At 50.9% G+C, this 70,456-nt stretch overlaps 2 protein-coding genes across 2 annotated transcripts; one reads left to right on the top strand and one right to left on the bottom strand.

Annotated features, from left to right (window-relative positions):
* Positions 1-38,585: 38,585 nt before the first annotated feature.
* On the top strand, positions 38,586-46,626 carry LOC102127487 (serine protease 27). The gene is made up of 6 exons (XM_045382807.2): positions 38,586-38,695; positions 42,272-42,298; positions 42,916-43,078; positions 44,433-44,704; positions 45,071-45,240; positions 46,239-46,626. The coding sequence occupies exons 1-6, from the start codon at positions 38,650-38,652 to the stop codon at positions 46,530-46,532; spliced, it is 972 nt and encodes a 323-aa protein (XP_045238742.2). The 5' UTR covers positions 38,586-38,649; the 3' UTR covers positions 46,533-46,626.
* A 3,358-nt stretch (positions 46,627-49,984) lies between these two features.
* LOC135965279 (BTB/POZ domain-containing protein KCTD5-like) lies at positions 49,985-63,137 on the bottom strand. The gene is made up of 6 exons (XM_065521802.1): positions 63,123-63,137; positions 62,890-62,998; positions 61,011-61,102; positions 59,093-59,188; positions 56,502-56,627; positions 49,985-51,734 (listed from the first exon to the last, which is right to left on the bottom strand). Exons 1-6 carry the CDS (start codon positions 63,135-63,137, stop codon positions 51,705-51,707), a joined length of 468 nt encoding a protein of 155 aa, XP_065377874.1. The 3' UTR covers positions 49,985-51,704.
* Positions 63,138-70,456: the final 7,319 nt, after the last annotated feature.

Genomic DNA, 70,456 nt, shown 5'->3' with positions numbered 1-70,456 from the left:
TAATCAGTCATTTTATTTTAGGACAAAAACTTCACCATACAAGATTCTTTCTCATACAAAATTATTCTCTCTCTCTTTTTTAAACTTTTCTTACCAAAAATACAACTTCATATCCATAAACTTCTTTACATCTCTCCCTCCTACTTGCTGGCTTCTTTTAATTTTGTTTCATATTTAAAAAAAACTGAAAATTAGACAAAAATTATTTTTTCTCAATAAAGAACACATTTTGTGCCTTTTAAATAATTTTTAAATTAAAAACACATTTCTGGCACATTTACATATGAAATAATATATAAATTATAATTTTTAACTCTTAGTAAATAAACTTAAATTTAGTGAAAACCTAGGAAGCCAGAAATCTTGAATTATTTGTCACATACTAGAATTTTATTGATGAGAACAATATTACAATTTTTTTGAGATGGAGTCTTGCTCTATCACCCAGGCTGGAGTGCAGTGGCATGATCTCGGCTCACTGCAACCTCCTTCTCCCAGGTTCAAGTGATTCTCCCACCTCAGCCTCCCAAGTAGCTGGGACTACAGGTGCATGCCACCACACCCAGCTAATTTTTGTATTTTTGTAGTGATGGGGTTTTGCCGTGTTAGCCAGGCTGGTCTTGAACTCCTGACCTTGGATGATCTGCCTGCCTCAGCCTCCCAAAGTACTGAGATTTCAGGCATGAGTCACCAGGCCTGGCTCATATTATAATTTGTAGAAACATGTAACATAATTTTTCTTAGTTGGAAATGGAGACATTTAAGATTTCAAATACGAAAAGTTTATTTATAGGCATTTATCCCATTGACATTTACTTATTTAGTAAATTGCTCTTCTAGATCTTCAAGAGAAGGTCTTTGCCTAGATTAATTATAAAAACTGAGATATTAGACAAAGTGAATCATCATTTTTAAGTTATTTTCCTGCTAACCATTTTTACAGCCTGTGAATATTAGGTGTTCACCTAAGTAAGAATATTAAAGTTAAATATATACGGCTATTTTTCTGATAACTCAGAAGATTTAACTCTTTTTATTAAACCAACAATATGAAATAATTCTTCTCATTAAAAAATTACACAAAGGTCATTCTGTTTCTGGCTGGGCTTATAGTTTTATAGTCTTCATGCTAAACCCTGACACCTTAAAATATTTATCAGCTCATATAAACCTGTCTGACCACTCAACCCAGGCAAATGTATGCTGACAATTCTGAAGACATTTCTATTTCTTATTTTACCACTAATTTCAAAGTCATCTTATTTCTTAGAGATTTACTTAAGTTAGATGAACTTCAAAAATATTTGGGCTTACTAATTGATGAGCACTCATTTATAAGTCATTTGGTACCATGTAGACACAACATATAACATAAACGTACATATTTGTAAACACATCAAACACACATACACACACACAAATGTCTTACAGCTTTCATTTTAGAATTTTAGTCATGAGATACTAATAAGAAACTCACTGGTTTATAAAAGATGTTTGGATCCAAGTTACTTTTTTTTTTTTTTTTTTTTTGAGGCAGAATCTCACTCTTGTTGCCCAGGCTGGAGTGCAGTGGCACAATCTTGGCTCGTTGCAACCTCCACCCCCAGGTTCAAGCGAATCTTGGTTCTCAGCCTCCTGAGTAGCTGGGATTAAAGGCACCCACCAGCAGCCCAGCTAATATTTGTATTTTTAGTAAAGATGGGGTTTCATTATGTTGGTCAGGCTGGTCTCGAACTCCTTACCTCAAGTGATCTGCCCACCTTGGCCTTCCAAAGTGCTGGGGTTACAGGTGTGAGCCACCGGGCCTGGCCCCAAGTTACATTTCTGACAACACTGGGACATGTTCACATGGCTAAACTTTATTTGCTTAAATTTTTAAAACCCCTTTTACCTTTTTTTTTTAGTTTTACATGAGTTTAGGGTTAAAAATTCAGTGTATACATTTTAGTTAGAACTGGCTGAATTCTGTAAGAAAAACAAAATCTCCAAGTAGTCTTGAACTAGTAATACCATAAACAATGAGTTTTATCTTGAAAGCACTAGAAAATTCAGCAGATTCAGGCCGGACACAGTGGCTCATGCCTGTAATTCCAGCACTTTGGGAGGCTGAAGCAGGTGGATCACAAAGTCGGGAGATCAAGACCATCCTGGCTAACATGGTGAAACCCGGTCTCTACTAAAAAAATAGAAAAAATTAGCCAGGCATGGTGGCGGGTGCCTGTAGTCTCAGCTGCTCAGGAGGCTGAGGCAGGAGAATGGCATGGATCCGGGAGGCGGAGCTTGCAGTGAGCCAAGATCGCACCACTGCACTCCAGCCTGGGTGACTGAATGAGATTCTGTCTCAAAAAAAGAAAAGAAAAAAAAAGAAAAGTCAGCAGATTCAATGTAGTCAGAAATAAAAGAAAAAAAGAGAGAGAACTTAGAATACTCTACATGTTAACTCTGTAGTTGAAGATTGGTTGCTCGAATTCTGAAGTTTTCTTGATGTTATCTGTCCATCAGTTTAAACATGTGGACAAGAATGGCTAATAATATGTAGCTGACTGTAGTCGCAGAAAACCTGGCATGTCTTAATGTTTGAAAATCCAATTTTCGGTCATTTCAGTGTTAAATCATTGTCTCTGTTTCTCCCTCTGGTTATCTAAAAACTTGTGGGGCCTCAGAGTACTGTGTGACCAACCCTCATGTGTGTGTCCCCAGAAGAGCCAATTGTCAATTGCTTGTGACAAGGAATTTCCTGTGGGACCTCTGTGTGTTGAAAGGATGGCATCTCCAACACTTCCGTGAGCCCTCTAATCACCAAGGGATGCCAAATCAGAATCTAGTTGGAAGGAGTAAATATTCCTGGTCTTTGGAGTTGACTCAGGTCAAACCCTCATAGATTTTCATAGCTTCTGTCCCGCTGAGCCTCGCTTACAGAGTCAAACGGAAAGGGAGAGAGAGCACTGCCACAACCTAGCCAATCAGACACCTCACATGATCATTTCTTCCTAGTATCTTTCAGCGAGGAGAAATCCTTCTCAAGAAATAAAAGTCGCCAAGAATAACTTACCCCTTCATCAAGGAGTCATAGCAACTGCGTGTGAATAAATCTCAAGACCACCAGCTATGTGGGAGGAGAGACTCATTCAGTTGTCTGTAACCACTGGGGAGCCAGAGGGACTCAAAGGGCACAGGCCGTTACCAAGGCACCGGGTCCTGGTGATGTTTCACACAACTCTGGGCAGCTGGGCTTGGAGTTCCCTCATGGTAGTCATGATTGTTGACTAAAGGAGAAAAAATCAAGCTTTCAAATAACTAAAGTTAGTTTTATTGTGAAGTCTGACTGAGGACTACAGATTAAGGCCAACAGCCTGGGAGCAGCTCTGTCAGGCTCCTCCAACACAGTGTTTCAACTCACTGCTTGTGTATGGAGTGGGGGTTAATATGTGCAAGAGCACATCAATGTGCTAAGATGTGACATTGAAGCAGAGTCACATCGAGGTTTGGTGGTAGAGTACATCTGCTTATAGATGACAGAGGCATCATCAAGAACCCCATCACATGTTATCTTACGTGTAGGAAAAGGCAAAAAAAAAATTTTTTTTTTGAGAGAGTCTCGCTCTGTCACCCAGGCTGGAGTGCAGTGGCGCAATCTCAGCTCACTGCAACCTCTGCCCCTCCAGGTTTAAGCAATTCTCTGCCTCAGCCTCTGGAGTAGCTGGGATTACAGGTGCGTGCCACCATGCCTGGCTAATTTTTTTTTGTATTTTTAGTAGATACAGGGTTTCACCATCTTGGCCAGGCTGGTCTTGAACTCCTAACCTCGTGATCCACCCACCTCGGCCTCCCAAAGTGCTGGGATTACAGGCATGAGCCACGGCGCCCGGCCAATAATTTTTTTTTTTTTTTTTTTGAGTCAGGGTCTTGCTCTGTCATCCAGGCTGGAGTGCAGTGACTGATTTTTTAAAATTTAATCAGCAATCATGGCCACCAGGAAGGGACTCAGAGCTGACTGTCCAGGGTTGTCTGATCATAGCTCACGGTGTAACCTCAAACTCCTAAGCTCAAGTGATCCTCCTGCCTCAACCTCCCAAGCAGCTAGACATGTGCCACCATGCCCAGCTACTTAAAAAAATTTTTAAGGCCAAGCACGGTGGCTCATGCCTGTAATCCCAGCACTTTGGGAGGCTGAGGCAGGTGGATCACTTGAGGTCAGGAGTTGGAGATCATCCTGGCCAACATGATGAAACCCCATCTCTACTAAAAATATAAAAATTATCTGGGCGTGATGGCGCATGCCTGTAATCCCAGCTACTCAGGAGACTGAGGCGGGAGAATCGCTTGAACCTCAACTGCGGAGGTTGCAGTGAGCCAAGATCCTGCCACTGCACTCCAGCCTGGGTGACAGAGCTAGACTCTGTCTCAAAAATAAAAATAAAAATAGAGACGGGGTCTTGCCATGTTGCCCAGGCTGGTCTCAAACTCTTGGCCTCAGATGATCATCCCACATGGGCCTCCACTGAGCCTGGCAGGGGTCATTTATCTTTGGAGGAATGTAGTGACTCAGGCAAGAGATGTGGGGGCCGTGCACTCTGTCCTGCTTTGTCTTCAAAGCATCTTTCTGGAGAGCTACACATTGTGGAAGAGTCAGGGCTTTGTGAAATTATACTGCAAGCAGAAAGCTTCTTACATTTGCTACTTTGTTTTGCAAAAGTAACACTTGTGCATTAGAGAGGATTTGAAAAGGACAAATATACAGAAACTAAGGTGGAAAAATCCATCATCCCACTACTGAGAAACAACCACAGTTAATATTTTGGGATTTTTGTTTTGTTTTCTGTCCTTTTATTCTATTTAATTTTTACTGCGGTAAAATCGCATACTGTAAAATGTACCATCCAAACCATCTTTAGGTGTGCAGTTCATGATTCGTAGTTTTCAGTTTATACACCTGACATCTCTTTTGTCAAATTTATCCTTAGTATTTTATACTACGTGATGCCTTTGTGGGTCGTGTTTTAAAATTTCTCAATTTCCAATTGTTTCTTGTAAATACATAAAAATACAATTGATTTAGCTGGGCGTGGTGGCTCATGCCTATAATCCCAGCACTTTGGGAGACTGAGGCAGGCGGACCTGAGGTCAGGAGTTCAAGACCAGCCTGGCCAAGATGGTGAAACCCTGTCTCTACTAAAAATACAAAAATTATCCGGGTCTGATGGCAGGCACCTGTAATCCCAGCTACTTGGGAGGCTGAGGCAGGAGAATCCCTTGAACCTGGGAGGCAGAGGTTATAGTGAGCTGAAATTGTTCCATTGCACACTCCAGCCTGCATGACAAGAGCGAAACTCCGTCTCAAAAAAAAAAAAAAAAAATACGGTTGATTTTTGTTTAATGCTCTTATATCCCACAACCTTGCTAAATTCCCTTACTTGTTCTGGCTTCTGTCTTTTAGAAAACTGACATGAGCTCTGCTGATGATGGAGATGTTGACTGAGTCATCCAAGCCAGCTTGCTATTTCCATTCCTAGACATGAAATTGCTGGGTTGCAGGACAATGAAGCATTTTGGATGAGTGCTGCCAAACTACTTCCAAAAAGAGCTGCTGACTTCTACTACGGCGGGGGCATTCCTGTCTTCCCCACCCAGCTGGCAGGCTGTGGGATTTAGGGCAGAGCCATGGGGTTGTCTGTGAAATGGCTCCCGGTCCTGCACCTGGCTCTGACCTACAAGCGTCATCCTCATGGCTTTTCCAGGCATCCTATGGGCGATTTATCTGAATGTCAGCAAATGAAAAGAGGGCTCTGTAGGAGTTCCTGTCCATATAGCATGGAGTGTCATTTTAAAGGACCCTTTTTGTGCTGTTGTCTAAATACGAGCGACTGGGGGCATTGAACTAATGGACTTTGGGCAGAGTCAAGCAGCTCCATAGTGAAGGACCAGGAGGCGACTTACCTGCCTGGTTCTCGCCCTCCTGTCAGTCCTTGCTGGCCAGGGCCCAGTCCATCACATTCTGCTCGCCCACCTAACCTCCGCAGCCGGGTGGCCTTTCATCCTACTTGATTGAATGGTATGAAATTGCCTCTTTTTAGTCAAAACAGCCACCTATCAGCAATTTTGTGTAGTTCAACCAAATTATTTAAGTGCAGCTGATGCTCAGCACCAATTTTCTCAGCATAAGAATCCCCCAGTTCCCCAGGCCAAGCAGCCCCTCAGGGTCCAGAGCATGGGAAACAGAGGGGTCGTCCTCACAGTGGCCTTTCCTGACCAAGTGCATCCTAACCTGAGCAGCTAGAGGGGCAGGGAGATCTCACCTTCCTCATCCTTCTTCCTCTCCTCTGGAAATAGAAGAACCCTCCAGTGGCTTTCCACCTTACTCAGAGAAAAAGCCCAAGTCCTTAAAGGTCACCCCATGGTCCAGCCCCCCACCCTCCACCCTGCCCTGGCTCCTTGGGCGGCCTCCCAGGCGTGTGCACTTGTCCCTCCCTTGCATCTTAAAGCCTCTGCCTGTCGTCCAGCACCCCTCCCTGGTCCTGGGAGCATCTCTGTGAGTCACGGCCCCATGGTGCCTCTCACTGCTGGAGCTGTTTACTGTCTGTCTGCCCCCAGAAGCCAAGGTCCAGTAGGGCAGAGACTTAGACTGGGTTTCCCCTGTCCTGTCCCCAGGTGTGACCTGGTATGTCGCAGACACCCAGCAGATACTGCATGCATGAATGGATGAATATCCATTTCAAAATACCCTTGACAATAGTTCCTTTTTTGGTTGGGAGTGGTGGCTCACACCTGTAATCCCAGCACTTTGGGAGGCCAAGGCAGGTGGATCATCTGAGGTCAAAAATTCAAGACCAGCCTAGTCAACACAGTGAAACCCTGTCTCTACTAAAAATACAAAAATTATCCAGGCATGGCGGGTGTTGCCTGTAATCCCAGCTACTCGTAAGGCTGAGGGAGGAGAATCGCTTGAACCCATGTGGCGGAGGTTGCAGTGGGCCGAGATCATGCTATTGTGCTCCAGCCTGGGCAACAAGAGCAAAACTTCATCTCAAAACAAAACAAAAAATCCCTTTTCTTGTCCCTGTTCTGCTTGTGCCTAAGGGTGTGTGTAGGACACTGTTGGGCAATTCAGGATTTCTTACACCCACTTCACTTCAATATTGCTCTTACATTTCAATACCAAGTTTTTTTTTTTTTTTTTTTTTTTTTTTTAGAGATGGGGTTTTGCTCTGTCACGCTGGAGTACAGTGGCATGATCATGGCTTACTGCAGCCGTGAACTCCTGGGCTCAAGTGATCCTCCTGCCTCAGCCTCCTGAGTAGCTGGGACCACAGGTGTGCACCACCATGCCCAGTTTCCAAGTGTGTGTGTGAGAAATAGGAACTCACAGGTACCCTAACACCTGGTTTCTGACATGTTTGAAAAGAGTGGTATAAAATGCTTCGATCACTGCTGTCCTTCAGCATTGCATATTGCTGTGGAGAAGCTTGGGGTCAGCTGTTTTTTCTCTCCTTGTGGTAAGTTGATTTTTCTGCCTGTGTGGCTGTAGGATTTATAGCAGATTTTGTTTCTGGCTACTCAGCCCTTACCAGCTCTTCTCACTCTCCTCCACAGCACTGGGGCTAGACATCTGAAAACTACATTCCCCAGACCCGCTGCCAAATGGATTTCCATGGGGTTCTGTACTTGGAGGCACTTGTGTGGGGTTAGAATGCAGGGGCTAGGAAGGACCACTCTGCTTTTGACCTTGGCAGCAGTAGCAGCTGTCTCAAAGTGACATCATAGCAAAGGAGCTTAGGCTCAGATGATGGAGGTTTTGCAGGGTGGAGGCCACCAAGGCCCATCCCTGGTCATGGCTGTGCAGCAGGTGGGATGTCTAGCTCAGGCTCCTACAGGTGTCATAGCTACTTCCCATGGGTCAGGATCTTTGGACAACACCTCCATCCCATTGTATTCTGTACAGGTTCTCTGTATTAGAAACACACAGAGTGGTTTCTGTTTCCTGTCTGCTGATCCACACTAAGCATCAGGAATGCATCCAAGAGAAAGACCCAATCTGTGCTCTGTGGAGAACCCCGACTTGCATTCTGCGGTTGCTTCACGCAGGGGTCCAGATGTTGAGACTGAAGAAGGCTCACACCCCTAGAGAGTATGGGAAGTTGTGTTGCTCAGATAATGAACTTTCTGAGGAGGCAGGGCAGGCACAACCTGGTCCCGAATGGCTGAGTAAAGAGGGTGTGCTTTGCTTTGGTGTTTACTGGAGCCGGGGCTGGGGCTGTTTGCGTGGTTTGAACTTCCTGAATATGGGCTTTCTTATTGGTTTGCTCAGATGCAGGGCAAAGGGTTGCGGGGGAGGGGCTTACCTGAAAGTTTTCAGCAGTCAAAGAGCAAAAGCGGAGTCAGACTCTATGATAATCTGGGCTTGGTTCACATGACCAGGCTCGGACATGGTGACGGCCTCATTCTAACGGAAAATGGAACGCGATAGCCTGTATCATCCCTGCGAACCTTTATCCAGATTACCACCTGGAGTTGTCTGCGATGAAATGCTGCGATAGGCTGCTGGGGTGGCACATCAGTTAGCCAGAGCTGTGTCACAGCCGTGCACCTCCATGGCTGAAGACGTTAAGTGGGCACTTACTGTTGCTTGGGAGGTTCTGGCTCAGCTGCAGTTCTGCTGATCTGGGCCTGGTCTTTGCTGAGCTTGCTTATGAGCCTGTGGCCACCTGGCAGGTCAACTGAGGGTTAACTAGTTTAAGGTGGTCTCACTATCACCTCTAGGGGTGGTTGAAGGTCAGCTGGGGCAATGGGAGTGACTGGGCCACAATGCCTTTCATCCTCCAGCACTCTAGCCTGGGCTTGTTCCCATAGCAGCATGGCAGGAACAGAGGGAGGAGTGTTCATGGCTGCCTTGTCTTTCTTCTTTCTCTCTTTCCTTCCTCTCTTTCTTTCCAGCTTTATTAACATACATTTCATATACCATAAATACACTCTTATCTACGGCCATACCACCCTGAATGCACCCGATCCCGTCTGATAAAATGCACTCATTTCCAGCATACAATTCAATTACTTTTCACAAATGGAGAGTCATGCAATGGTAACGACTCTAAGCTCAGAACACCTCCATCACCCCAAAAGGAGGCTGCACACCCTTGCAGTCACTCCCTGTTCCCACCCGTGGTCCCCAGGGACTGAACTATTCCATTCATTTCCTGTCTGTAGATTTGCCTTTTCTGGACATTTTGTATCAGTGGAGTCATAAAATCTATGGTCTTTTGTGTCTGATGGCTTTCACTCAGTATAGTCATGTTATTCCATGTATCAGAACTTTGTTCCTTTTTATTACCATATCATGTCCCACTGCATGAATAGACCACACTGTTTCTCCATTCACCAGTGGATAGACACTTGGGTTATTTCCAGTTTGGGGGCTACTATGAATAAAACTGCTATAAATATTCACATACAAGTTTTTGTGTGCAGATATCTTTTCATTTCTCTTGGGTGCATACCTAAGAGTGGGATTGCTGGGCCATATGGTGACTCTATGTTTAACAATCCAAGAACCTGCTAAACTGTCTCCAAAGCAGTTACTGCACCATTTTACATTCCTGTTACGAATAAGCGAGGGCTCCAGCTTCTCCACAACCTCTCCAGCTCTTATCTGTCTTTCTGGTTACAGGCATCCCAGGGTGTGCAGAGTGGTATCTCGTGGTTATAATTTGCATTTCTCTATTAACTAATGTTGCCAAGCATTTTTGAAAGCATCTGAATATATCCTTTGGAGAAATATCTCTTCAAATCTTTTGGCCATTTTAAATTGGGATGTTTGTCTTCTTACTTAGTTGTAAGACACAGGCACACAAATATTATTAATATAAGTCCTTTAGGGAATATATAAAATTCGAGTGTTTTCTCCCATTCTCTGGGCTGGCTTCTTGTTGAAAAATCTATGGACCATAAATGTAAAAGATTACTTATGGATTTTCAGTTCTTTTCCATTTATCTGTATGTCTATCATATTTCCAGTACCACATTGTCTTGATTACTGTGACTTTGTAGTAAGTGAAATTAGGAAGTGTAAGTCTTCCATCTTTGACCTTTTTTTTAAGATTCTGTTGGCTATTTGGGGTACTTTATTGGTATGCCAATTTCTAGGAAAGCAAGAAAACAAAACAAAGCCAGCTGAAATTTTAGTAAGGACTACAATACATCTGTAGATGAATGTGGGAATTATTGCATCTTAACAGTGTTGAGTTGTCCAATCCATGAACATGGGATGTCTCTCCATTTAGGTCTTCTTTCAAGAACATTTTGTAATTTTCAGTGGACATGACTGCACTTGCTCAAGGGGTCTTGAGGTTCAGTCCTGGGACTGTTAAATGACATGTCTAACACACTCTGTTGGACACAGTTCTGGGGTCCACACACCAGATACAAGACATGGAGAAAGAGACTACCCCTGTTGGTAAGAAGCATTGCAAGGACATATGGTACAGAGTGTGGATCCAGGGATAGTGAAGAAATGTGGCCATTGCTCTCACCTTTTTAGCACAGGTGTGAATGATGACTATGAGGAATGAGGATTGGGCAGTTGCTGATGCCTGCACTGGGGAACTTAATGAAAGTCAGTGAGAATCCTGTGGTTAAATGTCTTCATTTACAAATGACAAAAAATGGAGCATCTATCATGGCCCTAACCACTTACCTCGTGTAGCCTCAGCACTAACTTAGTTGAAAGTCACCCCAAATTGGCCTTGGAAGTTGCAGAAGTCCAAGGAAAGTTGAATCTAGAGCCTCACCAGGTCATGTATATGAAAGTTAGCATCAAATCAGGGAGCGTAGAGTCCTGAGAATCAGAATGAGAATATTACCTGGGTTGGAATGAGTCTGATGAACTTGAACTTCCAACCTCTCTCCAGACTCCCTGGCTTACAAAGCAGCCCCTCCTCCCCTCTGTGTAGACTGGCCTTCCTTTGCTTGGCAGGTGAGTGGTACAGATTTTAACCTTGCCCAACAGGAGGTCCGGTCTTTGCCTTCAGCTCCTGGGATTGCCTGATGTCCAGAGGGACCAGAGACTGAGGTTGGCCACACAGGTAATCAGTCATGGAGTCCAATAAAGACTTTGGACACTGAGGCTCAAGTGAGCTTCCCTGCTTGGCCATACTCCATGCAGACTGTCACACATCAGTACGAAGAAGTCACACCATCCACAACTCTGGAGGGAGAGAACACCTGGAAGCTTGCACATGGTGTCTCCTGGCCCCTGACCCCAGTGCCTCTTCCTTTGACTGCTTTTAATCCTTACCTTTTTGCTGTAATAAACCATAAACACGAGTATAACAGCTTTCAGTGAGCTCTGTAGGCCTTTCTGGTAAATTGTTGAACCACAGAGTGATCTCGGGAACCCTCCAAACCTACAGTAGGTGTCAGAAGTAATGGCAGTTTTGCAGAATGCAGCCCCTAACTTCATGCCTGCCCTGTAATCACCTCCCTCAAGGCAGTTGTTTGCTGGGGGATTCTCCTGTCTCACAGCCTCAGCATCCCTTTTTGCCTCTAGATTCGTAACTCAAGGCAGATCCCAGCATGCCCCAGGGGGACACATATAAAGTCCAAACCCAATGAGAGATGGCTGACACCCCAAAATTCATATGGGTAGAAACTCTTGGGTTGAGTGTGGGGATGGCTTCTGTCTTAGTCTGGCCTGCTTTAAGAGGCTACCATAGACTAAGTGGTTTATAAGATATTTATTGTTCATAGTTTTGGAGGCTGGAAGTCTGAAATCAAAATGCTGGCAGATTCCGTGTCTGTTGAGGGCTTATTCTTCATAGACAGTGCCTTCTCACTCTGTCCTCATGTGGCCAAGCTTGAACAGCTTCCTAGGGCCTCTTTTAGAGGGCACTAAACCCACTCATGAAGGCTGTGCCCTTACAATGTATTCACCTCCCCAAGACCTCACCTCCTAAGACTATCACCCTGGAGGTGAAGACTTCAACATATGAATTTTTGGGGATTCAAATATTCAGTCCACAGCAGCTTCCAAGGGTGGTCCTCCACCAAGGGTGGATCCGGTCATGCTTATCCACATGTATTTCCTTATTGGAACTGCTGGCATGTGGGTGATTGCTTACCAGTGAGGAGGGGTCCCTGGTTTGCTTGGTTAGACAGCCAAGACATGCACTCAGTGGCCCTCACTGACTGAGGTCAAGATGCCAGCACACCTCTGGTGTAGCTGAGAAAGAATGAGAGGGCTTAGGGAATGGGATACTGTTACGGTTTTGTCCTGTGTAGCTCATCCTGCACCTCTATGCCTTGTAGATGTTCCCACCTCTTAGCGGGTAGATCCTTTCCCCTGAATGGGGAAAGAAATTTTACTCCAGAGCTCAGCCTCAGAGACAAGCTAACCACGTCATATTTCTTCATTCCTTTAACAAATGCTTCACAGTGTTCACTCTATGCCAGATCTTGCTCTGAAACCTTTGCAAAAATAATTCACTTAATCAACCTGCAGCACCACAGGTGTTTTGCTGGTGATACTGTTATTATTCCCATTTTGCAGGTAAGAAACTGAGGCATAGAAGGGCTACATGGATGGCCATGGCCACAGAGCTGACAGAGCATCCTGATCCCTTCCGGGTCACTCAGCATGAAGCTCCCACCTCCACACAAGGGGGAGAGGCCCCAGGCCTGCACCTCTCTCCTTGGCATGAATTTGGTCTCCAAATGTGCTGTGAGTACATACACATGGACAAGAAGCACATGAGCCTCCCCAGAGCAGACAGGATTCTCAAAGATGCTATGCCCACTCTGGAAGGGTGCCCCTGCTGGGTGCCTCTGCCCTCTCTTGTCCCTCTTCCTGAGGTACAGACCTTCACAGGCCCAGCCTTGTGCAGAGCCCAGTTCCAGTCCCTGTCTGGGCAGAGCCTGTGGCCTGGCTGTGTCCCCAGAGCCCAGTGCCTCCCAGACGCAGCTGAATCTGACAGCCCTGCCCCTGTGGGTCCACATCCTTCCTTCTGACCTCCCAACTTGGCTATGCATTTTATCCTTATTTTAGAAAATCAGCACTTCTGGTGCTTGGGGTATAAACAGAGCTCCCAGCCCTGCCTGTTCAGGCATCTTGGGCAGGAGAAACCAGCCTTTTGCCCTTGGCCTAGGGGTCCACTCCAGTCTGTCTAATCACAGTGAGGATTCTGTTGTCGGGAAGCACCTGCACACAGAACATTCTCCCGGTGCCCCAGTGATGGACATTTCAAGCTGTTGCTGTGGAGCCGCCCATGTGCAGGTTTTTTGAGGGATGGCTCTATTGCTGTGGGTGTACCGTGTCAAGAGTGAACACGTCTGAAGATGTCGGTGGGGGCAATGGTGCTGCTCTGCACAGAGGCTGCACTCTGTGTGAGCTCACCCAGAGAGGGAATAGAGTTCCCTTTCCAGCACCGGGAGTGGGTGGGGCTCCTATGAAGAACAAAAATATGTGACCTTATTTGTACCCCAAGCTGGTAGAACAGGTTGCACTGGCTATGTTTGTCTATAGTGTCTTTTGCCATGAGATATTTTTAATTTTAACATGGAAAAATCTGTCATTTCTTCCATTATGTATATATGTATATTGCAAATATATATATATATATATAGCAAATATATATATATATATTGCAAATATATATATATTGCAAATATATATATATATATAGCAAATTCAGAGTTCATGATGGAGTGTTTGCTGAGTAAAAGTCTTAAATGCTTATGGTCGAATCTGTCCATCATTTTGGGACGTATGTTGCAAGAAGCATTCCTCAGTTTGTTCACTGTGGTTCTCTTAACTGATCAGAAGTTTGAAATTTTTGTGTAGTCAGGTCTGTCAGTCTTTCTTTGTGGCTTCTGTGCTTTTGTGGTGGGGGTGTTGAGGAGGACCACAAATAATGGCCCATCCCTCCCCCGACGCACATACACACCAAATTCAGATCAAGTGAGGCCCATGAGTCAAACTGGTGGAAATGAAAATCCAGTTCAGTACTGACAGGGCTGGGTTGAGGCTGTGGATTGGATAAGTAGCTGCCATGGGCTCCATGAAGCATGCCCCTCTAACAGACACCCTCTGGTGACAGTTGGATGGGAAAAACGAGGTGGAAACTGTCATGTCACTTCCCTCGTTTTCCACTAGCAAGCCCAGACAGGGAGATGGTCAGCATTTCTGAGGTAGCAGTAACAGAAGCCTCAGAGTCTCACCCTTAGATTTCATATCATAGGATATTCATTTTGTTGTTATTTGTCTTGGCTAGGGAAATATGGTCCTAGAGTCAAACATAGGGGCATCTTCTGTTTCCACAATTTCTAGATTGTGGCAGGAATGGAACCTTCCTTGAGAGGTGCATTGGATATCTTTTTGCTGTGTAATGAATCATCCCAAAGCTCAATGACCATGCATTCAGGTCATGATTCTGTGGGTTGACAATTTGGGCTGGGCTCAGCAGGATAGTTATTCTGCAGGGCTTGGCTAGGTTCACTCTTGCTTCTGTGGTCAGCTGTTGGTTCTGTTGTTAGTTGGTGGGTCAGCTGGGATCTGGCTGGTTCTTATTGGCATCACACACAGATCTATTAGTTGACTGGTTTGGGGCTGGGGTGCTTCAACACTTACCCAGTTTCTTAGCCTCACCAATACTTGTTCACACGGTTCCAGCTTTCCAAGAGCACCAGAGCAGGAGCTCCACAGCTTTACTTTGAATACCTTCTTTGATCAAAGCTAGTCACAGGCCAGTCCCTAATGAGGGGGTTGAGGGAGGTGGTGAAATTGATCGACATCTTGACTGCAAGAGCTACAAAGGATCTGTGGCCATTTCTAATCTGCCACAGCAGGACAATTCTGCAGTACCATTGTGAGAGTCATTGCTGAGGCTCGGCTGAAACCCTGCTCTTCCCGCTGTCACAGTGCTCTTAATTCTCTCCATTCTGCCTTCATTCAATCCCCTTTTTACCAAAAGTAGCCAGGATAAGTTTTTGTTATCCACAGCTGAATCCTGTCTCCTACAGTATTTGATACCATAAGAGACTGCAGAGGACAGACCTTTGAGGGTGAAATTCTGGGATGGTTTCTGTGACCTGGTTGGGTTTGGGGGCCATGAGGATGAAGGGATATTTGGAGTCCATGGCACCTGGTGAAAGTTATTAAGTAACCACCCATGCTCACCCAGAGTGAAGTGCCTGTGCACTGTGGGTCTGGTATGGCAGCACAGTACAGTGGGCAGGAGGGGCACAGGGCTGTGGGATGGGGCGGCTGCTCTGAGCTGCACTGGAGAGTCTAATGAAACAAGATGACATAGTTGGGCTTTTCAAATGCTGAGCTCAAGCCATGGTCAGAGAACAAGAAGGTTTCCATAATCACTAGAAGAATCTCTTATCTCTTAAGGCTGTTGAGTCTGATGTGCCCTCAAGTCAGCTTCAGGGCATTATTGGGAGGTTTGCTGAACGCCGATGTAGACTGGACTTTCATCCTCCCTCAGGTCTCTTATGTGAGAATCAGGGCATGGACCGGGAAGGTGCTGGACCCCAGAATCAGGAGGGGAGCGATGAGCTGCATACCCTGACAATCACGCCAAGCAGAAGTAGCCCCTGTTTGATGGGTCTGGTCCTGCCTTGTTTGAAGACCTTGCTGTGACCTCACCTGCTGTGGTTACTTTACAAGTAGGTGCTGATTTCCATCACTCCACCACTACTAACCTCACTGCTTCCAAACCTGCAATTAGAATCAGATCCCGGCATGTCCCAGGGGGGATCAGCACAAACCTAAATTGGGAAAAGAAGGCTTACACATCAAAAGGTTTGCAAGATTTGTCATTTATATTGTTAGAAGACTGGGAGTGTGTAGGGGGGTGGCTTCTGCAAACACTAAAACTGGGAGGGAAGCACAAACTTAAAGATTAGAGTCTGTCGAGCTGTGTGCATTTACAACAGATTCTGAATTCAGTATTTTTAGCTCAAGAAGCTGGAGGTGGCTGGGCGCGGTGGCTCACATCTGTAATCCCAGCACTTTGGGAGGCCGAGGCTGGCGGATCACGAGGTCAGGAGATGGAGACCATCGTGGCTAACATGGTGAAACCCTGTCTCTATTAAATATACAAAAAATTAGCCAGGCGTGGTGGTGGATGCCTGTAGTCCCAGCTACGTGGGAGGCTGAGCCAGGAGAATGGCGTGAACCCGGGAGGTGGAGCTTGCAGTGAGCAGAGATCGTGCCACTGCACTCCAGCCTGTGCAACAGAGCAAGATTACATCTCAAAAAAAAAAAAAAAAAAAAAAAAAGCTGGAAGTGCTTTTAACATTTTTTTTCATTGGTTGATTGAAGCCTGAGCTCCAGAGTCACCTCCATCAGTGGAGGCTGAGCCGCTGAAGCGCCTTGGCATGACGTAGAGGAAGGAGTGGAAAATGAGGAAAGAGGTGCTCATCCGCTGACTCTCCCCCATGAAGACCCTGAGAAAAAGTCCCTCACCACAGCCTGGGAAATAGGCGGGAGAGCAAACGCTGGCTTTTGGCCCAGCCCCGAGGCTATCCTCCTCAGGTGGGAGTGAGAGAGGGAGATGCTGATGGTAAAACGGCTCCCTGCCTGCAGTGGGGATGATGGGCAACCACATCCTAAAGGGTCAGATCGTAAAGACAGAAGCAAAAATGAATGGATTCAGGTTGGTTAGAATGAATAAGTAAGTCTAGGAGCTAACTATTTGGGGATGAAATCAAAATAAAATAGAAAAACAATGAGAAAACCCAATCAAGGAGAGAAAAGAGGCACTCGCCCTCCACATCGCCTGCCTGGCCCTCTTCCAAGCGCACTTTCCTTCCTTTCATTCCTGCTCTAAAGCTTTTTTTTTTTTTTTTTTGAGACGGAGTCTCGCTCTGTCGCCCAGGCTGGAGAGCAGTGGCCCGATCTCCACTCACTGCAAGCTCCGCCTCCCGGGTTCATGCCATTCTCCTGCCTCAGCCTCCCGTGTAGCTGGGACTATAGGCGCCGGCCACCGCGCCTGGCTAATTTTTGTATTTTTAGTAGAGACAGGGTTTCACCGTGTTAGCCAGGATGGTCTCGATCTCCTGACCTCGTGATCCGCCCGTCTCGGCCTCCCAAAGTGCTGGGATTACAGGCATGAGCCACCGGGCTCAACCCCATTTTTAATTTTTTAAAATGTTAAAAAAAATTGTTTTTGAAACAATTCACTCTGTTGCCCAGGCTGGAGTGCAGTGGCACAATCTCGGCTCACTGCAACCTCTGCCTCCTGGGTACAAGTAATCCTCCAGCCTCACTTTTCCAAGTAGCTGGGACTACAGGTGCACACTGCCATGCCCGGCTAATTTCTTTTGTATTTTAGTAGAGACAGGGATTTCACCATGTTGCCCAGGCTGCTCTCGAACTCCTGAGCTCAGGCAATCCACCTGCCTTGGCCTCCCAGAGTGCTAGGATTACAGGCGTGAGCCACCACACCCGGCCTAGATCCTGTCTTAAAAAAAAAAAAAAGAAAAAAATCTGTCAATAAAAATAACATATTTTAAAAATAATAGTGATAACAAAACTCCAAAATGTAGCACAATAACATAAAATTATAGGCTGTAATGACAATCATTGCAACGTTATTGTCGTTTGCAATAACGACAATGCAAAAATATTAAATAAGATATTGGTAAATAGGATCAAGCAGCACATTTTTAAAAATCACACTCTGGGCCGGGCGGCGGTGGCTCACGCCTGTAATCCCAGCACTTTGGGAGGCCCAGGCGGGTGGATCACGAGGTCAGGAGGTCAAGACCATCCTGGCTAACGTGGTGAAATCCCGTCTCTACTAAAAATACAAAAAATTAGCTGGGTGTGGCGGCATGCGTGCCTGTAGTCCCAGCTACTCGGGAGGCTGAGGGGGAGAATGGCCTGAACCCAGGAGGCGGAGCTTGCAGGGGCCAGGCACAATGGCTTGCGCCTGTAATCCCCGTGTGTTGGGAGGTCAAGGCGGGAGGATTGCTTGAGGCCAGGACTTTGAGACCAGCCTGGGAAACGTAACAAGATCCTGGCTCTACAATGTTTGAAAAATTGCCTGGCTGTGGTAGTGCACACCTGTAGTCCTAGCTACTGGGGAGGCTGAGCCAGGGGGATCACTTGAGCCTAGGAATTTGACTTTACAGTGAGCTATGATCACACCACTGCACTCCACTTGGGGTGACAGAAAAAAAACAACATGCACTGAAAAAAAAAACCCCCACACAACCATACTCTGAAACCGCGTGACGTCTACCATGGAATCATGGAATGTAAGGGTGGCTCTTTTTTTTTTTTTTTTTCTTTTTTTTTTTGAGGCGGAGTCTCGCTCTGTCGCCCCAGGCTGGAGTGTAATGGTGAGATCTTGGCTCACTGCAACCTCTGCCTCCCGGGTTCAAGCGATTCTCCTGTCACAGCCTCCTGCATAGCTAGGATTACAGGTGTATGCCATCATGCCTGGCTAATTTTTGTATTTTTAGTAGAGATGAGGTTTCACCATGTTGGCCAGGTTGGTCTCCAACTCCTGACCTCAAGTGTTCCGCCTGCTTCAGCCTCCCAAAGTGCCAGGATTACAGGCATGAACCACTGCGCCCAACCAGGATGGCTCATTAATGGAGATATTTTAATACAATTCACCATATTAACAAATCAGAAGGCACAAGTTATTAACCTCTCCTTAGATACTTGAAGAGGCATTTTATAAAATTTAACATATTTTATTTTGTTGAGGAAATTTACATACAGTCAAATGGACAGATTTTTAAAACAATCTTAAACCTACGGAAAAGTTTCAACTTATTTTCTGGAACCATTTGAGAGTAAGTTGCTGACCCGATGCCCCATCACCCTCAAGTGCTTCAGTGTGTGGTTCCCATAGCAAGAATATTCTCCCAAATAATCAAAATCCAACTCTCAAAGTCAGGAAACTGGCTGGGCGTGGTGGCTCACGCCTGTAATCCCAGCACTTTGAGAGGCTGAGGGGGGGCGGATTACGAGGTCAGGAGATCGAGACCATCCTGGCGAACACGGTGAAACCTCGTCTCTACAAAAAATACAAAAATTAGCCGGGTGTGGTGGCGGGCGCCTATAGTTCCAGCTACTCGGGAGGCTGAGGCAGAAGAATCGCTTGAACCCGGGAGGTGGGGGGTGCAGTGAGCCGGGATCGCGCCACTGCACACCAGCCTGGGCAACAGAGCGAGACTCTGTCTCAAAAACAAACAAACAAACAAACAAACAAAAAAACCACCAAACAAAGTCAGGAAACTGACACTGATGAAGCAGTGCCTTCTAGTTGTCAAACTCCCTGTAGATTTCATCACTTTCCTCACACGATCCCATCTGGAACTCCACACTGCATTCAGTTGCCCCAGTCTCCTTCCGTTTGGATTCGTTCTTCAGTATTTCCTTGACTTTTATGTCCTGGACACATTGGAAAAATCACATGCCGGTTATTTTGTAGGGTGTTCCTCAGTCTGGATCTGCCTGAGATTTCCTCGTTTTTAGATTCAGGATGTACATTGTTGTTACAAACATCTCAGAAGACAGGCTGTGTTCCCAGGGCACCCCATCAGGTGAACACACATTTCACTTTGCCCTGTTACAGACGATCTGCACCTTGATCAGTTCTCAGAATGTGAAGCTGCTCTCTCTCCCTCTGTAGTTACTAAACATTTTGTGAGAAGGTATATGGAGACTATGCAAATATCCTAGTCCTCATATGTCATGTAATTAATATATATCAGTGTGGATTCATGAATTCTTATTTATTCAATGCATTCTAATTGTAACTTTCAGTATTTATTTTATAGCTCAAATCATCCCAGATTTGACCACTTAAGCTAGCTACTGTGTCTTTTTGACATACCCCCTTCATTTGTTTTGTCTGTTTGTTTGTTTGTTTGAGACAGAGTCTTGCTCAGTCACCCAGGCTGGTATACAGTGGCATGATCACAGCTCACTGCAGCTCCACCACCTGGGTTCAAGGGATCCTCCCACCTCAGCCTCCCAGGTAACTGGGACTATAGGTGCTCGCTACCAGTCCTGGCTAATTTTTCTGTTTTGTTGTTGTTGTTGTTGTTTTTAGACAGAGTCTGGCTCTGTCACCCAGGCTGGAGTGCAATGGCGTGATCTCGGTTCACTGTAACCTCCGCCTCCTGGGTTCAAGTAATTCTCCTGCCTCAGCCTCCCGAGTAGCTAGGACTACAGGTGTGCACTACCATGTCTGGCTAATTTTTTATATTTTAGTAGAGACGGGTTTCACCATGTTGCCGAAGCTGGTCTTGAACTCCTGAGCTCAAGCAATCTGCCCGCCTCGGCCTCCCAAAGTGCTGGAATTATAGGCATGAACCACTGCACCCAGCGAGTCCCAGCTAATTTTTACAAAAACTGTTTGTAGAACCAGGGTCTTGCTATGTTGCCCAGGCTGGTTGCGAAGTTCTGGGCTTAAGGGATCCTCCCACCTCAGCCTCCCAAGCATCTGGTCTACAGGTGTGCACCACCACACAGGCCCCTTCATTCTTGAAGCACAACTTACTCTCTGATAAACATGGTGTTCCAGGGCTCCCCTTATATGTTCCCTGAATCAACCTAGTTACTAGCCATTCCTTCAAGGATCCCTAATTCCTTTTAGTGGAGGAGGTATTCCAATATACAGATCTTAAGTGTACAATTCAATGAGATTTGAGAAATGTATGTGCCATTGCAGACAATAGCCTCAATCAAAGTATAAGCCATTTCCATCACCCCAAAAAGTTACTTTGCCTCTTGAAGATTATTCCTAACCCCATAACTAATCACTCTTCTGATTTCATTCAACATAGATTCATTTTGCCTGTGAATTCATGATTATATTCAAATGAAGAATTCATTTATTCTTCATTTGAATAGAAATATTAAGTACACATGTTTTTGTGTTTGGCATTTTTAATTCCATCTAAAGTTTTTGAGGTTCATTCATGTTGTGGCATACATCAATCATTCATTTTTGGTTTTGCTGCATAGTATTTCATGATAGGGCTCTACCACGATTTCTTTATTACCTTGATAATGCTGTAGCATTATAGGCATTAGCCACCATGCCTGACCCTTCTCTCTTTCTCTCTTTTCTAGAGACAGGGTCTTGCTCTGTCACCCGGGCTGGAGTGCAGTGCTGATCATAGTGCACTGCAGCCTCGAACTCCTGGGTTCAAGTCATAGTCCTGCTTCAGTCTCCCAAGTAGCTAAGACTACAGGAGTGTGCCACCAGGCCTAACTGTGTGTCTGTGTGAGTGTGTGTGTGTGTGTGTGTGTGCGCGCAGATGGGGTCTTGCTATATTGCCCAGGCTGGTCTTGAACTTTTGGCCTAAGGCAATCCTCCCACCTCAGCTTCCCAAAGCAGGGGGATTACAGTGTGAGCGAACACGCCTGGCCTTCTAGTTTCCATTTCACTATGGAGATTTCATGTTTGTCCATTCATGTCACTCATTTGCTCCTTTAATCTTTGGACCTATTTACAATAGGTCTTTTAAAGTTAAGGTCTGCTAATTCCAACATCTGTTCACCTGGAGATCTGCTTCTATTTATTTCTATTCTACTGGCAGATCATCTTGAACATATCAGGCTTGACTTCTGCTTATTTTAAAAATTATTTTTATTTTGTTTTGAGACAGAGTCTCACTCTGTTGCCCAGGCTTGAGTGCAGTGACGTGATCATGGCTCACTGCAGCCTCAAACTCCTTGGCTCAAGTGATCCTCCCACCTCAGCCTCCTGGAGAGCTGGAACTACAAGTACCCACCACCGCACCTGGCTGCTTGTGTTTTGATAATATAAAATAATGTTATTAAAATATTCATATGTCTCCTGCCTGTAATCCCAACACTTTGGGAGGCCAAGGCAAGAGGATTGCTTGAGTCCAGAAATTGGAGACCAGTTTCTGCAACATAGTGAGACCCTGTCTTTAAAAAAAAAAAAAAAATTAAAATAAATTAGCTGGGCATGGTGTCACATGTCTGTAATCCCAGCTACTTGAGAGGCTGAGGTGGGAGGATTGCTTGAACCTAGGAGGTTCAAGTGAACCATGATTTTCCCACTGTACTTCAGCCTGGGCAACAGAGTGAGACCCTGTCTCAAAAAGAAAAATGTTTATTCTTAATTGTAAATTGAGCAAAAGTATACATTATAAAATAATATATCTGACACCATCCCTTATTTGTAAAAATTTGACAATGGCTATATAAGCATAGAAAGGACTAGAAGGAAATATTTTACGATCATGGTAAAGTTATCCCTGGTTTGTTGAGATAATGATTTTAGCCTTCTCTGAGTCTTCAGTTTTCTGCAATGAATATGCTTGTAGATGTCCTCAGTTTTCCTTATCTAAAGTTTTTATTTTTATGTGATAAGAACACTTAACTTGGGATCTACCCTCTGTACAAATTCTTAAGTGTAGTACACTACAGTATTGTTAACTATGGGGCAATGTTGTATAGGAGATCTCTAGAACTTATTCATCTTGAATAATTGAGACTTTATGCCCATTGACTAGAAACTCCTCATTTCCCCCTCCTCCCAGCTCCTGGCAGGCAAACAACATTCTATTCCCTGACTTTATGAGTTTGACTATTCCAGATATCTCATATAAGTGGAATCAGGTAGATTTGTCTTCCTGTTTTTGTTTCTGTCTTCCTTTGCTGTTTTCCTCTGCTTCATCCCTCTTCTCGTGTTCTCTTTTTTGGGTTTCATTGATATTTTTGTGTTGCTATGCTTTGATTCCTTTCTCCTTTTCTTCTGTGTAACTTCTATAGGTATTTTCTTTGTGTTTACCATAGGGCTTACATAAAATACCTTATAATTAAAATAGTGTGTTTTAAGCTGATAACTTCAATCACATAAGCAAATTCTACACTTTTACCATTCCTCCTACTTTATGTTACTGATGTCACAATTAACATCCACTTATATTGTGCACCCATTAAAATATTTTTAGTTGCAGTTATCTTCAATAATTCTGTAATTTAACTTTTATGTTAGAACTAAAGTGATTTACCCACCACCATGACAGTAATACAGTATTCTGTATTTGTCTATATATTTACCCTCGTCAAAGAGTTTTATGTGGCTGTGCACGGTGGCTCACGTCTGTAATCCCAGCACTTTGGGAGCCCGAGAAGGGCAGATTACCTGAGGTCAGAAGTTCGAGACCAGCCTGGCCAACATGGTGAAACTCCGTCTCTACTAAAAATACAAAAATTAGCTAGGTGTGGTGGTGTGTGCCTGTAATCCCAGCTACTTGGGAAGCTGAGGCAGGAGAATTGCTTGAACCTGGGAGGCGGAGGTTGTAGTGAGCTGAGATGGCGTCATTGTACTCTAGCGTGGGCAACAAGAGCGAAACTCCATCTCAAAAAAAAAAAAAACAAAAAAAAACAAATAAAAACAGTTTTATGTTTTCTTATGCTATCACGTTGCTGTTTATTGTCCTTTCATTTCCAGTGAAATAACTCCCTTCATTATTTCTTATGAGGCAAGTTAATAGTGAAGAACAGTGTCAGCTTTTGTTTGTCTGGAAAGTATGTCTCTCAGCTTCATTTTTGAAAGAGTTTTTTCCCAGGTACAATATTCTTGCTTGGTAGTTTTTTAAAAATGTCAGCACTTTGTGTATGTCATCCCATTCCCTCTGGTTTGCAAGATTTCTGAAAAATCAGTTTATTTCTTATGGAGATTCTCTTAAATGTGATAAGTCACTTTTCCCTGCTGCTTTCTAATTCTCTGTTTGTCTCTGGCAACTTGATTTTAATGTAGCCTTGCTATAAATTTCTTTGAGTTCATCTTATTTGGGACATTTTGGCCTTCTTGAATCTGGATGTCCATTTTCTTCCCCAGATCTGAGGAGTTTTCAACCATTATTTCTTTGAATATAATGGTTCTTTCCCTTATCTTTCTGGGACTCCCTTAATGCATCTATTGGTCTGCTTGATGGTGTCCCATAAGTCCCTTCTACTTTCTTTACTCTTTTTTTCTTTTTGCTGTTTGCTCCTATGATTAATTTCCAGTGACCTTTCTTTAAGTTCACTGATCCTTTTTTCCGATGGATCCAGTCTGCTGTTCGGCTCCTCTTGTGAATTTTTCAGTACAGTTATCATATTCTTCAGTTCCATGATTTCTGTTTGGTACTTTTTAGTATTTTCTGTCTCTCTGTTGAAATTCTCCCATTGTTTATACATTGTTTTCCCGTCTTCAGTGAGCAATTGTATGACAGTTATTTAAAATCTCTGTCCAATAAATCATATAACTCCCTATCACTAGAGTCAGTTTCTAGAGATTTATCTTATTCCTTTGTTTGAAACATTGTTCCCTGTTTCTTCATTTTCCTTGCCTTTCTGTGTTGGTGTCTGAACATTAAACAAAGCAGGCCTCTGTCAAGTTTTCATGAACTGGCCAGGTATAGGAGAAGACCCTCACCAATCAGCCAAGCCAAAGATTCTGGGGGCCTCTCTAAACTTCCTGCTGATCCAACCCACCTTCTTTGTTTTCTTCAGCCCCCAGGTGTCTAGAGTATGCCAAGTCCTGTCAGCACTTTAGACAAGTGACTGAAAGAAGTTCTTCAGGTAGACTCCAGAAAATTGGATTGTTGGGTGTTCTGTTCAACTGTTTTCTTCCCTAGGGAGAAGCTTGAATCTAAGGTGTGTTATGTTTTTTTTCCTATTCAGTCTGTGTTGAGTTGGGCTGTGGTGACCAGTTGCACTCTAGATCATGCCACCATGTCTCTTCTCATGGCCCTGAGGCAGTGGGGTTATTTCAGGTCCCTTCCACGTTCTGAGACAGGCTAGACAGAAGTCAGCCCCCTGGGTAGCCCTCAGAAAAGTTGAGGTATTGAATACACAGCTCATTTCTCTCTCACTCCATGGTAAGTTGGGAGCTAGGGGATTTCCTCGCAGTCATACGGCACTGTGCTGGGCGTAGGGATCATGCCAAGAGGGTGTCTTAAATTCCCTACCGGTTTCAATATGAGTAGATTCATGCTCACCTGGAATGCAGGAGACTCTCAACTAGTTTCTGGATTTCTTGCAAAGGGAATTTTCATGAATTGTTGTTGAGTTGATGTCTTCATGGTTTTGAAAAGGAGAGTCCACAGCCTCCAATTCCATCATTTCCCTGATGTCACTCCAGGCTTGGTTTTATGCTTTGTAAGGGTGAATCTGTTTGGGTTTTGTTCTTAGTGCTATGCTTTGGCCCTTATTCTGGACTGTGATTCTTATTCTTAAGCCACATCCTTTCTGATTTCTCAACTGATTGCCTGAGGGGCTCAGTGAGGTTTCTCCACCCTAGCTGGGCAAGAACTGCAATGTCACCTCGCACTGCACACTGCTGGGCTTGTCTGTCAGCTCTCAGCCCCACAGCAGCAGCTTCCCGCTAGGCCTTGTGAAGGATCACCTTGCACATGTACAGCCTGGACTCACCCAGGGATCCGAGGGACCCACATGCAGCCTCTGAACCCTCATTCTACGTAGCACGCTCCCCTTCAGTGCCCTGCTCTACCAGTTGTAGCCACCTCAGCGCCCAAACGCTGATCTCTGCTTTCCCAGCCAGTGATCTCTGGCTGATGATCTCTGCTGCGGCTTTACCTCTCATATCTTGGTAGGAAAACCCAAAGTAAAAAGACAGGGCAAACTTGGACTCACTTCAGGTATTTCCCTTCTCTCAGGTTATTGCAGTCTTGCCAGTTGTCCAATTCCTGTACATAATTGCCTTGTACATTTGGCCCATCTTTATCATTGTTTATGGCAGGAGGCTAAGTATAAATCCCATTACTTGTCATGGCCAGAATCAACTTGCATTCTCAATAATACTTCTCAATGTGCTGCCATACATTTATGTCAGCCTCAAAGCTACCCCTTTGTCAAATGGGGAAGATACTAGAAGCATCTCTGTCAAGGTGAAAACTCAGGAAGCTGTCTTCTATCATCACTGTTATTTAATTTTTTTGCAATTAGAAGAGAGAAAGAAATTAAGTTTAAAAAATGCAAAGGAGGAAATAGAATATCACTTTTTGCAGATGACATGATCAAGTCCCTGGAAAATCCAAGATGATCAATTTAATTTCTATTACAAACAATATTTAAGTTTTGTGGCCAGAGGCCAGGTACGGTGGCTCATGCCTGTAATCCCAGCACTTTGGGAGGCCGAGGCAGGCGGATCATGAGGTCAGGAGATTGAGACCATCCTGGCTAACACAGTGAAACCCCATCTCTAATAAAAATACAAAAAAATTAGCCGGGCGTGGTGGTGGGTGCCTGTAGTCCCAGCTACTGGGGAGGCTGAGGCAGGAGAATGGCATGAACCCGGGAGACAGAGCTTGCAGTGAGCCGAGATTGGCCACTGCACTCCAGCTTGGACGACAGAGCAAGACTCCCTCTGGAAAAAAAAAAAAGTTTTGTGACTGGGACTAAAGTAACATGATAATTAGCCTTCATCTATATAAAAAATGACTTGCTAGCAGGAATATTGATGAGAAAAAATATCCCATTTACCACAGCACCAAAAAAAATTAAAACCTAGGAATAAACCTAAAAAGAAACATGTACAATCAAAAGGAATAACACTTTAAATCCACTGAGGGACATGAAAGGAGACTTGAGTGAATGAAAGGCATATCCTGTTCTCAGACCCAGTGGCTGAGCATCATAAGACAACAATCTTCACTGCTGGGAATTTATCCTATGGATATGTTCTCATGTGTATGAAATGAGGTACGTGCAAGGTTATTCACTGTAGCATTGTCTGTAACAGTGGTGCAGGGCAGGCAAGCCCCCAAATTGGGGCTTAGCCGAGGAGGGTTCCTGGTTTCACCTAGGGAAGAATTCAGAGGCAAGCTGCTATGCACAGCGGAGCAGCCATGCATGGCAGCAGCAGAGCAACTGTCCCTTGTGGAGCAGGGCCACCCACAGGTAGTACACCCAGAGCAGTGCTCAGAGGCAGCTCTGCACTCAGATTTATACCCCCTTTTAATTACATGCAAATTAAGGGGTAGTTTATGCAGACATTTCTAGGATGAGGGTGGTAACTTCTGGGTTACCAGGTCATTGCCATGGAAAGATGCCATAACTTCTAGGTGTTGCCATGGTAATGGTAAACTGACATGGCACACTGGTGGGTGTGTCTTATGGGGAGGTGCCTCTGCCCTGGACCTGTTTTAGCTAGTCCTCAATTTGGTCCAGTGTCTGAGCCCTACCTCCAGAGTTGAGTTCTGTTTTCTACCTCAATAGCAAAAGTTTGGAAACAACTCAAAAGGTCGATGAGGCTGGTTAAATAAATCATATTACACATCCAGAGTGGGGGTATACTGCCATTAACAAAAACAAGGCTGGTGGAGTGACTCATGCCTGTAGTGTCAGCAGTTTGGGAGGCCTAGGCAGGGGGACCTCTCGAGTCCAGGAGTTCAAGACCAGCCTGGGCAACAAAGCAAGACCCAGTCTCTAACAGAACATGTGAAAATTAGCCAGGCATGGTGGCACATGCCTTTAGTACCAGCTACTTGGGGGGCTGAGGCTGGAGGATTGCTAAGCCCAGAAGATCCAGGCGGTAGTGAGCTATGATTGTGCCAATGCACTCCAGCTTGGGCAACAGAGTGAGATCTTGTCTTTAAAACAAAACAAAACAAAACAAAGCAAAAACAAAACCCAAGAAAACAAGAACAAGACAATTTGCCAGGCACTGATAAAGGATGATCCGCAAGACTGACGGTTCAGTGGAAAAATCAAGGTGCTAATGGGACAGTATGTGATCACTTGTGATGTATGTGTGGCATGCACTCGTGTGTCTGGTTTTGTATGTCAGAAATGTTTTGGCTTTAAGTAAAAAAAATTCAACCTAACATGAGGCCAACAAACAGGGGTTTATTTTTCTCCCTTGAGACCCAGAGGCAGTGGCCCCAGTCCTGACTCAGCTGCCCAACTGTGCCATTGCCATCTTAGGCTTCTCTTTCCATTCTGCTCTCTGAAGCAGGATGGCATTTCCCTCAGTCTTGTTGCCTCCTATTTGCAAGATGGCTGACTCATCTCCAAACATGATGGCAATGCAATGTTCAAATTAAGAAGAAAGGGGAAGTACAAAAAGGTGATTGGTCCTACATGTTACTGGAAAAGCAAATACTTTCTGATTGTACCACTCAGCAAGTGTTTCTTGTATCTCATTGGCCAAAATGGAGTCACATGACTGTTCCTAGCTGCAAGGGAGGCTAGGAAATAGAGCATTTAACTTCCAGGACTCTGCAACAGAGAAAGGCAAAGGAGAATAGGTCAAGAATGAGTGGTGGGGCTGGGTATGGTGGCTCATGCCTATAATCCCAGAACTTTGGGAAGCTGAAGGGGGTAGATTGCTGGAGCCCAAGAATTCAAGAGTAGCCTGGGCAACAAGGTGAAACCCCATCCGGAAAAAAAAAAAAAAGAGTGGTAGGTGACTCACTTTACTACATTGGTCATACTTAGAAAGCCTTCAAAAGGACACATACAAAATTGGTAACTGGGAGTTCAAGACAAGCCTGGCCAAATGGTTAAACTCCATCTTTACTAAAAATACAAAATTTCGGGCATGGTTGTGGGTGCCTGTAATCCCAGCAACTCTGGAGGCTGAGACAGGAGAGTTGCTTGAACCCAGGAGGTGGAGACTGCAGTGAGTTGAGATCGCGCCATTGCACTCCAGCCTGGGCAACAGAGTGAGACTTCGTCTCAAAAAAAAAAAAAAAAAGAAAAGAAATTAAAGTAGTAATCATACCTGTATCCCATCGCACACGCATGCAAACACACTTCCCAAAGCCCCAGCACAGCAGTATTCACAGCACTCATATCCCAGACCTGTGGGGAACCATATCCACAGGACAGGATATGTCTGTTGTTCCAGAAAAGGAGAAGTTAAGGGAAAGTGTTCCTGCCCATTTGATGAAGCTCTGAGACAGCTAGAAATGGGAACACAAGTAAATTGCAACCCAGTTTTATAAAAATCTTGAAGTATCAGCTAACCAAAATCCAACAGAATACCAAGGTCACATAAAGTTTATCTCAGGAATATCAGAAGGGTTCAAATCAGAAATGTTAATACAGAAATTCACCAGGTTCAAGAAGAAAAGTAAAGTCATCATGGGGGCTGGGCATGGTGGTGCCTGCCTGTGCCTATTTACCTGTAGGTTTATTTTTTCTTGGGTCTTTGTTTGGCTTTGGTATCAGGATAATACTGGTTTTATAGAATTAGTTAGGGAGGAATCTCGTCTCAATTTTTTTTGAATAGCCTTTGGAAGATTGGTGCCAGCTGTTCCTTGTACATCTGATAAAATTCAGCTGTGAATCTATCTGTTCTGGGCTTATTTTTGTTACTATATATTTTATATTGCTGATTAAATTTTATTACTCATTGTTGGTCTGTTCAGGATTTCTGTTTCTTCTTGATTCAACCTTGGAAGGTTGTATGTTTCCAGGAGTTGATGCATTTCCTCTAGGTTGTATAGATTGTGTGCACAGAGGTGTTCATAACAGTCTCTGAGGATTTTTTGTATTTCTGTAGTATTAATTGCAATGTCAGCTTTATTATTTCTGGTTGTGCTTATTTCAATCTTCTCTCTCTCTTTCTTTGTTAATGTAGCTAGCAGTCTATTAATCACTTTTACTCTTTCAAAGAAGCAACTTTTAATTTCGTTGATCCTTTGTATGATTTTTTAGTCCCAATTTTATTTAGTTTTGCTTTGATTTTTGTTATTTATTTTCCTTTGGTAGCTTTGGTTTTGGTTTGTTCTTGTTTTTCTAGTTCCCTGGGGTGCAAGGTTAGGTTGTCAATTTAAAATCTGTCTTTTGAATGTAGGCATGTAATGCCATAAATTCTCCTTTTAAAACTGCTCTTGGTGTATCCCAGTGTTTTTGGTATGCTATGGCTGTGTTTTTATTTGTTTCCATTTAAAAAACATATTCTGTCTTAATTTTGTTTTTTACTCAAAAGTCATTCAAGAGCAAGTGGTTTAGTTTTTGCATACTAGTGTGTTTCAAGAGCTCACCTTTGATTTGATTTTTTACTTTATGACCTTTTGGTCCCAGAAGATACTTGATATAAATTTGATTCTTTTAATGTATTGAAACTTCCTTGGGGGCCAAGCATATGGTCAGTTTTGGAGATTGTTTCATATGCAGATGAAAAAATGTATATTCTGTGTTTGTTGGTTGGCATTTTCTGTAGATGTGTATTAGATTTAGTCAAGAGTGCAGTTAATACCATAGTTTATTTGTTTCTGCCTTGATGATATGTCTAGTGCTGTCAGTGGGATGATGAAATCCCTCACTATTATTGTATGGCCACCCATCTGTTTCCTTAGGTCTAGTAGTGTTTGTTTCCTAAAACTGGATACTCTGAGGTTGGGTGTATATACATTCGAGTTAGATAAATCTTGTTGAATTAAAATCTTTATTATTATATCATGCCCTTCTTTGTATTCTTTTTTTCACTGTTGTTGAATTAAAGTCTGTTGTATATATATATCATATAATAATAGCAATTCCTGTTCTTTTACATTTTCCATTTGCATGATATTTCTCTTTTTACCCGTTTACTTTGAGTTTATGGGTGTTTTTACACATTAAATTGGTCTCTTGTAGAAAGCACATGGCTGAATCTTGCTTTTTATACAATTTGCCAATTTATATATTTTAAGTGGAATATTTAGGTTATTTATATTCAAGATTAATATTGAATGTGAGTTTTTATTCTTGTCATAGTGTTGTTAGTTAGTGGCTGTAATCTCAATTGTGTAATTGCCTTAGAGGGTCTATGAACTTTGTATAATACTTATGTGTATTTTTATCATGTCAGGTATTTTGGTTCCATGCTTAGAACTTCTTTGCGCATATTCTGTAAGACCAACTTAATAGTGACATATTCACTTAGCATTTGTTTTGTCTGGTAATGAGTTTATTTCTCCTTCATTTATGAAACTTAATTCAGCATGATATAAAATTCTTGGTTGTCATTTTTTTTTTTTCTTCAAGAAAGCTAAAAATAAGCCCCCAGTCTCTTCTGGTTTGTAAAGTTTCTGCTGAGTCCACTGTAAGTCTGATGAGATTTCCTTTATAGGTGATTTTACATTTCTCTCTAGAAGGTTTTAAGATTTTTTGTTTAGTGTTGATTTTGGATAATCTGATGACTATATAGCTTGATGATGTTTGTCTTGTATAGTATCTGCCAGGTGTTCTCTGAGTTTCCTATTTCTGGAAGTCTATCTCTCTAAGAAGATCAGGGAAACTTTCTTGAATTAATTCCTCAAATATGTTTTTCAATTGTCTTACATTTTCTTCTTCTCTCACAGGAATGTCTATATGTCACACATTTGTTTGTTTTGCATAATCCCATATTTCTTGGAGGATTTGTTCATTTTAAAAAATTATATTTTCTTCATTTTGTCTGACTAGGCTAAATTTTAAGACCAATGTTCAATATCTGAAATTGTTTCTTATACTTATTCTAGAATATTATTAAAAATCTCAACTCTATTTTGAAATTCATTTAGTATTTTTTTTTCATAATTTCTGGATTTTTAAAAGAGAATTATCTCATCTCTTATAATCCTGAATTGGTTTTCTGGCTTCTTTGTGTCATTCTTCAACTCTCTCTTGGATTTCATAGAACTTCCTTATTGTATTTTAAAATATTTATCATTTCAGAATTTTCATTTTGGTTAGGATTCATTTGTAGAGACTTAGTGAAATTATTTGAAGGTGTCAAACACTGTATATTTTTGTATGGCTGCTGCTGGAGTTCTTGCACTAATTCCTTCTAATATGAAGTGGCTGTCACCCTTTATTTTGTGATTTGCTATCATTTAGAGGAAATTTAAAATTTGTATTCTGTTTTTCCCTTCATAATATTACTGTGGTGTATGTTGTGTAGAATTATTTGACTTTATTTCTGGGTGTTTTCAGGGGCCAAGGCTCTGTATGGATTCCATAGTATGGATAGCTACTTTGTGGCGGCTTTCTTGCACGCTGCTTGTTGAAGTGGAATATTGGATTATGAGCCTACACACTCTATTCTGCAGGGTTTGGGGTATGTGTATGGAGGTTTCAGTGAACTTATCTCAAACACTACCACTGTGTTCTTTTGCCAGCAGGTTTTTTTTTTTTTTCCTATTTGGTCTTGTAGTGAGTCTACAGTCCAGTAAATTGCACTTAAGAGTATGGTATGGTTCTCCCATGGGCAGCCCAATCATGAGCGAAGGCACCAGCCCTGATGGTGGTTGGAGGAAAGTTCATGTGGGGACATGCTGAGGTCTCAGGGGGAGCATTAAGGGGACTGTATCAACATATCTTCCTAGGAAGGCAGGGATGTGGTCCACTTTCCTTTCACACCCTGACACAGGGATCATAACCTTTCGTTCATGCAGACACTGACCTTTGGCTCCCTGCTACAGTGCAATTGAGATCCATACAAATTTCCTTCTGGCAGCTACCACCGAAATGGCCTGAGTGCAGCACCACAAAACATGCTGGAAATTCTGTCTCCAAGCGTACCTGTGCCATCCCTCAGCAGGCAAAGTCTGTCGCACCTGCAACAGTGGACAGGGAGAGCAGTACATGACCCCTAATTCACTTCCATTCCTGGCCACGGATGCTGACCCTTCAGGGATTAGCACCACATTCATGTTTTCTTTGTCCCAGGAGGTGTTTGGTGGGTCATGCTCCCCACTAGGGACTGCCCACACCAAGGGCTAAACCTCCAGTGATCTTGCAGCTCCCCAGGGTTCCATGAGTACACTGTAGTTGCCAAAATCAGAGCGGGTTCTGGTTATGTTTGTGGGGGACCTGGTGATGTGGAGACACAAGGGTAGGTTTCCCAGGTAGAACAGTTGCACAAAATGAGTGCACAACCACAGTGGTCGGCTGTGTCCAATCAGGTAGGATGAAGCACTGGAGTAAATTTCCCTGAAGAGGTGGGCACTGTCTGCCAACAAGAAAGGGGAATGCAGGGAGCTGAGATTGCCCCACGGCACTCCAACCTTGGTGACAGAGGGAGACTCTCAAAAAATAATAATAATAAATAAGCATTTAAAAAGCAGGGGATGGGGGTGGGGCGGGGGGGCCGGAGAGGCAGGCGTCAGTGTTTGCTAAAGAAACCAAGGCCCAGCAGAGAGTTAAATGTTTTGCCCAAGGTCAGGCAAAGAGTTGGCAGGAGGTCTAGAGAATACAGGTTTCCTCATCTAAACTCCAGCTTTTCCGCCCAAGCAGGGCATGCCCTGGGGCCAACCCCTCCAGGAAGCCTGGGTACTCTCCTTCCCTGCATTTCCCCAGGGGCTGCTGCCTCAAGGTGACTCAGAAGGAAGCTGTTGTCTCTAGTTCCTCCTCACCAATCCAGCTGATCTTAGGATCAGGAAAAATATAAGCTAATTGTCCGGTGATTAATTAACTTCAGCCAACTAATGATCTCAACTTGCCGCGGATACCCAGCCAGCAGAAATGCAGTTAACTGCCCGAGGGATGCCCGGAAGACCGGCCGAGCCAACTTCCGGCCTCAGAGGCTGCCGGGCAGGGGTTATGGCGGCCGCCAGAGTGAGCCTGGGCGGTGTCCGGGGCCACTTGGGGCACTGCGGATGGACAGCGTTGGTAGTCAATACCAGGGACCTAAGTTCGGGCAGGGCGCGGCCCCTCGGCACCCCAGACCCCTGCCGCCGCGCCTGTGCCAGGCCATGCCCAAAACATCAGGAAAAGCGTGTCAGTCCTCCTTGTGGGAGGAGAAGAGGCCTAGCGGCCGAGCCCGGGCACCTCCGGTCCCCAACTGCTCATTGGCCTGTGTCTGTCGCCCCCCGGTGGCCGCGTGAGGGACTGGAGCCCGGCTTTCTTCTCCCGTTGGCCTCTTTCCTCTTCCTGGCTTTGCGTGTCCCGACCACTAAAAGCCCCAAACATGACGAAGTAAAATGAGCACCGTCAAAAACCGCATCTGAGGACAGTGCTGGATTCGCTAGAGCGCATGGTTAAATTTTCAGACGTTTTGCAAGCTGGGTGTTAAATACACTTTTTGACGTCTTTGTTAAAAAATAAATTTTAGGCCGGGCGCGGTGGCTCAAGCCTGTAATCCCAGCACTTTGGGAGGCCGAGGCAGGTGGATCACGAGGTCAGGAGATGGAGACTATCCTGGCTAACATGGTGAAACCCCGTCTCTACTAAAAATACAAAAAAAAAACTAGCCGGGCGTGGTGGCGGGCGCCTGTAGTCTCAGCTACTTGGGAGGCTGAGGCCGGAGAATGGCGTGAACCCGGGAGGCGGAGCTTGCAGTGAGCCGAGATCACGCCACTGCACTCCAGCCCGGGAGACACAGCGAGACTCCGTCTCAAAAAATAAATAAATAAATAAATAAATAAATAAATAAATTTTATAAGCCTACAATTAAATACATTATATTTAAAAAAAAAAAAGGTAGAGGCCGGCGCGGTGGCTCACGCCTGCAATCCTAGCACTTTGGGAAGCTGAGGCTGGTGGATCACCTGAGGTCAGGAGTTCAAGACCAATCTGGGCAACACGGTGAAACCCCGTCTCTACTAAAAAAATGCAAAAAAATTAGCTGGGCATGGTGGCGGGCGCCTGTAGTCCCAGCTACTCGGGAGGCTGAGGCAGGAGAATGGCGTGAACCGGGAGGCAGAGCCTGCAATGAGCCAAGATCATGCCACTGCACTCCAGCCTGGGCAACAGAGCAAGACTCCGTCTCAACAAAAAACAAAAACCAAAAAACGAACATACTATAACTTAAAGAAACAAAACAAAACAAAACAAAACAAACAAACAAAACCACCAGGCGTGGTGACTCATGCCTGTAATCCCAGCACTTTTGGAGGCCGAGGCGGTGGATCGCCTGGGGTCAGGAGTTCAAGACCAGCCTGAACAACACGGTGAAACCCTGTCTCTACTAAAAATACAAAAATTAGCCAGGCATGGTGGCGGGCCCCTGTAGTCCCAGCTACTTGGGAGGCTGAGGCAGGAGAATGATGTAAACCCAGGAGGCAGAACTTGCAGTGAGCTGAGATCCGGCCACTGCACTCCAACCTGGGCGACAGAGTGAGACTCTGTCTCAAAAAAAAAAAAAAAAAAAAGAATGGACTTGAATATTAATAACTAAGGGCCGCTGGCCAGGTGCAGTGGCTCATGCCTGTAATCTCACTTTGAGAGGCCAATGCAGGCAGATTACATGAAGTTAGGAGTTTGAGACCAGCCTGGGAAATATGGTGAAACCCTGGCTCTACTAAAATTACAAAAATTAGCTAGGTGTAGTGGTGGGCACCTGTAATCCCAGGTACTCAGGAGGCTGAGGCAGGAGAATTGTTTGACCCTGGGAGACAGAGGATGGAGTGAGCCAAGATCACACCACTGCACTCCAGCCTGAGTGAGAGAGCAAGACTGTGTCTCCAAAATTAATAATAATAATAAGGGCATTTTTAGAAGTTGGATTATCTTCAATATTTAGTCATTAATTTTCTTTTAAAAATTTGGGAAACATTTTGCCTATTCCTCAAAAAATTAAATGAAGAATTCCCATTTGATCCAGCAATTCCACTTCTGGGTATATTCACAAAAGAATTGAAAGCAGTGTCTAAAACAGATATCTGTACACCCAAGTTCAAGCATCATTATTCACAATAGCCAAAAGGTGGAAACAGGCTGGGCACGGTGGCTCACGCCTATAATCCCAGCACTTTGGGAGGCTGAGGCGGGTGGATCACCTGAGGTCGGGAGTTCGAGACCAGCCTGGCCAATATGGCGAAACTCTGTCTCTACTAAAAATACAAAAATTAGCTGGCCGTGGTGGCATGTGCCTGCAATCCCAGCTACTAGAGGGGCTGAGACAGGAGGAACGCTTGAACCTGGGAGGCAGAGGTTGCAGTGAGCCGAGATTGTGCCACTGCACTCCAGCCTGGGCAACAGAGTGAGATTCTGTCTCAAAAACAAACAAACAAACAAACAAAAAACCATAAAAATCTTTCTGGATTTTAACGCCCTCTTCATTTGTTGGGTGGTTGCTGTGAGGAAGGGGCCTGTTCTCAGCCTTGGGTCCGTGGGCTCCAGGCACAGGGACATGGAGGCGAGTCTGGGTTCCTGATTCTCTAATCGCCGGCGTGGCTGTGCCTTGTTCCTCAAGATCCCAGCTTTCCCTGTCGTCCTCTTGACTTTTGTCACTTGCTTGAATTTTTTTTTTTTTTTTTTGAGACGGAGTCTCGCTGTGTGGCCCAGGCTGGAGTGCAGTGGCCCGATCTCGGCTCACTGCAGGCTCCACCTCCCGGGTTCACGCCATTCTCCCGCCTCAGCCTCCGAGTAGCTGGGACTACAGGCGCCCGCCACCACGCCCGGCTAGGTTTTTTTTTTTTGTATTTTTAGTACAGACGGGGTTTCACCGTGTTAGCCAGGATGGTCTCGATCTCCTGACCTCGTGATCCACCCACCTCGGCCTCCCAAAGTGCTGGGATTACAGGCTTGAGCCACCGTGCCCGGCCAACTTGCTTGAATTTAAGGCGGAGCCACCCTTAGAAGAATGGGCTTAAAAGGAGGGTTAGGGAGCAGACACCAAGGAACACAGAGAAAGGTGCCAAGAGGAAGTAGTTACCTGAGAGGCTCTAAGACTGCCTCTGAGAGCCCACCAGTGACCCGACCATCGGGTGCTGGAGAAATGTGGTCACCCAGACACTTTGAAACACTTTCTGTGGTTTATAATAATAATTATTATTATTATTAATTTTTTTTTTTTTGAGACGTGGTCTCACTGTCTCCCAGGCTGGAGTGCAGTGGTGTAATCTTGTGTCCCTACCATCTCCGCCTCCCGGGTTCAAGTGATTCTCCTGCCTCAGTCTCCTGAGTAGCTAGGATCACAGGCGCCCACCACCATGTCCGGCTAATTTTGTATTTTAGTAGAGATGGGGTATTTTGTCTTTCACCATGTTGGCCAGGCTGGTCTCGAACTCCTGACCTCAGGTGATCCGTCTGCCTTGGCCTCCCAAAGTGTTGGGATTACAGGTGTGAGCCACTGCACCTGGCCCATCGCGGTTTATAATTAGAGATTATCTGCTAAATGATGTCCTGTCCTCTCCCTCACACTGTGAGGTGAGGTCTGTTTGAGTCACGTCTGTATTCCCCAAACCTGGGACGGTATTGGGCTCAAATCCGTTCAGAAATGATTGACTGAATGAATGAATAAATGAATGAATACGTTTGAAGTCTCCTCTTCCCACTCCGCCCTCCCTCGTTCCCTCGTTCCCTCCAGCCCCCCAGGGACTGCCCAGCCCGCCTCCCACCCCCGACCCGGGAACTCCAGGGACTAGAGCGGGAGGGGCGGGGACGGTGGGAGGGGGCGGTGGAGGCGGAGAGGTGGGAGGGCAGGGCTAGGGAGGGCTGCTCAGGGAGCCGGAGCCGCGACCAGGAGGCTGGGAGAGCCCCGCCCGCGCCCCGGACGTCTGCGCCGCGCCCCGCGCCCACCAGAGGGCAGCACCACGACGCGCGCGGACAAGGCTGAGGCGGGAACGCCCTCACCCCCTAGCCCCGCCCGGAGCCGCCCGGGCCCCGCCCCGCCCACGAGTACACCCCCGGCGCCGGCGGGGAAACTGAGGCCCGGCGCCCCCGACCCCGCGGCCCGGCCCCACTCTGGCTCTGACGTCAGCTCCGTGCCCCAAATAACTTCCTCCCCGAGTCTCTTACGCCGCGGCGCCGCGCCCACAGCCAGGCGGCAACACCGAGACTGTCACCACGGCCCGGCCTTCCCGGAGCCGCTTCCGCCCCGCCTGGTGCCGGGAAGCACCCGTCCCACCCGAGGGACGGCAGCCGGAGCCAGTGTCGGCCACCTGGGCCGGGCTGACGCGCGCCTGGGGGACTTCTGGGGCCTGGTGTCCCGGGAGGAGGGTCGCTGGGGCCAACCCCGGACCCCGCCCCATGTCCCATCGCCTCCCCTGCCCTTGGCCCCACAAACACCCCTGTCCCTGACTTTCCCACCAGCGCTGCCTAGCCCCACTGTGTTCCGTCGGCGCTCAATAAAATACTGAATGAGGCCGGGCGCGGTGGCTCATCCCTGTAATCCCAGCACTTTGGAAGGCTGAGGACCGATCACGATGTCAGGAGATCGCGACCAGCCTGGCCAACATGGTGAAACCCCGTCTCTACTAAAATACAAAAAATTAGCCGGGCATGTTGGCGGGTGACTTTAGTCCCAGCTACTCTGGAAGCTGAGGCAGGAGAATGGCTTGAACCCGGGAGGCGGAGCTTGCAGTGAACCGAGATTGCGCTCCAGCCTGGGCGACAGAGCAAGACTTCGCCTCAAAAAATTAAAAAAATAAATAAAATAATAATAATGAATGAAGCTGGACGGACTTCGCGTGCACCGCGGTCAGCTTGGGGTCTGCTGGGTGTTCAGGGTCCAGGAACCAAGGCCAACGGCACCCTGCGCCGCGCTGACTTGAGGGGTTTGCCCGGGGGTCTCAGGGTTCAGGGCCAGGTCACAGAGGAGTCGGCTCTGGGCGCTTCCTTCCTGAGGAGAGGAGCTGGACAGGCCGGGCCAACGGGTTGGGCAGCATAGCCGGGCCTGTGCTCATCTCCAGCATAAAACTCCATTTCATGGAGCCTGCACCTCGCTCCTGCTTCAACACTTCTGCCACCGCCGACCCCAGCCCTGTGCCCCAGCCAGGCCTGAGGACATGAGGCGTCCCGCTGCGGTGCCGCTCCTGCTGCTGCTGTGTTTTGGTGAGTGACAAAGGTGCAGGGTCGGGGAGCTGCAGTCGCCCAACAGGCCCCGCTGCACTGCCTGAGGCTTCAGCTCAGCCCCCTACTCCCTGGGACAAGCCAGGGCTGTGGGGACAGGCCATCCCTCCTGCCCCTGAGCAGGTGGGAAGGCTCTAGATGTGTCAACTGGGGAGCCCAAAGTGGGGAGGGCAGGGTGGGAGGTGTGCACACAGGCCGCAGAGGACCCCACTGCCATAACTGGGCAAGGCCTCCTCCCATGCCTCTCCGTGGGCTCTGGTGTGCCAGTTCTGGCCAGGCTCCCTGCTTCCTGCCACTTCATTCTCTCCAGCCTCTCCCCCCATTCTCTAGGTGAGGACAGAAGCCTCGTATGTGCAGGATGTGAACTCAGGCTCCAAGTGCCTGGACCATCATTCTTGGGGTGGGAGGGTGGCCGAGCCAGGGCTGCTGCCTGTGCCTGGAAGCCCCAGCAGGCTGGCTGCGGGCTCAATAGAGAGCTGGGGGCAGGGGGTGCAGGTGGCAGAGGGCCCTATCCCCTGCTGACAGAGGAACTGGCAATGCGCCACTGTGCCGTCTCCCAGTCCTGGGTCAGGGATAGCAGGTGCCAACCAGGGGGCCCCACCTGCCAGGTCCTCCCTGCAGGTCAGGACACTCTCTGTCAGGGAAACCCTCTCACATTCCTGGGCTAGCCTGGCCAGCCCGGCAGCCACCACACTTCCCTGTCCTCAAGTCACCTCCCAGGGCTGGGTCGGGTCATCCCAGGCTGCAGCTTAGCCAGGACTCCTGGCTTCCTAGTTCTCCTGGGCAGGAGGGCACCAGAGTGGCCCCTCTGGCCCGGCCTCCCCCACCCCATCCCCCCCAGCTTCCCAGCACAAGGATGATGGTGCCTTCTGAGCGAGCCATCTGCACAGAAGGTGGAAGGCAGTGACTGCCCCTGAGCGGGGTGAGGAACCAAGGTCATTGCCAAAACTCTTGGGCAATGAGTTTAGCAGTTGGTTCACCAACAGCTATGACCAGAGGCTGGACTCCTGGATGCGTCCTCACCCCCAGCCCCAGGGTGGCACCCCCACCAGGTCTTTGGCTGGCACCCACTAGAGTCCTAGGCTTCACCATCCCCACCAGCTACCAGCGAATCACAGGCCCAGGCCCCAAACAATGCTCCCGACATCCCCGGCACCCCTGTCTGTTGCTTCCAGCCCCCACAAGGCGCCCACCCTGGAGGGCTCAGCTCTCCACATCACCCATTTCCGATCAGCCCCCACAGCCACACTTGTGTCTCTCCACACATTTCCTGAGCTCAGGTCCCCCAGACGCAGCCTTTGCCTTCTTGGAGCTCCTGGGCTAAGATAAGACTTGATTCTGGCTCCAGGGTGTTGTAGGCAGAGCTCCCATCAGAAGGACAGAGAGCTAGAGAGAGAGTATGGGGCTTCCAAGATAGACAATGCAAGCAGCAAGGAAGGCTTCCTGGAGGAGGCAGCATTCAGTTGGGCCTTGATCTCTAGATCAAGACTAGGACTTGGCTGGGCGCCGTGGCTCACGCCTGTAATCCCAGCACTTTGGGAGGCCGAGGTCAGGAGATCGAGACCATGGTGAAACCCCGTCTCTACTAAAAAATACAAAAAATTAGCTGGGCGCGGTGGTGGGCACCTGTAGTCCCAGCTACTTGGGAGACTGAGGCAGGAGAATGGCATGAACCCGGGAGGCGGAGCTTTCAGTGAGCTGAGATTGTGCCACTGTACTCCAGCCTGGGTGACACAGTGAGACTTTGTCTCAAAAAAAAAAAAAAAAAAGAAGACTAGGATTTACAGAGACTAGGGGAAGGGCATCCAGATTGTGGGGTGAGGGGAGCAAGCACTCACAGGCCAGAAGACTCTGCCTAAATGAGAAGTACAGGGTTACTTCAGGAAGGAAGGATCTGCACGGGGAGGAGGCATCGCTGGAGGGGGCAGTGCTCAGGCCGGGAGCATAGAGACACAGCTTCTGCAGACTCCCAGAGGGTGAGAAGGCCTGACAGTATGCGCTCTTCTGCAAGCAGGATCCTCAGGCTTGGAAGGAGCAAGGGGTCGGGGTTGGGGGGGGGGGTCAGGGAATAACCCTCCTGGGGGTGTTTGCATTTTAAAAGGGCACCTAATTAGCACAAATTAATGAGCAGAGCATCCAGGGCAGACTCTCCATTTCCCGTTGCTCCTGACCCCGCATCTGCAGGGGACCCCTTTGCCTGCCCTGCACCTTCTCTACCTCCTCCTCCTGCCCATCCATAGCTGCCCCCTCGCAGCTTGCTGCCTTATTGTCCAGCACCCCCCAGGGGTGTCTCTGCCCACCAATGGTGTTGGGGAAGGTGCCCCCCAGACTGTGAGCCAGACAGGAAGGAAGAGGATGCCGTAAAAACCCTCGGGGTGCTTGAGCACTCCATGGCCACTTCCTGTCCCCACAGCCCCTTGACTTCAGGGAACTGGTTATCTTTTCCAGGCGGAGCGAAGACATGGTCCATAGCAGCCAGGCTGGGTCCCAGAAGGCACTGGAGGTTAAGGGGAAGCTGAGGGCCGAGATGTGGGGAGGTGCCTGTTCTAACCCCCCGCCCAGCTACGGGCAAATCTGCCCCCACAGAAGCAGACGCACGGAGTGCAGGGGTGGTGAGAGGACTCAAGGCCAGGCAGTTCCAGGCTTTGCTACCCCTGGGGCTGTACACTGTGGTCCTGACTGGGGTCTCCAAGCTGGGGTAGAGGCTCCAGTGTTTGGTTAAAGGCCCAGCAAGAGGTCCTTTGTGTCCTCGGTGTGGGAGGCAATGTCCCATCCTTGGTTCCCCTGAACGATCCCATACCTTACTTCTCTTCCTGGCCCCTCACCGTATCCGCCCCAAAGTCCCCCTTGCACAGTCCAGCAGGGGGTCCTGGGTCTCGCCTGCAGAGCCTGCTGCATGCCTGGGAGAGGGGTCAGCTCTTGGGACTCTGGAATCTTGACAAGGCTGATCTCTGGTGGCCAATGCAGACCACTGTACCTTCTCTACCCCCCTGAGGCCAGGGAGAAGCCTGTGGGGCTCAGGCCTCAGCCTCAGGACCAAAGTGAGACTTGGGGAAGAAGACCTGCCCATTCTGGAGCAGACTGTGAGAGAGCCTGGGCAGCTCAAATGCAGAGACAGTTCCTGGGCCTCTTCTGCTCCAAGCTGTTCCAGGAGAAAAGGCCAACCCCACAGTGTCAGGGCTGAAGGCTGGACCCTCCCCAGAAACTTCCAGACAAGGATGGGTGGGGAGTGTGGAGAGAGAGAACCCTTGCCAGGATGAGAAGGGGACATCTAGCCTGGGGATCCCTTCACTGGCACCTCCTGACCGGCTCCCCATGTGGCAAGGAGCATCCACCCTTGCAGATAAGCTCTGGCCCATGGGCCTGGGCCTGAGCATATGGCAGAGCCAGCCCTGGGGGGAAACTGCAGGCCCTTGGGCTCTCCTGTGAGGTCCCTCTGTGGACTGTCCTTCTGGAGTCCTCCGGAGCAGGGGAGGGTCAGTGGAGAGGGGCTGCATGGTTGGGGAGGGTAGGCCAGGCTGCACCTGGCCTGGCTGATCACCCTCTCCTCACTTCCAGGGTCTCAGGTGGCCAAGGCAGCAACAGGTAAGCACCCAAGGCCCTGGGGTGGGAGGGACAGGAGCCGGCTGGACTGAAACAGGGACACTCACACCGAGAGGGAATTTGGAACGCAAAGGGCACTGGAGAATTCCAGAGGAGGGGAAAGTGGGGGCTGCGTGGAACTGGAGCCCAGAAAGGAGAGGAGGAGGAAGGTCCACATGGGAGCAGGATGGCCAGCACAGAGCATTGAGGCGCAGCGCAGGACAAGGGTGGCGGGGTCTGAGGATCACCCTGAAAAGTGACCGGCCCCCTCTGGGTGGCTCCCTTGCAGAGGGCATGACACCCGTTCCATCCTTCCAGGTGCCTGTTTGGGTCAGGCCCTAGGACAAGACCCTTCCCGGGTTATCTCAGTGTCTCTGTGGCCCCCACGAGGCAGCTGTTAGGTTGCCCTTCCCCGCAAGGAGAGCCAGACTCAGGGGGCAACTAGGGAGGGTCTGCCTGTATCCCAGGCTGCCCAGAAGCTCAGGCCTCGGACTTCCCCAAGGTCTTCGGGCAGGTCAGGGGCAGGAGGGCCGAGGACTGGAGTGTGAGGCTGAGGGCTGAGCCTCGGCCATGGAACCAGCCCCAGTGAGCGCCCCCACCCACACCCCATGCTCCCCCAGCCTGTGAGCACACCAGGATGCTGAACCGAATGGTGGGCGGGCAGGACGCGCAGGAGGGCGAGTGGCCCTGGCAAGTCAGCATCCAGCGCAACGGAAGCCACTTCTGCGGGGGCAGCCTCATCGCGGAGCGGTGGGTCCTGACGGCCGCGCACTGCTTCCCCAAGTGAGTCCGCCCGCCCCTGCCCCCGCCCGCAGCGCTGACAGCGCCCCGCGCGCGGCCGGTTCAGCACCGCGGACAGCGCCCGCCGCGCCAAGTCCTGCGGGTGACCTCCCTGGGGGCTCCTGGTCCAGCCCCGCCTCCTTTCCAGCCAGATGCTTCCCTTAGGTCCAACCCCAGGGCTAACTTCCAACTGCAACCGCTGCTCCCGCCCGCGGGAGGCGCCTCGCACGGCCTCCAACCCCCTCCATCCCCTCCACCCACTCCCTGTGGGTCCCTGCGGAAGCCGCCGGCAGGTTCTGCACACAGGCCTGTCCTGTCCTTTCCCCATCCCGCATACACCTCAGCTCCACGACACTCTTCCCAGGAGGAACTCTGCTCACAAAGCCCAAGGACCAGACAGAATGGCCCTTCCTCCCCTCACCCACATGAGCCACCCCAGAAAGCCCTGAGCAGAGGCCAGGCCACCCAGCCCTCTGCCGTGTATGAACCACCTGGCCCCACACCTTCTGTGTGTCTCAAGTTCCTCACCTCACACCTCACCACCACAGCTCTAATTATTTTAAACCCCACATCTTTTTCTTTTTTCTTTTTTCTTCTTGATCTTTAAAAGAGTATCATGACAAAAAACCCACATCTTAAATTCAGATACTCATGGCCAGGCACGGTGGCTCATGCCCATAATCCCAGCACTTTGGGAGGCCAAGGCAGGCAGATTAGTTGAACCCAGGAGTTCAAGACCAGCCTGGGCAACATAGCAAGACCCTATCTGTACTACTTAAAAAAAAAAAATACCCAGGTGCAGTGGTGCCTGTGGTCCCAAGTACTCAGGAAGCTGAGGTGGGAGGATGGCTTGAACCCAGGGGTTGGAGGCTGCAATGAGCAACAATTGTGTCACTGCTCTGCAGCCTGGGTGACAGAATGAGAACTCTGTCTCTAGGGGGAAAAAAAAAATCAGAAACTTGGGCTGAGAGAGGGCAGGTCACCTGCCAGAGGCCCACAGGTGGTGCTGGCCCTGCTGCACCTGGAGGGTGGTTCTCTCCCAGCCAGCCTTTCGGGTAGGCACTGTGGCTGTCCCCATAGCACAGATGCGAAAGCTGCGTCACAGAGAACTTGTTAGGTGACTTCCCCAAGGTCACACAGCGGCCAGGGGTGGAGGTGGAAATCTGAGGAGGGCGGTCTGGCTTCAATGTAAACATGCATCACTGCTACACCTGGTTGTCCTAGAGATGGCTCTCAAAGACAGCATGCAGAGAGAGGTGTGGGGCACGATGGTGGCCAGAGAAGGAGCCCCAGCCCCTCCCGGGCCTGTCCCCACATGAGGGGCAGCCTCACACGGCCTCTCTGCTTCTCCCGCCAGCACCTCTGAGACGTCCCTGTACCAGGTCCTGCTGGGGGCAAGGCAGCTAGTGCAGCCAGGGCCGCACGCTGTGTATGCCCGGGTGAGGTGGGTGGAGAGCAACCCCCTGTACCAGGGCATGGCCTCCAGTGCCGACGTGGCCCTGGTGGAGCTGGAGGAACCAGTGTCCTTCACCAATTACATCCTCCCCGTGTGCCTGCCCGACCCCTCGGTGATCTTTGAGACGGGCATGAACTGCTGGGTCACTGGCTGGGGCAGTTCCAGTGAACAAGGTAAGGAAACACGGCTAGGAAATAATGAGGGATGTGCCTCAAGAAGGCCCAGGGCGGCTTGGGGGCCACTCTGAACCCACAGTCTTCCTGTTGCTGTATTAATACACACACCCGGTCTCTGTTCACATAGGTGGGGCTGAGGGGAGCAGCAGCAGACCCAGAAGGAAGAGGGGGTGAAGGGAGATGGGGACAGAAAGGGCCCAGCCTGCTGCCTGGAAGGAGGGAGGATGTCTGCCCCACAGTGCCCTAGGCCAGAGATAGTCTAAACATGAGGAAAGGGCAGGCAGGAAGGAGTGGTGGTTCCCGAGGCCGTGGGTTCTTGATGAGGAAGTCTGTTGAGCCCCGGGCCGTTCTGACCCTCCCCAGACCGCCTGCCCAACCCGCGGATCCTGCAGAAACTCGCTGTGCCCATCATTGACACACCCAAGTGCAACCTGCTCTACAGCAAAGACGCCGAATTTGGCTATCAACCTAAAACCATCAAGAATGACATGCTGTGCGCCGGCTTTGAGGAGGGCAAGAAGGACGCCTGCAAGGTGGGAGCAATGTGGTGTCCAAGGGGACTCAGTCCCCGCCTCCGGGCCCAGGGCAGGGTGGGATCATGCCCTGCTCCATGGGCTGTGCATTCCACCAGCTGAGCAGCTTGCTTCGAAAAAGCAGATTCCGGGCTGGGCGCGGTGGCTCATGCCTGTAATCCCAGCACTTTGGGAGGCTGCAGCAGGCGGATCACGAGGTCAGGAGATCAAGACCATCCTGGCTAACACGGTGAAACCGTCTCTACTAAAAATACAAAAAATTAGCCAGGCGTGGTGGTGGGTGCCTGTACTCCCAGCTACTTGGGAGGCTGAGGCAGGAGAATGGCATGAACCTGGGAGGCAGAGCTTGAAGTGAGCAGAGATCGCGCCACTGCACTCCAGCCTGGGCGACAGTGAGACTCTGTCTCAAAAAAGAAAAAGCAGATTCCTGGACCCCATCCCAGGAGTCAGTGGTTCTGGGGTGGGGCACAGGAAACTGCATTTTCTTTTTTTTTTTTGAGACAGAGTCTCGCTCTGTCGCCCAGGCTGGAGTGCAGTGGCCGCATCTCAGCTCACTGCAAGCTCCGCCTCCCGGGTCTACGCCATTCTCCTGCCTCAGCCTCCCGAGTAGCTGGGACTACAGGCGCCCGCCACCTCGCCCGGCTAGTTTTTTGTATTTTTTTTTAGTAGAGACGGGGTTTCACCGTATTAGCCAGGCTGGTCTCGATCTCCTGACCTTGTGATCCGCCCGTCTCGGCCTCCCAAAGTGCTGGGATTACAGGCTTGAGCCACCGCGCCCGGCCTGGAAACTGCATTTTCAACGCACACACCCCCTAGTTGATCTGGGGACACTAAAAAAATAGGCACTCTAGTCAATCGACTGGCAGGAGAGGGGGAGCCAGGCATGGAGGCTCTGGGATGGAGAGGAGTCCAGTGTGGAGCTACATGCCTCCTGTGCGGCTGCAACTGAGTCTCCGGGAACTCAAGGTGGGCTGACAGTGCCTCTGCATCCCCCACAGGGCGACTCGGGCGGCCCTCTGGTGTGCCTCGTGGGTCAGTCATGGCTGCAGGCCGGGGTGATCAGCTGGGGTGAAGGCTGCACCCGGCAGAACCGCCCAGGTGTCTACATCCGTGTCACCGCCCACCACAACTGGATCCATCAGGTCATCCCCACACTGCAGTTCCAGCCAGCGAGGTCGGGCGGCCAGAAGCCAGACCCTCGGGGCCAGGAGCCCCTTGAGCAGAGCTCTGCACCCAGCCTGGCTGCCCACACCATCCTGCTGGTTCTCCCAGCGCTGCTGTTGCACCTCTGAGCCCCACCAGACTCATTTGTAAATAGTGCTCCTTCCTCCCCTCTCAAATACCGTTATTTTATTTATGTTTCCTCCAATAAAAACCCAGCCTGTGTGCCAGCTGCCCACGTGGGGATCCTTGGGCGACCCCAGCTGGTGAGGAGCTGTGAGTTGCAGAACAAGGCCCAGGCGGGAGATGTGGAGGGCTCTGGTCATCTTTGAATCAGCGGAAGGGAGCTGCAGCTGGTGTCTGAGGGGAGGGCGGCACCAGAGCATGGGACCCCTGTCAGGCGCCTCGCACAGGAGGCCCCCTGCTGCCACCTGTTCCTCTGTTCCCTCACCTCGAAGGCCGCCCCAGGGTGGACACTGCGGACAGCGACAGACACATGTGGAAAGGCCCTCAGGGCCATGCAGGAGCCGTGCCTGGGGGAGAGGAGGGCATGGAGGGGCTGGCTGGGCAGGGGCACCTCAGCCTCCCAAGCCTGCACTTCTGGCCCATGTCTTGGTGCCACCCAACTTCTCTTAACCACTTCAGCAGGAGTGGTGACAGTTGTCCCCTCGGGTGGGTGCCCACACCTGTGCTTTCCTGCTCCTGGCACCCTTTGTCTCCGTGTCCTGGTGTCTCCCCTTGACCCTTGGCTCCTCTTCCTCTGCCCCATTCTTCAGTCTCCACCCCCATGCCGGAGTCCAGAGCAGCACGTGGTGGCAAGGGGGTTAGGCTGGACATGCGCACGAGTACATCACACCCACACACACCTGTGCACATGCACACAGGCACTGTGGCCTGCACAGTGCCAGGAAGAAATCAGGCCCGGGGTATTCACCGAGGAATCAAACCAACACCCACTCAGCAAGCAGCTGCTGGGGACCAGCCCTGGGGACACCATGGGGAGCAAAACAGAAGGAATTCCCCGCTGGGCCCAACCCACCTCCCCAAGGGCTGCCCAGTGGTCCCCATGGGCTATTTCTTGCACTCATCCAGCCCAGGGGCGGGCGGGCAGGTCTAGGGGGCCTGTGTGCACAGCCCCATGGTGGAGCAGATGCACAAAGCCCAGGCAGAGGGAGAGACAGGCCCGGGGAGCAGCAGCACTGGGTGGTCCTAGCCGAGCAGGGACTGGCCAGGCCTCGCAGCCTTGGAGAGCCCCCAGTGAACCTGCACCCTGCTCTGGGCTGTGCAAGGAGCCCCATGCCCCCATGGTCAGGGGGAGGCTACAGGTTAGATGGTCTCAGGAGGGCAGCCCCTGCTTTGTGCTGAGATCCCAGACCCAGGATGTCAACAGGCGGATGCCCATGGGAGGGGAGCAGAAAACACTCTCTGCAGAGACTAGGGGTTAAGAAGGGAAAACAGGTCTATTCCATGCAATTAACAGCTCCCACGAAGCACGCTGTGAGAAGGACGCTAGGAAGGGACCAGTCCAGGTTGCCACAGGTCGCTTTTCCACCCTGGGGCGGGGGTGCAGCTCAGACTTTGCACGCTGCCACCAAGCAGGGCTCTGAGCCATCTGCCAGGTGGGCGGCAGCAGGGCCCCTGCCAGCTCCAGGAGGAACTCGAGGGAGAGCCTGGCACAGGACTGTGCATGTTCTGTGGCTCCCAGGGAGGCAGGCAGAGCGGGCGGCAGCCTTCATCCCCAGGCTCAGTTGGCCCATGTGTGCGCGCGCACACACACACACACACACCATACCCATGCCACTCACAGGCACACACCACATGCCACACATCACATACAGCACATGTGCATGCCACACACACTATGCGCACACAGGCACACACCACACCCACACCATGTACAGCCAGTACGTACGTACACATATACACACACACACACACCACACACACAGCGGGAGCGCCGGGAAAGAAGTCTGTGGGCTCCATTCGGGAGCGGTGAACTGCGGTGAGGGGTCAGCCACAGGCTGGGCCTCCCTGTGCCAAGCCCCAGGCCTGGGAACGCTGGGGAGGAAGGGCTGGTCTGAGGGCAAACTGACCCATCTTGGGGGACATAGCTCAGAGTGCAGAGGTGCCGGAAGTCACCACCCCTCACAGACGCCACATCAGGGCCTTGGTGGCCATACTGTGGGGCCAGCTCTTTATTACCCCAGCCAGCCACTGCCATGCGCTCTAGGAGGAAGGAGGGTGCCATAAGTCCCTGCTGAATGGACACCAATAAATGCAGGGATGTCGAGGGTGGTGCCAGCTGCTGGAGGGCTCCAGTCATGGGCTCTGCAGGAAGCCTGGGGGGATGGGCACCCACGCGAGGCATCTGCACGTGCCCCACCCCTGCCTCCTCTTCTGCCCTCACACTGGGCTTCCTGGAGTGGGGCGGGGCCCCAGCCCCCACAGTGGGTGGGCTATGCCGGAGCCCTAGGTCTGAGGAGGAACAGGGCTCCCTCCCTGCCCAGCAGACCCAGCGGCCCTAAGCGTCCTCGGCTTCAGGATCCAAACTGCACGGCTTGTCTGCTTTCCAGCCTTTTGCTTGGATGGGAGACCTGCTCTGGGCTTTGGCTAGGGATGCCTGCCATGCTGAGGCCTCTCCCAAGTGCCCACAACTCTACCCGGTCAAGGGGTTGCAAGGCCTAGCCAGGCTCCTGGTGGGAGTCAGGCAGTGGGAAGACCCCTTGGAGCAGAATCTGGGTCTCTCCCCTGCTCCCAACCCCTGTGCCGGCCTCATGCTGGGCTCCTGGAAGCCCAGTCACCCACTCCACCCCTCACCAGGGTGCTGCGGTCAGGCTGGGCCAGCCACACACCTGGAAACAGGATGGACAAGGCCACTACAGCCTGAGGCTCTGTGACCTCAGACAGCCAGGCCCTGGGGGACACCATGAATGGGAATCTCCTTGCAGGGGGGCAGGGAGTCCAAGGACCAGGTTCGCAGAGCAGCCACCAGGGGAAGTCATAGCAGCTGGGGAGGGGGTGCCAGGACCCCAGGACCTTCTCAGGAAGCTCCTGCTGTCACCACCTGGGCTGCAGGCTAAAGTGAGGGAGGAGAGGTGGACATTGACTTGAGGTATCAGGACTTCCAAAAAAAACATCACTTGAGCCGGGCGCAATGGCTCACGCCTGGAATCCCAGCTGCTTGGGAGGCTGAGGCAGGAGGATCACTTGAGCCCAGGAGTTCAAGACCAGCCTGGGCAACGTAGCAAGACCCTTGTCTCTTAAGGAAAAAAAAAAAAAAAAGGCCCTTGTACATGGTCTCTAGTCCCCCAGGATGGGGGTATGATATCTGCTGGAGGCAGGTGAGGTGTCCAGGTGGAGCAGGATGCAGGGATAGGCTGTGCAGCTCTGATCCAGTGGCCCCAGCCAAGCTAGCACCCCGTGGACTGCCCGGCTCTGCCCCGGTCATCGACTGAGAGGCAGAGCCCCGAGTGAGCCGTGGCGGCCAGTGGGGCTGGGCGGCTTGGAGAGGCAGCACCTTGGTCCAAGCGACCCGGGTTGGCATTTCCCTGCATCTTAAGACCATTAACAGCTGCTACGCTCATTCATAAATACACAATTTTATTTGCTATTTTCAGGGGAAACTTAGGCATTAAACTGTAAGCTGATAAAATACAATACCTAAAAAAGTATAAAAGTATAAATATCCCCTCAGAATAAATTTTAGTGAATTAAGTCTTAATATCTTTAAATTAAAAAAACCACAAGCCTATCTACTATGTCAAGGTCAAAAGTCAAACAACGCTAAGCGGCCAGCAGCTCCCCAGAGAGGATGCCCAGGAGCCCCAGTGGCCGTCGTCCTCCCGGGCTCTGCTGGGGAGGACAGGGTCGACCGTGGCTAAGTCTGCCTTCTAGAAAGGCTTTTATAAATTGTTTAAGCCAAACATGTAACAACATACAAGAGACCTTACAAAAACGAGGAGGTAAGTCCTAATGCTGGAGAACTGGTTAATCAGGTGACTGGCAAAGAAGAGGATGAGGCCTAGGCAGGAAGTCTCCAGAAGCATTGGAAACCAGACAGTGTCAGAGCCTCTGACCTGCAGGCGGGAGGCCGGTGGTCAGTCTGCACAGCGCCCCTTGGGAAGCCTGAGGTCCGGAAGCAAAGCGCTTGGAGCCTGCCCTGCACACCAGGTCCCCAGACTCTGACAGGTCCCCACAGCCAGCTGAGAAAGGTCTGTTTTCAAAGCATGCGGGCAGCGGTTTCTAAAGGAATCCCAGCAGCTCCCACGGCATGTCGGGCAGAGCCCGTGCAGGTCGAGTAAAGTCCCAAACATCCCAGAAAGAGAGGAAAGGCTGCATAGTTACACAAAGAAAATGAGAGAGCGGCGAGAGAGAGGCATTTGTGATGCTCTGTAAACATCCCGAATTTTCACCGTGACCCAGACCTTCAGCTCCAGAAGCCAGTGGACAGGCCTCCAGCTCAACCTCTATGCCAGGCGCAACAAGGCACTGACAGGCGCCAGCTCCCCGTGAGCCCGCAGTGGGAGGGACGAGGCGACACTGCTACCTCACGCTAACGGGTGGAACAGATCAGTCTGCACGCAGCAAGCCCTGTGGGCATTTCCAGAGTATAAACACTGGGGAGTCTATCCACACGGAAAAGGGGTACAAAGTTCTCTCGCCTGGAAAATACAAATTGAGAAGCCTTGACTATCCCAGGCTTGGTCAGGCGGGGTTGGAGCCTGTGTCAGAAGAAGGCCCAGCCTCGGAATGACACCGGGAAGTAGTGACGACGTAGAAGCCACCTGTGTCAGGAGCTCTGCGAGGTTGAGAGAAACCAGCGATCCCGCCTGCGAGGCAGAGCAGACTCCCTGACTGAGACTAGGGCCTGGCGGTTGGACCAGAGGCCACGACGCGCTGGACACCGATGCGGCTGCGGCCGCTTCCTGCCAGTGAAGCCCAGGCTGCTTTTCCAGACTGTGTAGCACCAAGAACGCTTCCTTCACACCATCTTCAGTATTGAGCGGGTTGACTGGGAGCGTCTGCCTCAGTCCCATGTGGCACTTGGAAAAAACAGATCGAGGCCCCCCCGAGAGGCAGTGCCCACCCGGCCGCTGCGCTCCCCCCACCTGGGGACGTCTGGCCTTGGACAGCTGGGCCCGTCTCTCACCACCCACCTCAGAGGCAAAAAAGGATTCACACCCAGATCTCTAGAAAAATGATCAAAAGCAGGTTTCTTCTCACAGCCAAGCTTCCTGGACATGGCAGTTCATTACATCTTGGGAAAACGTAAATCATTTCTTCAGCTGTCAATACTATGTCCCTTACATCCTTGAACCTCGTTCTTGCAAAATCTGAAAAACACCAAATGCATAAAATGAGGACTTGGGCCCTGGGCTAGGGAGGTGGCCCTGACCAGGCGCCTGCTCCAGAGAACAGAGCCCACAGGCCTGGGGTCAGCTCGGGGGGCCCTGAGAACCCAGCAGCACCGGCCAGGCTCTTGGGGACTCAGCTGGCAGGCCCAGGACCTTCACCGGGGTGACCGGCACATCTCCAGGCCCCACACAGGAAGTGCTCACTGTGCATGGCAGCCCCTCCCAGGCCCACCCAAAAGTGCTGACTCCTGGCCCTCTCACCCACTCAGTCCTGGGTTTCAGACATGAAATGCAACTCGGCCCGTGGGTCCCTCAGCAGTCCCCGCTCCCCGATTGTCTCCCTCCGTTCCTCTATGCCTACTGCAGCCCCCACCCCCACCCCGACACCCAGACCCTCCTGGAGATGCCCCTTGCCCAAGCCCTCGGCCCCGCACCTCAGCCTGGCCAGTCCACCTCGTATGCCGGCCCCTCCCGGCTGCCCCATGGAACACCGGCCAGCCCTCAGAGGCCTACCCCAAGTGCAGATCACGCTGTGGGGACCCCTCCTCATCTGGACCACGGCAGCCCTGCAGAGTCCACCGCCCCTCGGCCCCTGCCCTCCCCACCCTCTGACCTCCTCAGAACTCTTCCTTGGGGTACCCTCCCTTTCCTCACCAGCATCCAGGAACCCCCCGAGGCCACCCCCAAGTCGGCCTGGGCTCCCCTGAGAACAGGCTCAGGCGCTGGTCAATGCTGCTGAGCTGAACTCCCAAAATGAGCCACGGCAGCCCCAGAGACCATGTGGAGGGGAAACCAGCCCACGCTTCCGGGCAGGGAGCTTCGGAGCAAGCCAGCCTCACTGTGCGTGGCCCACAACGGCTGTCTCCATGTGTCACATGAGGGCTGCGAAACACCAGGTGGGGCAGCAATGCCCGGGCCCACGCCGGGCACAGCCTCCCAAAGGTCACTGCCATGCTGCACTGACCAGAAAGAGGGCAGTGGTGAGAGGTGCATGCCGCCCCAGGCTTGTTCCGAAGGCTCCCGGAGGCCATGTCCCCTGAGCTGCTCAGCCTAACTCCAATACTCCACCCCCAACGGTGCACCTGAGGCTCAGTGCCCTGGGCCACTTCCAGCTCGAGGCTCCCACTCACTCTCCAGTGCCTCGGAGGAGCCCATCCCGCAGGCCAGCACATCCCTGGGCCAGGGTGATACCCAAGTTTACTGGGATGTCTGGAGTTGACTCAGGGAGACAGTGCAGCTCCCAAGCCCCCACCAGCCCTTTGTAAAACTAAGCAGTGCAGTGGACAGGCCACGAGCAGCGTGGCATCGGAGCATCCGGGAGCCCCAACAGCTCCCTCCTGATGCGGGAAGGAGACCCCCTGGAGACCTGCAGCCAAAGTGCTGTCCTTCACCCTCCCAAGACTGGCCGGGGCAGCACTAGCTACTCTGTCTACTCTCACCCCAGGCTGAGACCCACGTCTTCTGGACACACTCTCGCCCTAAGCCATCTTCCACAGGAAGGCCCAACTGCAGACACCAACCAGGGGGCCCTTGAGGCTGTACCCCATGGCCAGGCACCCCACAGGAAGGCAGGCACGGGTGGCTGAGGAGCTTGCAGGACACGCTGGTCTGGGAGGCTTGAGCACAGCAGGGATGCCGTGGGCTTTGGCAGCTGAGATCGGGGTCTGCTGTCTGCTGCAGTGGTCCTGACCCCTTGGCCCTGAGCCTGTGGCCTGAGCCAGACAAGGTCACCCACTAGGGCTGCCAGCAGGAGTGGCACTCCCTGCCCAGCCTCCAGGAAGGGCTCTTGTGTTCGCGACTACTGACGTCCACAGCCTGGCCTGACACAGGCACCCTCCAGTCATCCCAACAAACGCCCCAATACTGCCCCTGGGCGTCTGCCCCCACAGCAACAGCCCCACCGCCCCCCAGAAAGTGCTATTTCGGATCTACAGCTGGCGTGGAGTGTGGAGGGCTCTTGTCAACTACGGGGCAGAGACAGACACACAGGGAGGGTCTGCAGCAAGGGTCAGCTGGGGCCATGGGGTCAAGGAGGCCACGGAGCTCACCATGACATTCACACTTAATCTGAGCCACTCCCTGGGTGCCCCTCGTCCTCGTCGTCACTCTGGCGGCGTGCAGCGTGCAGTAGGGGAGAAGACAGGCTGTCAGGACAGTGCGGGTGGGCGGCTACCCCGGGCCCAAACCCCCACACCCGGTGACCCTCCAGTGAGGCCACGCCATGAAGAGACACACAGGCTCAGGGGCTCTGCCACATCTCAGAGGTGAAACTTCCCTGTGTGAGGCAGCTGCATCTCGTGATCTGGGGCTGGTCCTGTCCCACCACATGCTGAGGGGCTGAACCCTGTCCAGAGGCACCTGGCCTCCGGCCCCACTCCTGGCAGATGGCGCTAGCTCGCAGATCTTGGCCTGATAGGAGGGCCTCTGCTGCCTGGGCTCTGTGGACCCCACTGCATTGGCCCCACTGCTGCGGGAGAGAGGGTGGGGCCCTGGGTGACAGGAGGTAAGACTGGGATCAGCCATGGTGGCAGGCGGCGGACCTACCCATCGAGCGTGGCTATGGAATGGAGCCCCAAAAACACCAAAAACCCCCTCCTCAGCCGCCCGGGCACTGCTCGACGCCGGGGGAGACCCTGGCCTCTGCCCAGGCGCCCGCCCTTGCTGATCTGAACCTGTCTCTCTGTTCCTTGGGAATAAACAGCAGCCCCGAGTTCAAGCGCTCTGTGAGCTCTGCGCGTCCTTCTAACAAGTTCTTGAGGGGCTGGCGTGGGAAGCAGGTGTGCTCATGTGTGGACCACCTTCGCCTGCAACAAGTGCAACCCCTTGCTCCTGCCACCGCTGACTGAAGTGTGGACAGCTGCCCAGCAGCACCAGGCCACACATGCTGCAGGGACACCAGGGACGAGGGCCTGCAGACCATGCGGCCTGTGCAGCCCAGCCACACTCGGGTGCCCCCATCACAGTCCTCCAGCTGTGGCCCCAGCAATTCCCCACGGCCTCCTGAGGCCCTGGCCTGAGCTCTGCCTCCGGGGCACTGCTGACACCACCCCCATCAAGAAGCCACCACAGCTGCCCCACTTCAGAGCAGGTATTTTTGGAAAATGAAATAGGGCCACATTCTCAACCACAAATGGATTTGGGGTCATGCCTGGAGCTTCCTCACAGTACAGAGCGTGTCCTTTCTGCAGCTGCCAAGCCACCTGAGGGATAGGAGCCCAGGGGAGCTTGGTTATAAAAACTAAGCTCAGAAATAAAAAACTTCTAAAAATAAAACCATTTAGAAAAGAGCCCTACGACTGCTCCAAGAGGAAGAGAAGCGCCTCCCTGTGACTGAGCTCCAGGGGTTGCCTCCTAGGCTTGAGACTCAAATGGAAGAGCATCTCCAAGCCTGGCAGTGAAACCCCAGCTTCCACCCTGGCTGTCACGAGCCAGGGCCTGTCCTAGCCCTATACTGCCCCGGCCTCGAGGAACAGTGGTGGAGCAGGACTGCCCTCTGCCCACAGCAAGAGGGCAACCGGCGGCCAGCAAGGGAGGCTCTGGGCCAGGACAGTTGCCCGTGGTGGAAAGGCTGCAGTGACCGGGTCACAGGCCTCCAGGAGACGTGCTTGGTGGCCCCGCCCCTCTGTTCCCAAAGGCATACCTCCAAAGGCCGACTCGGAGAGGCTCACAGGGACAGTCCTGGACTGCTGGTGGCTGGCCAGAGGCCCCCAGCCAAGAGTCTGCGGTTGCCCAGGTGTCCCTGGTTTAATGCCACCAGTTAAAAATCTTCCAGTTCTGGCCTCTCATGGCACCCACTCAACATCCTTTGCCAATGCCCCGAGCCTTCACCCCAGGCTGGCTCCCCACAGAGCCTGCCCCACCACCCAGGCTCTCCCAGACCCATGCAGACCCCAGCCAAGGGCTCTCCAGCCACCACCTGGCTCTGAGGTCCGGGAGTCCTGCCAGGTGGAGCTGGCCCAGGCCAAGGCCGGATTCTGCTCAGATGGTCACATTTGTCCATCTTGGAGTCTCAACCTTAAGAATGTGCCCAGAGGAAATGCCACCAGAATGGGTCCCCTGTGGGCAGGGCCACGGGGCCAACCTGAAAGCAAATGAGGCAGGGGTCCCTGAATTTCACCCCAGCTGCCTGCCCCACAGAAAACAGAAGGGCCTGAACCCCCGCAGAGTCTGCGCCAGTGCTGCCAGGCTGGGTGCCACACAGGGCCCACTCTGTGCAGCCTGAGAATCCCAGGGCCTGCAGGACACCCTCCTCTCAACAAAGATGAGGCCCAGACAGTGGCTGAGCCAGGGTGCCCACCCCTGCACTCAGGGATGGCCCAGATCCCCACCACGACAACTGGACCCCCACATCCCTGCACTCAGGGATGGCCCAGATCCCTATGCCAGCCAGGCCTCAGCGTCCCAAGTCCTCACTCACACAGCAGAGGCTGTGCCCTGGGAACAGAGAACCCTGGGTCCCCTGAGACACAGCCCTCAGTGGCATTCCTAAGAGCACAGCCCCTGCAGTAGGCCCAGGGGCCCCTTCCAGGAGCAGCTCTGTGTGCAGGCTGGGAGGTCACAGGAGCTTACTGGGAGCCTGTGTTGACAGACCCTGTCCCACGGGAGACCATGCGTCTGACCAGTCAGCAAGGCCACAGGGGCGGACACTGGGGCCTTGATGAGAATGGCAGGAGAGGAGGAAGCTCTGAGAGGGCAAGAGCCTTCCCACCCAAGCCTGCCCCAGGCCGGGGCCATCCCAGCTCTCACCTTGGCCTTCTCGCTGGGCTCACTGGCTGTACCGTATGGGGTGTTGTGCAGCTCCTTGGACACCACACAGAGGAACTCCGCCTGGTCTTCGTTCCCATAGTTGTAAGAGGAGCCGATGCTGACCAGCTGCAAGGGAAGACACAGCCTGAGATGCAGCCCATTGAAGCCTGAGAGAGACGCAGCCAGGCTGACCGGCCCAGGCTCAGGACGTGCCTGCCACCGCGAAAGCCGCAGCAAAGACTGCCGACGCCTGAGGAAATGGATGGAAAACAAAGCCCCAGAACGCCTGCACGAGCACACGTGTGGCACCCCCACACCATGGCACGGCACGGGGCGAACTCGTCCTCTGCGAGGACCCTGAGCTTTCCTTGGCGCTTCCAGCTGGGACAAAAGGGGCCGCTGCCCCAGGGGGAGGGGCGCAGAAGGGTCCCTGAACTGGGGTGGAGGGAGAGGGGCAGCGGGAGGAGAGTGGAGGGCAGTTCTGATAGCCTGGAGGGAAGAGCTTGGGGCCCGCTGACTGGACCAAAAGCCGCTGGAGGAGCTGTGCTGCCCAGGAGTTCGGCCAGGGTGGGTCTGCTGCAGCCTGCTGGGCACACCCTTGGGCCACTCCAACCTGCCTCCCTCCAGGTGACCAGGCAGGCCAGGCCATGCAGGCCCAGGGCCAACCTGTCTCTCTGGCCAGGCATCTGGCCCATGGCTGGCTAATCTGGGCCCCTAGGAACTTCTGTGCTTTTAAAGGGAAAATTAAAATGCAATATGCAAATCACAAAAAGCATGCCAGCAGCACACCACCAAGCCAAAAAGCAGCTGGGTGGCACTCACAGTTTGGCCTCACTATGACATGCACAGTTGGACCAATGGCCGGGAGAGCAACCCGCAGTTAGCTGCTGTTCCTGTGCCGCTGGCGGCTGACCCAGTGGGCAACAGTGGACCCAGCCCAGTGAGGCGGCCACAGGGGTGCTGGCATGGGCCCGAGCAGCTAAGGGTATCCCTGGGAGCACTCATGGCCATGCCCACCGGAGCCCCTGTGTCCTCACAGGCACCCCAGCCACTTCCCAAGCCTTGTTCGCAATCCCCTGCTGACCACTGGGGACCCTAGGTCCGGTCTGGCCACCTCCCAGCACCCCGCAGGGTCCCACCCCACAGCCGGGGCAGCTGGTCAGCCCAGCAGCTTCCCTACATGAACTGGGAGAAGGGGTCGCCAAGGGATGAAGCGTGCCAAGCAGGTCATAATCAAGGAACGGGGAGGACACCCGTTCTTTGCAATGGGTTCGGAATCCACCCAGAAGCGCTAAGGGGAAAGACCTGAAGCCGCCCCGGAAGGGAGGTGCCCACTACGGGCAAGACACATCGCTCCCTCCCAGACAGAAAAGTCACAAGACAGCTGCAAGAAGAGCACAGGTGCCACATGGGGATAGCCCTGTTCACGGACCCCGAGCTGCTGACACAGCTTCCCAGGGCCTCTTGACAACGGGGAGGTGGGGCTTGCCTAGCAGTGGAGATTTCTGTTCCCATGGGAGCCTCTGGCACGATTCTGGTGAGGTCAGAGCATGAGAAACATGCAGCCGCCAGTGCAGGGCAGGGCCCAGGCTGCTGGTCAGCTGCCCTGTCAGCACAGAGACCCACAGTCACCCCGGCCCCCAGCCTAGGGGTTCAGGGTGGACGGTGGGATGCAAATGTCTTTGGCGACATTTTAAGGGGAGGCTCAGAGTACCCTACAATGTGATTATTTTGAAAGACTCAAAGGAAAAGGTAGCTTTCATTCAGAGGGACACTGGCTGAGCCTGTCACTCCCACAACCTGGCAGGGCCACTGGGTCATGGACAGAATCTGCCCCAGACAGAAGCAAGTGACAGAGGAAACTCTTAGGACAGGGAGGGCTGGGCAAGGTCACTGTCCCCACCCTCAGTGTCTGCCTAGCACCAGGAACAGTGGCAGCCAGGCCGTGGGCAAGGGTTCCCCACTCAGAGGCCATGCCTCATGTGTCCTGAGGTCCCCGATGACAAGCCACAAGGCCACAGCACAGTGGCCCATGCAGCACTCAGGTGGCTCCCATGGAAGCTGCTGAAGAAGGCACGCCCTGCACAGACCCATCAGACCCCACCCGCCACAGCTTGGTAAAGCCAGGTGGAAAGAAGGCACGGGGGCCTAGCAGCACCTTCCAGCACAGGCAGGAAGGGAGGCAGCCTGAGAAGGGCATCAGGGCCTCCATATGCTTCACTGGAGTGAGCTGTGGGGGACGGGGGCGTGCACTGAGTGGTGGGCTTGCCAGGAGGCTCTGGGGACACCAATCCCCTGGTCACACAGAGGTGCCAGGTGATGTGAAGAAAGTGCAGCGCTGGGAAGAAGAGGCAGGCCAGGGAGGAGGGAAAGGTACGGGGCAGAGCCTGAGACACCTCTGCCCACCACACTCGAACTCCCACGGCTCCTCCAGTGGAAACAGGGCGCAGGCCACTGTCGTGAGCACCCCCGGAACTGCAGGAAGATGCCAGCAGCGAAGTCTGCATTTCCAGGAGCACTGAGCCCTGAGCCACTGTGAGTACAAGTTCAGCTGCAGCATGGCTGCCGCCAGCCTGGCCACGACCCCTCACCTGCTCAAACTTCCAGCCGTCAGACATGGTGGACACCATCTGCGTGAGCTCCTCCTCCTGGCATTGCAGCACGCGGTACACATGCTTCACAGGCACCTGCAAGAACAATGGGCACAAGTAAGGGCGGGCCACCCATGTCCCGCTGCTGCCTGTGGCCCCAGCCCAGGTGACCCAGGGAGGCTGAGGTTCACTCTCCAGTTCTCAGCACAGGGCACGAGGCCCAAAGCAACCCTGAGCACATCCACAAAATCAAAACACGCGGCCCGAACAGCTGCTGTTTTCTGCTTCCTCGTTCGCCTCCAAAAATATTTCTATTTCTAAGTTCCAAAATAAAATGAGTCATGTTCCTGAAATCCCAAGAGCACCTGTGGCTCCACATGACGACACGAGAGCGTCCATTTCTGCTCCGCACGCAGGAACCATGCAGCCCTGAATTCACTGGTCAGGAAAGGCTCTGGCAGGCAGGGCCCTGAGAGCCAGTGGCAGACAAAGCTCACTCCCGGCTACCAGAAGAGGCTCCTGAACTTGAGCAGCAGCCTGGACTCAGGCCTCCTCAAGGCTGAGCTGCTTCCCAAAACTCCATCCACCTCCTAATCCCCCACCTGCCTGGCACACTTGCTATGCCCCTCTAGGCAGCTGTGGTCCTGGAAGTGATGGTGAGCCACCAGGGCCACCCGCCTGCATGGAGCTGCTCCCCAGTGGGCAGGGCGGCCCCATGTCCCAGACACAGTCATTACAGAGGACTCCGGCTGCAGACAGAGCTGGATGGAAACACAGCAGTGAGAAAGGGTTCAGGGATCCTTGGTCCTTGACCTTAAGATGGTGACTCATGCCAGGGATGTATGAGTGACAAAGGCACACAGTGGCCTCGAGGTCACACAACCGAGTGCCTTCTTCTGCAAGACAGTAAGATGCTACTGTGTGTCACAGCAAGACTGGACTGCAAGGACTCTCCCACCTGCACCATTTCTCACCCACCTGTGTCATACGGGCAGGTAGACTGAGGCAGGGAGCACCCACACAGCCCGGTCACACAACAGGGAAAAAAGCAGGCTGGACAAGGTGACCCAGGGTGTGGGACACAGCTCCTGCCCCACAGATAAGGAGCCCCTCCAGATCCCTCAGTGGTGCCAAGGGAACTCCAGCAGGAGGGGGAACTGGGCATGTCGCTAGGTGGCCAGTGGCCCTGAGCGGCCAGGCTAGGAGTCTCTGCATAGGGCCCAGGGCTCTAAGTGGACCGAGACTTCTGATGGCAGCTACAGCCACAGTGTGGCCCACACCCACTCCTGGTGCCTTCCCAAGGATGCTAAGCTGGGGCCCGGGCAGGCTCAGCTCTCAGGGACAAGACTGATGCCCAAGGCCCAGCAGTGGCCCCTCCACAGGAGGTACTGGGCACAGCCCACCAACAACCTGGGCTCCCCGGGCTGCAGAAGGGCTGCGCTAGGTGTGAGAGGTCTGTCTGTGGCGACTCGCCCCTCTTCCCAATAAAACCAAGGTCCTTCTGACGCCTGTGCAGATCCACATGACCCCTCTGCTGTCTCCCTCCAGTCATGCTAGCTGCAGGCCCTTGGCACCCTCTGCTCCCTACAAGATGCCATCCACCTCAGGGTCTCCCAGACCAGCCCTCATGGGGCCCTCCTTCCCTCCACGCATCTCCCATGCCCAACTCCCTTACAACCATCCTTTGGGGGCTCCCAGAGGCTGGGCCGGGCAGGCTGAACGGATCCTTCAAGGGGGCCTGGGGCGAGGCTGTAGACGGAGCTGGCGGGCACTGGGGTGGTGACAGAGGACAAGGGTCTCAGGGCAGGAGAGCCCCAGACTGCAGGACTCATGTGGGAGGCAGCCGATCGGGGGAGTAAGAGGGAGCCATTCCTTCACACCAGCCATAAAAGCTTCTAGCCTTAGTTATTTCTCTTACCTGTGATGTTTTGCTGTCTCGTTCTCTAATTTTGTCCTTTACAAGTTTTATTAACGAGGTGATATTGTAAAATTCTGCTTCCTCCAATACTCCTGGAATAAAGAAAAATAAATTGTCTATACTAAACCAAACGAAACCAAAGAATCCCCTGCAATGAGGACCCATGGCTCGGCCCAGCGTGAGCTGCTCAGGCCCCATCCTAACAGGCTTCCTGCAGACACGTTAGCCCTGCGGGGTTCCAGGATTATGGGTGGAGGGGCTGTGGCGAGAGGGCCGACGTGTGGACTAAATACCTCCAGCTCAGGTCACCCTAGGCAACTTCGAGCAACCTCCAGTGGCCCACCAGGTATGGAGTCGCTGGTTACATGCAGCTCAGTGCATGCCTAAACTGAGGCCACGGCATGCAAGGGGTGGGATCTGGCATTTTCCCTCCAAGCCTGGAGGCCAAGGCTTCCTGCTGGGAACCTGCTCACGGCCACGCCACTGGGTGGGGTGCTGTGTGGGGCTCAGGCCTGCAGCCTTGTGTATATGTCTCAGTCACCTGGCACCTCAGTTTACCCCATTCAAAGGGAAGACTGTGGCTGGCTGAGAGGGTCACTTCCAGCTCTTCCCAAAGTCTGCCATCCTAAATGTGCCGCATTTAGGGACTGCACACCTCCCTTAAGAGCCTTAAGAGCAGATTCCACAGGTCTAGCCTCAGGGCTTCCTCATGGGTGGTCTCCAGACGAACCCACACATGGGACATGGCAGCTCAGGACAACACCCCGCCACCTACATAGCACAGAGCCACACAGGATAGAGATGAGAGCCTCAGAGTCACAGGCTTCCCAGCCCTGCACGGGTCCCGCACAGCCCCCTTGTCCAGCACCGAGGGCGAGTGGCCGCGTCGGAGGCGGGTTAGAGGCGGGCCAGCGAGCCCAGGCGGTTTGTGTCTAGCGCCTGTTTCTGAGCCAATCCCACTAGGGGCAGACTGAGATAAAGTGAAGCCTGGACTCAAACGGCTCCATGGCAGAACACAAGGGGCTGCCCAGGCGACCAGAGAGAGCGCATATGAAAGACATTGCCTGCCAAAGAGACAGGAGTGGGCAGCGTGGGTCACAGTCTCAGAGCGGGAGCAGGGCTGGGCCACAGCTCCCGTCACCCCGCGCCCCGCGTGAACTCGGAGGAGGCAGGCAGATACCGAGGCCCAGAGACCCAGAGCAAAAACGGAGTGAGACGCTGCCCAGTACAGACCGATGCACAGACACGGACGCCGGGGAGCAGGGCCACGCCTGCACGCAGGTGCCCAGAAACCCTCAGTCTTCATGGCAAGGCCTCGGGCTGTTCTGAGCCAAGCCAGCACTACAGCACACAGGCAGGCCAGCCTGGGCCCACGCGTGTGGGTGCCGTCCCTGCACCACCACCACTCAGAATGGAACACGGCAGCTGGCAGCAGCAGGCACAGTCCAGGTGATGGCACAGAGATACCACCCTTGGGCTGTCCCTGAGGGAGAGCAGGCCAGGGAACCAGGGCCCTGAGCCACACCGTGGGCATCACCGGGCATGTGCCTCACACACCTGCTCAGACCACCTCAGTCACAGCAGGGAGGAGCCCCTCGCCCCCTTGTGTCGCCAGCTGGAGCCTGCACAGAGGGAGGCCTCCAAGGAGCTGCAGCCGGGGAGGACCCCACAGCCACAGGGTCCCCAGACCTCCCTTCCGGCAGCTGCGCCGCTGCCCGTGGCCTCAGCACCAGAACGTAGGCCCCAGCTTCAGAGTACAGGGCCTGCTCCTCCCTGGGGGCCCAGGCTGCAGGCATCTGCGTCTTAAGTGGAGCCCGTGGCAACTTTGTCAGGCCCTTGCCCCCAAAGCTAAGGCACCTATGCTCAAAAGTCGGCCTACCTTCCTCCGCGAGGTCTTTGTTAATCACCAGTTTGCCATGTCTCAGGTAGTTCAGCACGGGCCCAAAATAGGTGGGGTCTCTGTCGATTAAATAGGCACCTGTTTCGTCCTAAAGAGAGCAGAGCATGGTGAGTCCTCCGTGAGAAGCCGACAGTTCCTGCAGGTCCACCAAGGCCCGGTCACATCAGGAGGCTTCAGAGGCACCAGGTGACCCAGGCCTCTCCCCAACAGACCTGAGCCTGCGGCATCTCGGGAAACCCCTGACGGTGTGGCCACGTCCTGCCACCTACAGCCTAACCCTGACCAGCCACCATCCCAGGTCTAAGTGAGTTTAAGTCTCTCTGTATGGAGACAGCCTGGCTCTGTGTACTCCAAGGTGAGGCCACTGTGCCCTGGACCTCTGTCCTCACAACTGCAAGACCTCTAGGAAAACACACATGAAAACCTCACCCAGATCCTCTGGAGGCTATCGGCCGCTCTGCACCCCCGCCGCCGCCCCAGTGCCTCCAGGACAGCGGGCTTCATATGGGGCCCCTGCCACACTACACTCCTCCCACGTGGTTCAATTCTCTGAGCCCCACAACCTCTGGGCCTATGTAGGACACATCCAGACTCTGTGGACTCGGCACACTGGGCCTGCAGCTGCCTCCACAGCCCTCTCCCAGAGTGACACTGCAGAGCCCTGCATGGCCTGCCCTGAGACCACGTAGACCCTAGAACCCAGCTGAGCCGTGGGGCACCAGAGGCTGAAGGGTGAGCAGCAGGCTGAACCCTTGGTGGGAAATTCCAAAACTGGCTCCTCTGTGGCTGGCCTTATAGCTCTCCGGCCATTTCTTCCCGTGGATTCCTTCTAACTGGTGTGGTTCCTTGAGAAACAGGCCCTGTCTGGGCAGAGGGGAAGGTCAGGGACATCCGCGCCAGGGCAGGGAGGCAGTGGCGTGTGGAGGTGCTGCTCTCACCACTGCACTCTTTGAGTGCTTTCAATGGGAGATTTCCACATCCACAGGAAGTGCCAAGGTCTTAAACCAGGACCTCCAAATCCCACCAGGGTTCAGGTCTTGCTGTGGCCTGACTCGCTTCCACACATGTAGGCAAAGGTCTTGGTGCTCCCAGCTCAAGTGAGTCACGTGCTCCAGATAGGCCTAGCGCGTGCGGGGGCTACTCGTGGCGCCAGCCCAGGCCCCGACAGTGCCTAGCCCATGCGCAAGGGCCTTGGCAGCTCACTGCTGGTGTTAGGGATGTGGCTCGGTAGCCTCCACCCTGATGCAGAAACAACAAAAAATTAAGGAACATGGGAAAATGGGAAACACAAAATCATACAAAATTCAGGATATACTCCTAGGCTCACGGAGACAAAGGCAGCAAGGTCACCATGGGGAGGTTTAGAACAGCGCCTGGGCCAACCTAGGCAGGGCCCCTGTGCTGCCCATAAGGCCGGCAGCAGGGCCTGCCCAAGCCCCCACAACACAAGGAAGGAAAGATGCCCCGGCCTGGTCACGCCTCTAAGTCTGGGATGAGGAGAGGCCACCACGAAGCCAGCGAGATGCTGCGGGCTGGGCGTGGGGGCGCTCTTCTTCCTGGCTTTCCAGTGCCTTCCACGGCTTACACAACCAGCACAGGCTGCACTTGATTTTCGGGAGGGTTCATGGTGTTTTTTTTTTGTAAAAGAGCCATAATTAAGACTGTTTTCTTGATAAGTCATTTCCCTCGTCTTCCCCGCATCTCACTGAATTGGCATCTGACCTACTTGTGGCCAGGCCCAAGATGGCATTGAGTGGGCCCAGCAGGCTGGGCTGAGCCACCCATCTCCAGGGGTCCCAGCTTTCAGCCGGAGCCACGGGCCGTAGGCCAGGCAGGGCAGTTTCCAAACCACAAAGAAGAGGGTGACCCTGGACACGGGAGCACATGGGAGGCAGCGCCGAGCCAGGGCACACACAGCCCTGGGAGATGGAGAAAAGACCCCGCGGACAGAGCTGACTGCTTGCCCACTCCCCAAGTCCACAGGGCAGCTGCAGATGGACATCTGGTCAGGAAAGCAGTGCTCAGAGTAGTCTGGTAACAAGCTTGGCCACTCTGTTCATCTCACCAGACTCCGGCTGCAGCTCTCCACCATCCATGCTGTTGCCCAGCAAAGCAGCAGGGGCAACGTGGGGGTCCCCCAGCCTCTCAGGCACACGTCCCTAATGCAACCAGCAGCCTTGAAAATGGCAGTAAAGGGCTGGGAATGCTGGCTCACGCCTGTAATCCCAGAACTTTGGGAGGCCAAGGCAGGCGAATTACCTGAGATCAGGAGTTCAACACCAGCCTGACCAACATGGCAAAACCCTGTCTCTACTAAAAATACAAAAATTAGCTGGGCATGGTGGAGGGTACCTGTAATCCCAGCTACTAGGGAGGCTGAGGCAGGAGAATCGCTTGAACCCAAGAGCCCCGCTGCAGTGAGCCAACATTGTGCATTGCACTCCAGCCTGGGCGATACAGCGAGGCTCCGTCTCAAAAAAAAAAAAAAAAAAGGAAAACCACAGTGAGGAATGAGGGTGGAGACTGGCAAACTCTCACGCCAGATGCTGAACGGAACATAACCCTGCTGCCGCCCACTGCTCCCGCAGCTCCCGGAGCTCCGCACAGAGGCTCGGTCAGCCCTGCGGCTCTCAGTCACTCCCAGCGTTCGGAGACACGTGCCACCAGAGGGGACGAAATCAAGAGGGGGAGGTGCCCTGAGCCAACTCTGCCAAATTGCCCCACAGAAATCTAGACGCGAAGGCATAGAATTTTCTGTGCACCAACATCCGCAATCAACCTAATTAGAAATACTGAGTTTTTACTCTGAAATTATCCGATCTCGCACACAAAAGCTTCACCACTACTCTCTCTTCTGTTTTGTTTTATGCAGATGTGTGGTGTCTTTGGCCCATGAGAGGCCTTTGATGTCACCAATTACTAATGGGGAAACTGAGGCCAGAGAGCAAGGAGGCTTGTCCAAGGCACCCAGATTCAGAGAGCGGGGGGAACCCTGCGCCCTGATCGCCAGGCCTGCTGCCTCCCCACTACCCCTCCCTTCCATTGCTTCTGGGCCTCACCCAGCACAGAAACTGGAATTTGGGAGGTCCGTGCCCCACGCATGACTCAAAGCTTAGTGAGAAGCAGACGTGTGTGGTCTCATGACCTGGCCCTTCACACGAGGTCCAGCGGCTTCTCTGGGAAGAAACATGCTTCAGGTGCACCACAGGGGGTCTTGCCAAGCTGAGGTCGCTGCAGGGTCCTGCTCTGCTCGGCAGGAACTGGAGCCCTCTCAGAAGCAGGGGTCTCAGGTTTCTTGAAAGAAAACTCGGGGGCTGCCCAGGAAGCCCTGCCCTTCCCACAGCACCAGCACCCAGAGGTGGAGACACACCCTGTGGGGGCCTGTCCTGCTAGGGTCAGCCAGAGCTCTGGGTGGCAGCAAGGAGACTGGAAGGGAGAGGCATTCCTGGCCATACACACGGCCTTCAGCGGCCTCTGGCGCATCACCAAAAGCTGACAGGGCTGAGTGTGGCCAGAAGTGGACGTTAACAGAAATTAAGTGCGGCTGGCTGAGTGTGGTGGCTCACACCTGTAATCCCAGCACTTTGGGAGGCTGAGGCAGGCGGATCATGAGGTCAGGAAGTCAAGACCATCCTGGCTAACACGGTGAAACCCCGTCTCTACTAAAAATTCAAAAAAATTAGCCAGGCGTGGTGGCGGGTGCCTGTAGTCCCAGCTACTCAGGAGGCTGAGACAGGAGAATGGTGTGAACCCGGGAGGCGGAGCTTGCAGTGAGCTGAGATCGCACCACTGCACTTCACCCTGGGCAACAGAGCGAGACTCCGTCTCGGAAAAAAAAAAAAAAGAAAGAAAAAGAAATTAAGTGCAGCTGCAGGAAGAAAAAAGCGTTCTTGGCATACTCTTTCTAAAAGCTAAGTACACTCACATCTGTAATTTCAGCACTTTGGGAGGCCAAGGTGGGCAGATGACCTGAGGTCAGGAGTTCGAGATCAACCCGGCCAACATGGCAAAACCCCATCTCTACTGAATATACAAAAATCAGCCAGACATGGTGGCTGGTGGCTCGTGCCTATAATCCCAGCTACTTGGGAGGCTGGGGCAGGAGAATTGCTTGAACCTGGGAGGCAGAGGTTGCTGTGAGCCGAAATCACCCCAGCCTGGGGAACAGAGCGAGACTCCATCTCAAATAAATACATAAATAAATATTTAAAAATAAAAACCAAGTATAAGCATGAGATGAAGATTGCCAGGCACAACCTCTCCTGACTGCACTGGCCTGGCACCAGGTACGGGGCGGGGGCACCACATCTGTCATCTTCGGGAGAGGATGTCACCCTTACTTTACAGAGGAAGAAACTACAGCTCACAGGGACACGAAATCACCCCAAGTCACGAGGCAGGCCCGGGGTGGGCAGAGTCCAACCCAGGCTCCCCAACTCCAAGGAAGATGCTCCGTCACACCAACCCCAGGCCAGAATGTTCTAGGTGCTCTGCAGTCCAGGGAGAGCTGCCCAGTTGACGCCCACGGAGAACAAGCACATCCTGGGAGAGAGATGGCTTGCTGGCCCCTCCGCTACGAGGACCCCTCCCATGGTGCCACGCAGGCAGGTTCTTCCCCAGCCTTTAAAGACCATGCCTGGGGACTGCTAACCTGAGATGTGGAGGGGGGATCTGCTAAAAGAACCAAAGTGCCTACGAGAATCTGAAAAGGAGTCCCTGGGATGCCTGGTGGCTAACAACAGGGCTGGGGAGAGACCAGGCAGCAGGTGCCCCATCACAGCCACTGCTCTCTTCTCTGACCGGGGACCAGCCCTGGCGAGGCTTTAGACCTCACTCTATCTTGACCTTTCAGAGCAAAAACGGCCACACACAATCCGTAAGCAAATGGGCATCTCTGCATTCCTGTAAAACTTTACTTGCAAAAACAGGCGGGTGGGCCAAGTTTGCCTCATCCAATCAACTGAAGGCCTGAACAGAACAAAAAGACTGAGTAAGAGTCAACTCTCCCTCTCTCTGCCTGACTGCTTTACACTAGAACATTGGTCTTTTCAGACTCAGACTGAAAAATCTGTTCTTTTTGGATCTCAAAGCTACTGAGTTTCAGAATAAAACTACACATCAGTTTTCTGGGACTTCAGCTTGTTGACTGCAAATGCACTACATGCATGGTTACGGGTGTAGAAACGCTTGAATTTTGTGACGGAGGAAGGCAGTAAAAAGATGTGGAGTGAGTTAATTATTGAAATACCGTGTATCAAGTGTTCTAAAAGTACCATTTTCTGATGCTGTGAGAGTGCTGTGCCAAGTCATCAAGGATAAGGGGAGATTTTCTGATTAGAGTGGTAAGTAAATTTTAATCCACACAAAAATGAATCAGGTATAAGAAATATAAGGTATTGGAAGGTGAATGAATATAATTTCCAAAGGATCTTAAATTAGTTCAATATAAATATATTATAGGAGTAGAGCTGTCAGATATTAGGAAGTGATAAAAGATGAAGAGAAAAGGAAAACAATTAAGAGAACAAAACCTACATTGTAAGCTACATCAATTCACTGTGACATGATGTAAATACTTGAAAGGTCACTTTTCTTCAGTTGAAAAGTGAATGACATGAACGAATATGTTCAGAAAATTACTTTGAGATTGTTTAGGTAATGTTATCCAGCCAAGAGACAACATACAAGCATAGAAAGACAACACTAAATTTTATGTTTACCTTCTATCTAGAAATAAGCAATACAAAAATTTTGACAATATAATGCATGGATTAGCATTAGAATAAATGTATGTGTAAATATATTAATATTGCAGATGCATGATTAATATTTGCTTTGTACTGATAGGTATGTGCAATGACAAAAATGTGAAAGTCATTGTTATAGGCCAAAATGCACAACATTCCATATGTAATTTAGGTCTCTCAGAGAAGATCATTGGCCTTATCAACAAGTAACAGTTTATATAAGTGTTCAAGCATTGTGAAATATGATCATTCAGTATTAAACACCTAAATTTCAAAAGAGGCCAAGTTCGATGGCTCATGTCTATATTCCTAGCACTTTGGAAGGCTGAGGTGAGAGGATCAGTTGACCCCAGAAGTTCAAGACCAGCCTGAGCAACATAGTAGGACTCTGTCTCTACAACATAAAAATTAAAAACAAAAAAATTAGCCAAGTGTCGTGGCACATGGCGGTAGTCCCAGCTACTCAGGAGGCTGAGGTGGGAGGATCACGTGCGCCTGTGGGATTAAGGATATAGTGAGCCATAATTACACCTGTACTCCAGCCTGGGTGACAGAGAGAGACTCTGCCCCAAAATAAATAAATAAATAAATAAATAAATAAATAAATAAATAAATATTAAAAGAACACTAGACATTTGTTTTATTCTACCAATCCTGAAGTTCAATTAAAACAAACACAGAAATGTTAAAATTAGATAAATTGTATCAATTAAAACATGATATATAATACCTATAAACAAATTTTGTATGTATGTCTACCTTTAAATAAAAAGAGTGTTCAAAGTTTACAAAGGGATATAAAAGACAAAAATGTGAAAATCTTTTATCTTTATGGTAAAATTATAAAGCTATTAATATAAATTAATTTAAATATTTAGTATGCTTAAAATTATTAATAGAATTTTGGATTATCTAGCTGAAATAATACTAAAATTCATTTGGGAATCAGGAATCATTCAAATATAGCCAATAAAATATGGTAAAAAGCCAGTTGAATCATTATTGTAAAAAACATTGCACAATCCTTTTCTTACTTTTTTGAAAATAATATATTTTAATTGGATCCCAAACAATACTTAAACAATAAAACAAGGGGAAAATCACTTTCTTCTATCTCCTCCTTGAAAGACAGGGGTCAACCAGGGTGTAGACCACGGGCATATAGGCCAGACAGGCAACTTAAACCTGTGACCCAACAAAGTTATGACAATTGATATTCACTCATGTCCTGTAGCTCAAGATAATGCAAACTGAAAAGAACCGAGAGCTTATTTCCAAGTTGATGATAAAAGATGTCATTTTACTCATAACACTATTTATTAGAGTGTGATCCATGAATCACATGAATCATTATATGGGTTCCCAAATAAAAGTGCAAATTTGGGGAAAGTTCTGTCAAACCTAATTTATTAATATTCTTAGAAGTGAAACCAAGGGATCCACAATTTTAACAAGTATTAAGTGATCATTAAGTACATACTTTTTTCGTTGTTTTGAAACAGAGTCTCTCTCTGTCATCAAGCTGGAGTGCAGTGGCGCAATCTCGGCTCACTGCAACCTCCGCCTCCCGGGTTCAAGCAATTCTCCTGCCTCAGCCTCCCTGGTAGCTGGGACTACAGGTGCACGCCACCACACCCAACTAATTTTTGTATTTTTAGTAGAGATGGGGTTTCATCAGGTTGGCCAGGATTGTCTCGATCTCCTGACCTCATGATCTGCCTGCCTCAGCCTCCCAAAGTGAAGTACATATATATATTTAAGTTTAATTGTATAATTTCCAATTGTATGTCTTGGAGATT

Source organism: Macaca fascicularis, chromosome 10 (genome assembly GCF_037993035.2).
Source record: "Macaca fascicularis isolate 582-1 chromosome 10, T2T-MFA8v1.1".
In the NCBI taxonomy this organism is placed as follows: Eukaryota; Metazoa; Chordata; class Mammalia; order Primates; family Cercopithecidae; genus Macaca; species Macaca fascicularis.
This window is presented reverse-complemented; position numbering and strand designations above follow the sequence as displayed.

What these genes read in the sequence shown, in the direction of transcription:
- LOC102127487 (XM_045382807.2), top strand. Translation starts at nt 38,650, where the DNA reads ATGAGGCGTCCCGCTGCGGTGCCGCTCCTGCTGCTGCTGTGTTTTG. An exon ending in GGGCAGTTCCAGTGAACAAG is followed by an intron (nt 44,705 to 45,070) that starts GTAAGGAAACAC and finishes GACCCTCCCCAG; the next exon opens with ACCGCCTGCCCAACCCGCGG. An exon ending in GCAAGAAGGACGCCTGCAAG is followed by an intron (nt 45,241 to 46,238) that starts GTGGGAGCAATG and finishes CATCCCCCACAG; the next exon opens with GGCGACTCGGGCGGCCCTCT.
- LOC135965279 (XM_065521802.1), bottom strand. An exon ending in CAAAGACCTCGCGGAGGAAG is followed by an intron (nt 61,103 to 62,889) that starts GTAGGCCGACTT and finishes TCTTTATTCCAG; the next exon opens with GAGTATTGGAGGAAGCAGAA. An exon ending in AGCCCAGCGAGAAGGCCAAG is followed by an intron (nt 51,735 to 56,501) that starts GTGAGAGCTGGG and finishes GGTGTTTTTCAG; the next exon opens with ATTTTGCAAGAACGAGGTTC.